General features: G+C 32.0%; 7 protein-coding genes across 9 annotated transcripts; 4 read left to right on the top strand and 3 right to left on the bottom strand.

The window, feature by feature from the left end:
• Window positions 1-1,192: 1,192 nt before the first annotated feature.
• Window positions 1,193-9,902, bottom strand: LOC114377655 (U-box domain-containing protein 70-like). The gene is made up of 8 exons (XM_028336277.1): window positions 9,642-9,902; window positions 8,413-8,506; window positions 8,281-8,331; window positions 7,992-8,165; window positions 5,422-5,601; window positions 5,096-5,215; window positions 2,438-2,571; window positions 1,193-1,688 (listed from the first exon to the last, which is right to left on the bottom strand). The coding sequence occupies exons 1-8, from the start codon at window positions 9,785-9,787 to the stop codon at window positions 1,613-1,615; spliced, it is 975 nt and encodes a 324-aa protein (XP_028192078.1). The 5' UTR covers window positions 9,788-9,902; the 3' UTR covers window positions 1,193-1,612.
• Window positions 9,903-20,440: 10,538 nt separating this feature from the next.
• LOC114377640 (COP1-interacting protein 7-like) lies at window positions 20,441-29,544 on the top strand. Of its 2 annotated transcripts, XM_028336256.1 has the most exons (13): window positions 20,441-20,870; window positions 21,488-21,667; window positions 22,080-22,200; window positions 22,278-22,335; window positions 22,465-22,517; window positions 22,590-22,645; window positions 23,370-23,525; window positions 23,656-23,852; window positions 24,284-25,650; window positions 25,847-26,800; window positions 27,351-27,756; window positions 28,898-28,963; window positions 29,082-29,544. In XM_028336256.1, the coding sequence occupies exons 1-13, from the start codon at window positions 20,812-20,814 to the stop codon at window positions 29,138-29,140; spliced, it is 3,732 nt and encodes a 1,243-aa protein (XP_028192057.1). In that variant the 5' UTR covers window positions 20,441-20,811; the 3' UTR covers window positions 29,141-29,544. The 2 variants fall into 2 exon arrangements, with proteins under 2 accessions (XP_028192057.1, XP_028192065.1); XM_028336264.1 differs by lacking the exons at window positions 20,441-20,870; window positions 21,488-21,667; window positions 22,080-22,200; window positions 22,278-22,335 and having other exon boundaries at window positions 23,416-23,525.
• Window positions 29,545-32,592: 3,048 nt separating this feature from the next.
• On the bottom strand, window positions 32,593-34,621 carry LOC114377633 (probable 60S ribosomal protein L14). The gene is made up of 5 exons (XM_028336244.1): window positions 34,487-34,621; window positions 34,283-34,384; window positions 33,303-33,432; window positions 33,107-33,219; window positions 32,593-32,936 (listed from the first exon to the last, which is right to left on the bottom strand). Exons 1-5 carry the CDS (start codon window positions 34,613-34,615, stop codon window positions 32,883-32,885), a joined length of 528 nt encoding a protein of 175 aa, XP_028192045.1. The 5' UTR covers window positions 34,616-34,621; the 3' UTR covers window positions 32,593-32,882.
• A 1,834-nt stretch (window positions 34,622-36,455) lies between these two features.
• Window positions 36,456-42,411, top strand: LOC114377618 (glycolipid transfer protein 1-like). Of its 2 annotated transcripts, none has more exons than XM_028336226.1 (7): window positions 36,456-36,586; window positions 37,575-37,704; window positions 38,323-38,378; window positions 38,652-38,782; window positions 40,465-40,600; window positions 41,206-41,337; window positions 42,032-42,411. In XM_028336226.1, the coding sequence occupies exons 2-7, from the start codon at window positions 37,587-37,589 to the stop codon at window positions 42,065-42,067; spliced, it is 609 nt and encodes a 202-aa protein (XP_028192027.1). In that variant the 5' UTR covers window positions 36,456-36,586; window positions 37,575-37,586; the 3' UTR covers window positions 42,068-42,411. The 2 variants fall into 2 exon arrangements, with proteins under 2 accessions (XP_028192027.1, XP_028192035.1); XM_028336234.1 differs by lacking the exon at window positions 36,456-36,586 and adding an exon at window positions 36,731-36,749.
• A 2,646-nt stretch (window positions 42,412-45,057) lies between these two features.
• On the top strand, window positions 45,058-48,552 carry LOC114370273 (CRIB domain-containing protein RIC7-like). Its single transcript, XM_028327580.1, has 5 exons — window positions 45,058-45,362; window positions 45,687-45,853; window positions 46,402-46,499; window positions 46,592-46,652; window positions 47,844-48,552. Exons 2-5 carry the CDS (start codon window positions 45,796-45,798, stop codon window positions 48,254-48,256), a joined length of 630 nt encoding a protein of 209 aa, XP_028183381.1. The 5' UTR covers window positions 45,058-45,362; window positions 45,687-45,795; the 3' UTR covers window positions 48,257-48,552.
• A 2,972-nt stretch (window positions 48,553-51,524) lies between these two features.
• LOC114377609 (KIN14B-interacting protein At4g14310-like) lies at window positions 51,525-55,517 on the top strand. Its single transcript, XM_028336214.1, has 3 exons — window positions 51,525-52,694; window positions 53,691-54,298; window positions 54,785-55,517. The coding sequence occupies exons 1-3, from the start codon at window positions 51,642-51,644 to the stop codon at window positions 55,314-55,316; spliced, it is 2,193 nt and encodes a 730-aa protein (XP_028192015.1). The 5' UTR covers window positions 51,525-51,641; the 3' UTR covers window positions 55,317-55,517.
• Window positions 55,518-56,822: 1,305 nt separating this feature from the next.
• On the bottom strand, window positions 56,823-70,538 carry LOC114377603 (phosphate transporter PHO1-like). The gene is made up of 14 exons (XM_028336201.1): window positions 70,182-70,538; window positions 67,954-68,245; window positions 66,515-66,851; window positions 64,973-65,021; window positions 63,146-63,217; window positions 62,831-62,960; window positions 62,110-62,230; window positions 61,172-61,421; window positions 60,908-61,012; window positions 60,715-60,759; window positions 60,454-60,606; window positions 58,031-58,309; window positions 57,803-57,939; window positions 56,823-57,252 (listed from the first exon to the last, which is right to left on the bottom strand). The coding sequence occupies exons 1-14, from the start codon at window positions 70,410-70,412 to the stop codon at window positions 57,162-57,164; spliced, it is 2,292 nt and encodes a 763-aa protein (XP_028192002.1). The 5' UTR covers window positions 70,413-70,538; the 3' UTR covers window positions 56,823-57,161.
• Between the last annotated feature and the right edge of the window lie 242 nt (window positions 70,539-70,780).

Raw genomic sequence — 70,780 nt, 5'->3', positions numbered from 1 at the left:
TTGTTTTGCTTTCATCTGCTTTTTTTTCATCGCATGAAAGTTTGATGTATAAATTATCTTTGGAGATTTTGGTTTAATCTCATGTTTTAATTAAGTCGAGTTGCACGCGTTTCAAATGAAAATCAAATAGAAGAGTTTTAGTATATTTAGAAATGTTGTTGTAAACTGGTAATTCATCCTGAAACATGTTTTGGAACTTCCTTTGAAAAAGAGGAAAGTGTGTTCTATGTTTTCAAATTTGTTGGGAAAGTGTAAGGTTATTTCTAGTATGTTTTGATCCTTTTATGAAAGACGAAAAATGTGAGCTTTATGTTTTTTTTAGTTTGATGGGAATTTAAGACTTCTTATACTTTTCGAAAACCCTTTTGTTAAATGGAATAGGATTTTTTTAAAAACTAAATGAGTTTTGACATGCTTAAAATGTATTACAAGTTTAGTTGTTCATATTGAAAGGTGTTTTGAAAACCTCCTTTTGGAAATACCTTAAAAGATGTTTTATGATTTTGAACTTGTTAGGGAGGTTCAGTTTCTTTATAAGTGGGTTTTGAACATTTTTTAAAAGAGAAAAATAGATTTAAGTATGTCTTCTTTTGTTGTTGAAGTGTCATGACCAGCACTGTGAATTTGGTTATGTTTAATAGGTGCATGATTTTCGTTATGAGTTGTGAAATTTGAAATTACAGAAAGTTTACTCAGTGTTTTCATAAATCAATTAATCAAATAATTTTTAAATGATTATAACAAGTCTTCCGATTTATCATTTGAGTTATGAACGGATCGTTACATTTATGCTGAGTCAACCGTTTGTTTAAGACTTTAAATTCAATTGTTAAAACAAAGCAACTCAGGGTGTTGAAATGACAAACCCCTTTGAATAACCTATGCATTGCACTACTCTGCAACTTTTGCATTCTGATCATTAGAGAACAAAAAAAAAACTCATTGACTAATTCTAAGTTCGTCCAAACATAGCAGAAAATACAGATAAGATTGTAATGTACATGAACTGTCAGTATAAAATTTTACACAGTTAACCAATAAAAAAACTGATATTATTAAAGTAATTATTGTAAAAATCAATAAATTTACCAAACATAATAATTTGTAATTAATTGCCGTGAAAACAAATTTTACATTTATCAGTGCATACGTTATCTATTCTGCAAACACTAGAGGATACAAAAATAAAGTGTTGACATAAAATGAACATTAACCACCAAATTCAACATTCATATCTGAATCACAAAAAATACAGATAAAATATCTATGGTAACTACTAGAAGTCCAGAATACTTGCATAGAATAAACAAACTAAAGGCCAAAGTATCTAAACCACAAGAACAGAATAGCAAACTCGCAATAATGAAAATCACCAAAGGCAAAAATGTAACTCCTTGATGGCTTGGATAATTTAAAATAATTAAATAAAAATATACGGATCTAACAAAATTATGAAGCACACATCTTTTCTGCCAGCATTTCTCACATTTCAAGAAGACAACAAAACATTGGCACCAAATTGTGTCTATATTTGTTGAACATGCAAATCTTTGTGTGAGCCTGTCATTTTTACCTCATGAAATAAATATACACCAGGTACTAGTAAAGTACACTAAGAACGGGGCTGCTTTTCTTTGAATAACCGGGGAAGAACTTCATGAGCACCAATGTCCAAAACCTCTGGATCCCTGAACATAGCAAACACAAGATAGTTTTAAACTTTGTATCTCTAACCACGGTAGTGTTCACGGTTTACCTAACTTTTTTAAAGCTTAAAAGCTATTTTAAAGTTAAAAATCAGAGCTTTAAATTTAATTTTAAAACTTTTTGGTGATTCTATAATTTTTTAAACTTAAAAGTTACTTTAGAGTTAAAATCTCTTGGATAATTTCTGAGATTATGGGTTTTTAGATCTAGGGTTTTGAAGTAAAGAAGGAAATGGAGAAGTAGATATCAAAAGCTCTCAAGATAAAGCTCCGTTTTTCAAAGTTTCCTTCATTTAAAAAAAGATACATTTTTAAAAGCTCTATTTCTTATAATTTTGTTTGGGTCGACTTCTTTTAAGGAGAAAGGAAGCCTAAGATGTCTGAAGCTCTAACCAAACTAGGAAAAGAAGCTCTACAAAACCAAACTTTGAGCATAAGGAGTGCCTGATGTCACAAGATTAACGTATATAACAGCTAAGTTTTTTCATACCAATAATTCTGCAGAGAAATTGGATTAACAAAACCAACCTATCACCCTAGTGGATACTGGATAGAAAGTAGTAAATAATAAGAAAAGGGAATAAAACTGTTAATAGAAACCATAAATATAAGCATTTCTCCTTGTTTTTCATTTTGATAAAAGAACAATCAATCCTCGCAATATCACCCTCCATAAACTACAAAACTTATATTCAGTAAATAAGTGTTGCGAGTAAAAGTGGGAGAGAAACCTGCACCAGGTCTGTCCCTTTTCATTCGAACTGGGTATAAACCACAACTTTCGCAGGGAAGGTGACTCAAATTGAACAAAGAAACCATCACTCTGGGCATGTTTCCACTTTCTTGATCCTTGGCCCTTCCAGACCTGCAGGCATAGAATGTCATTAATAGATTATGCGGACAGAATGAGTAGAAAAGCAGGCCATCTGAACCACACAATTAAACTTAAAATCAAATGGAATTGAATTTGTAGGCTGATAGTTGCAAATGCACATTGACTGGATTGCTTTTAAATGTTCAAAAGAATAACAGATGAAGGTATGATATTAACCCATCTCTGGCCAAGTAATGCACCAGTAGAGGCCCCAAAAAGAAGAAAAGATCATGTGGAGAGGATAGCTCCAAGACATTCTAAGAGAAACAACTAAAAACAAACCTAGATATAAATGGCCATACAAAAACTTGAATTTTGAAAAAAAAAGAAAAAAATGGCATCATTTGGTCCATGTAGTCAATCCCACCTTGCAGTAACAAGTTTTTTCATTGGTGTATTAACCTGACCAGCCGAAACGGAAGGGGGAACTAGTTTAGGTTGAAAGAATCAAAGGGAGAGGAGAAGGGATGGAAAGGCAACCATAAAGCGCTAATCCCTAGCTAATACCTTCCGTGTTAGTGTGCATGGGAAATTTAAACTATGATGAAATATTATTGAAAATGAAGTAATAACGCAAAATGCAGAAGACAAGATATCTTTGGAAAGGAGAGGGTGGGGACCTTTTTTTTGAGAAAATTACACTCGCTTTCCCTCAGATTAGGACTTATTACACTCACCCCCTCCGTTAAAATGCATTCCTTTTGTACCCGCTAAACGTCTCCGTTATCAGACGATGTTAATTTTTTAGTGAAAGGTCCAAATAAGACTTCTGAAAAGGTGTGCTGATAATTAAATTGCAGTGGAGGTAAAAAAACTTCTCTTTTCCAAACCCTTGACACCTACTCCCTTTCTCCATAACCACTGCTCCACAAAACACCACAGCCCAAACACCAACACCGCCACCCTAAACCACCACCACGCCACCCAACCGGTGCCGCCAACCACACAACCCTGTCACCAACCAAACCACCCGCAACCCAAATACACACCATCAAACACCACCATCACCAACCAAACCACCACCATACCACTGGCACGCCACCCAATCGGCGCTGCCACCAAATCCAGATCTAATCTAATTCAAAATCAAATACAGATTCAAAAACAATTAATAACAGTTAAAAAGATATAAAACGATTTCCGGTTGAGGGTCCAAGTTTTATCGAGTATGCCTTGGTTGTGGGTGTCAAGGAAGGCGTTAGAGGAAGGGAGAGTGTAGTGGGCCTAGATGGTCGGGCCGAGAGGAGGGAGACGACAGCACTCACCGCCGGCAATGAAGACGATGATGCATCCACCACCGTGAGTCTGTCAAAGGTCCACCACACCGTGTCATACATCAACCTCACGACTGTGCCAACTCCTTTCTATTCCAGATGAAGAAGTGGATGGTGAAGGTGCATGGCAAAGGACTTTGGTTTGGATGGGTCTGACGTCACCAAAGACCTCGAGCTCTGCGCAGAGGGTGAGGGGGAAAGGGTAGAGTAGGAGGGAACGCATGGAGGAGGTGGAGAGGTGAGGGGAGGAGTAATAGTGGCATAAGGAGGAGGGAGGGGAAGAGGAAGAGGATCAAAGAGGTTGAGGGAGAGGGCATTTTTGTCCTAAATTTTCATAGAACCAGCATGTGCACAGCATGTGATCGATTCTGGTTAACAGAAGTAACACTGTTACAGTGCATGGGGTGCATGTGTAACTGAATGCAAATCTTAGGGGGGGTTGTGTAGGGATATAACAATATGTGGGTGTGAGTGCAATAAGTCCCAAATACAGGGAAGGCGAGTGTAATTTGCTCTTTTTTTTATTTCTTATACCTATTTTGCCTTTTTAAACCCCACATGCCCTTTATGAGTTACTACCTCATCATTATCATCATTGATGATGATGATCTATTTTATCATCATCAATATAATGAGCTGGTCAGTAACCAAAACACCTTTTCCCAACTGGCCACCAGGTCAGACTTAATAAGTATCTGACAATCTTCTTTTAGTTAAAAAGATCTATGTTATCAAGTACATACTTAAGTGACTATAAGCCATTTGAATGGGGAAACATTCCCCTTCAATCCCTCGTTTACCGTCCCCAAGTGACCATATCTGGAGCATGTAGTGTATAAATTTTTTTTTATGATATCAAGTGCCACTATTTTAACTAAAAGAATGATGCTACAGATCTCTTCCTATTTTCTTTCCACGTAGTGCTACTCCACAAAATCACAACACACTAATGGACATGAAAGCATCTGAATTACCTACCCTCATATTGGGCCCACCTAAACTGATTACTGGATTAATCAGCTTAAACAGTTTTGTACATCCAAATTTCACAATTCACACTCCTTGCACCCTAGGTGAGCAAATATCATTTCTCTTCACTTTCTCAGTTGAAGATGTGATATGCCTCAAAAGTACCCCCAAACCTTGTAATAAAATTTCCAATCTAACTGTGGAATTTCTTAACCATCTACATTTTCTGATGTGGAAGTTTCAACCATCAATGCATTAAGAAATCAAGTTACCTGCGGATAAGCAATGATGTTTTTGGGAGTCACCAAGCAGGCTGCTTTGGAGAAAGACTCCTCAGCATACTGCCTAAGAAATGCAAAGCAGTTGCCATGTGTATGTGGTGATTCAAAGGCCTGGCCAAGAAGATGAGAAAAATAAAAAAGATTAAGACTCAGAATACCATATAGGGAATTTTTTGAGTTGATAATCATATGCAAACAACAAAGCAGCTAAATGAGCATGAATATTAAGCATAAAGTTCATAAAGCAGATATCCAAGAACAAGAAGCAAGGAAACCACAATGATAACTGTACAAAGATTTAACAACAGAATGCATACCTTATCAATATTCACAACTGGGGCATACTTATCGGTGTCTGTCTTTTCCTTATCAAGAAGAAAGTAAACTTTAGCATCCACTGAAGAAGTTTCATGCCATGATTTTACAGCAGTCTCCATAGTCTCAACAAGGAATGAGAACAAATCTTTCAAGCATTCCTCAGACCCATACTTCCCAGACTGTATGGAGGAGATCATTATAAATCCTCACATGAGAAATTTTTAAAATGATGCATGATTATATGGAAAAATGAATTCCTTAAATACCTTATATAAATATCAATAACAAGGAATCAAAAGTTAAAGGAAACAGATAAAATAAATATCTCAGAAACCAAGATACAGAAAGAAGGAAGGAGATATATTTCCAACATTCTTGGTTCATTTTTCAGGTGTTTTTCTGTTTCTGAGGATTGGAATCCTTGTTGTTGATTCAGTTGAATTTGGATGAATAAATGTATTATCCAATTTTGAATGTTTTGATATCCTGCAGCTTATTGTCATATAAATTATTGGCAGCACCAAGGATGTCAAAATTGTAAATCCCATCTTGGTTCAAACATGGAAGATAGAAACATAAAAGGTAAACTCTGAGATCATAACACAAGATAGAAGATCCTATAAGGGGGGACATTAAGTGAGTGTGTGAAGATCTTGGCTTTCTGGTTAAGGACTAGATGTAGCCCTGGGTTTATGAGATGAACTAGTATAAATTATTGTGTGTTCATCATCTTCTCTCTGTGTGCTCTTACTAACACTCATTGGGGACTTGATTTGAGATTTTGTCTTAAAGAAAATCTTATTAAAAAAATCCTTTTCAAGATATCTACTATGAAGATAAACCACTAGTCTGCCTGATCAAATGCTTGTCTAAATGCTGCTTTGCAAAAGGTTTTTTGTCTTGATTGTTTTTATTTGAAATAGTATTAAAGAGGAGAAAAACTTAATTCAATAATCCTTCTAGTGTTTTTCTGCTTTCTTCCTTTTCAATTATTTTACTCTTGATCATTCATTTTGGTTGCTATGTCAAGATTAGCATACACAAACAACCACTTGAAGAGACAAAGATACTACTAATGTTGATGTGAAACCTATGGAAGTTTAACCAACGTTTGTCATCATTCACTTTGATTTCATACTCATGAGGAAGTTTAAAATCAAAAGCTGTTAATTGTTGTTTCTTCCAACATCACCAGTTGGCCCCCTTTTATTGATAAACAAAGAATTTATTAGGAAAAAAAAAGAAAGATATAAAAGTAGAGGTAGAGGATAAGATATCCTCAAGGGAAAAAGGACAACAAAGTAAGAACTTGAAGGGGAGAAGGCCAAAAAAGCAAAGATCATGAATATTGCAACAAAGCATATATTTAGAGTTTATAGTAACCTTGGATTGCTTGGTTATCAAGCTGGATTAGCCATAGCAGTTAACAGCACACAATATTGGGTAGCGTTTCGGCTTCTCACATGTCACGCCCACTACCACACCAGAAATCACTGCTATTTGCAGGTTTTGTGGCAGTGACTGTGAATAGTAACTAAAACCCATTTTTGTCCGCTATTTCTATGTTGTCATACCTGGTTTTAGGAGGATTATTTTATGATTTCTCTCTATTTTCATCTGTGTTGTAATGGTTCTTGAAACCCTTGTTTGAAACTCTTTCCCACAGACACCCACAATCTTCTCTGTTTTGATTCAATCCCTCCAACCCACAGCTTGCCAACATTGTTCAGGCCAAGCCCTGCAACCCATTGCTCTATTTTGCCCTTAATCTGTTCTGCAAGTCCTCAATACCATGACTCAGTTTTCACAACAGGTATTTCTTTCTCATAAAGGTCTTGCCTTTGTCCTCTGCTTGGTGGCGGTGTTGCTCAACCTTTTGTTTTTATTTATTTTCTTGTTTTTGTCTGTCTTTTTGTATCAAGTTTACTACTTTACTTTAAGCCATAAATGCTTTACTTATTTGATTCCTTGACTTTCACTATCAATGATTTGTGTATTTAGCATAAGACTAAGACTTTTAAATACTAATTATGAATATGTCTCAAATTCTGGATAATTTAAAAAAAAAAATTGAGCATTTATTTTAGCACTTTTATAAGTGTAATCTAAAATATTTAATTTGTACTTAAAATCTTCATAATAGTGGCCCTACGCACTATCCCACCATGGCAGTTTTAGGGTCGGCCATTCTGCACTGTTATTTGGGATTGATAACTATGAGGTTAGCCTACATAAGGATAGCTATGCACTGAATTTCATACTTTTGACTCAATTTAAGAATATACATCATTCATTTTTTTTATCAGCAAAAATAGATATTTATATATATAAAAGAGAGTACCAGAGGTACTGTAATACATAAACTTATGTTTCTCCTTCCTTGTGTACTTGTCCCCCCTTTCTACTGTATTTCTCCCTCCTTTTTGTGTCTCTCCATGAATACCATATTCCCTTCTCTTTCTCCCTTACCCTTTCCTCATCATATCATAATTAATGCAAAAGAAAATCCAAAAAAGCACATACTTGTTGAGCAATCCTAGAAATAGAATGAGAATACATGTATACTAACCATTTCAGTTTTGAATGTATCTAAATGTTTGGCCATGTCAACATTGGATCTCATATTCTCCACTTCTTGAGCTCGCTTGCTATCTTTCACCAGTTGGTTTATCTTCTTTATCTTTTTTGATACTTCTTGACTTTGTGGGTTATACTGCAATGCTATCTGAAAGGAAGCTAAAGCCTACAAAGTACATACAAATATTCACGCAAGCAGACACAGTAGGATAAAAATCCCAAAACATAACAGAGTAAATAGCTTCCAATCAAATCTAAGCAAAAGGCTATTATATTCATACATCATCATATCGTTTCATAGCCTCCAATATGCTTCCCTTCCTGAAATATCCCTGGAAGTGTATTCAAGCAGCATTACAGAAAATTGTATTACAAGGGTTCAAACACTCAAATATTAATAGATAAACATTTACCTTTTCCCATTGGGGTTTTAATTTGATTGTCATCTCTGCATCATCTAGAGCTTTATTAAGCTTATCCAATTGCAGTAGTGCTGCAGCACGATTACTGACAAACAATGAACAAACAGAAACTACATCAAGACAAGATGATTATACATTGAGTGCAAGTAGCATATCTCACATGTGAAAGCATTGATCCAAACTACTTAATTTGCATAAAAAAGAACAAGTTAGTAACTTCTAAGTGACACACAATACATTTCTAGAATGACCTACCTTGGTAATTATTTCTAGCAATGTGTCATCCAACATTAGATAAGATCAGAAGCCCAATTGAAGTGTATGACATTGACAATTAACAAATACAGATATCAAACAAAAATTAAGCATAAAAATGGATACCATGAAATATTTAACCATTCAAAGATACCACCATATCCTGAGCGCTCTATCATGATAAGCATCTACAGAATTATTTTCTCAGTAGCCAATAGTCTGAATTCTGAATTACTGTCACTGTTTCAGTGTTCAAAACTTTAAATGCAGTAACAGAAACTATATATGCATGCCAGGATATTTTTGCAATGTGTTCTATTTACAAGCTTAGCCGCTTAGTTCATGCACTATCGCTAGTTATCAATTTACTTTTCCAACAACCAGTATTAGAGCTCGCTGGTATGCTCGGATGGGAGGCATGTGGACTTCCAGAAACAAAAATTTAAACTTTTACTTCCTTCCACTATCTCTTCAATTCAAAATTCAAACTTTTCTCTTCTCACTTGCTTTCTCTCCACCATATCAAAAAGACCATAAAGTTCAGTATATTCCAGTCTACTAATCTACACGGCTTCACACTTAGCAGAAACAAACTTGATAAAAAGGGAATCTTTTTTCCTATTTAAGTGCTCCAGTTTAAGCCTCAAGCGTTACATCGATCTAACTCCAACCCAAACAACACACATGACAATGCCAAACTTTCACTAAAAAAAACTCCAGTTCTGAAACTCTGATCATAAGCTGGCAATCACTGAAAAACCCAACTAAATTAAAATAATAACGATAAGGAAAACAAAGAAGATTCCCTTTTGTGATTTAGTTTTCAGAACAAAGACACAAAACAAACAAGAGAGAAAACAGAAAAGCAGAATGCAGAAGCAAAATTTGAAACCCACCAACTGAAAGAAGTGAATAATGACACCCAAATGAAAAAAAGATGAAAATTTTGAAGAAAAAAGGGGTACCTATAGAGGGTAGGGTTAGAAGGGTCTAGCTTGATGGCTTGAGTGTAGAGTGCAGCAGCTTTGAGATACTTTCCTGACTTGAAAAACTCGTTGCCCTGATCCTTCAGAGACATCTCCGAACCTGAACCTTCTTTCGTCTCTGCCATCGATGATTCTTTTTCGTTCTAACCTTCAAATATCTGATTCTGCTTCCTAAATGATGTCTGTACTCTGTAGGGCTTACCACTAAGATGTTTGTTCCTTCCAAAACCTTTTGCTTCAGTTCTGGATGATTTTATTTCATAAAATATTTTAAAAAAAAGGTTAAATTAGTGTATCAACTACTATTTGACAAAAATTTTAAGCTAAAGATTTAATTTAACTTTAAATTTGTAAAGCACTAACACTTACCTTTAAATTTTAAGCTAAAGACTTAATATGCTTCAGGATAAAAAATATAATTTTATCTTTGAATTTTTAAGAAATACGATAAATTTATTTTATTGCTAATTTTTTTCCGCTAAGTCAGTAAGTTTACGTGATATCGTTAAACCTATTTTTTCATTAAAAAAATTGTTGTGTGATGCTAACGGGAGAACTAAAACGTCATATGAAACAAGACAAATTTTAGGATGGGAAAGTAGATCAACTTACTCACTATGGGAAACAAATTAAGGGCCAGTCGATTAGTTCAAATTTAAATCAATGGTTAAATATTTTTAAAAGAAAATTATGAGTTAAATATATTTTAATCTTTTAAATTTAGATAATTATTTTTTTAGTCCTTTAAAATAGAATTTATTTTTATTAGTTACTCAAACTTTTAAAAAATTATTTTTAATCACTCTTTTCATGATTTATGACGATTTATCACCATCAAAAATAGTTTTTAACTTAATTTCTTTAAAAATAATTTATGACATTTTAAAATAGACTAAATATGTAAAAATTATGACATTTCTACATTTGTTTTTTTATTATTCTCTTTTAAAACCAATAGAATATGTAAAAAGTGATAATCAAATCATTCGAGTCAAATATTTTAACGATTTAAGAACAATAAAAATTAATTTTCAAAAAAAATAATAGTTAAAAATCGTTACAAATTGTGAAACCATCAACATATTGAATAAAGATAGACTAAAAATATTTTTTTTCAAAAAAAATGAGGGGTTAATAAAAATAAATTATTTTTTAAGGGCAAAAAAAATTACCCAAATTTAGAGTACTAAAAGCATATTTAAGTTTTTTTTTATTTTCTCTTTCTTATGATATATCCTTTTATTTTTTTTCTCTCTTCCTCATTTTTTCCTCTCCTTCTGCGCTCCTATGTCAAGGACCACAATGGCGACGCCACTATGGTAGTTCAAGGAGTCACGTTGTCCTTATGAAGGAGGTAGTGTATGCATGGTAGAAAGGGAAGATAGAAAGTCGAAAATAGAAGTTAAAAGAAAAGAGTGTGGCCGTCGAAAATCGCTTCTGATGGTGGCGAACGATGACGCTTACGTTGCTCTGAATAACCGTCACACCAGAACTACACCAGACAAGAGCATAGCAATTTTCGATGGGTCAAATCGGGTAAGGCACTTGTGGAATTAAACACGAGTGCCCTTTTTACAATGCATCAACTTCAAACCTTTGGTTCCATGTATCTCCACCTTTGAGAAATTTTACATGAACCCTTCCTAATTGATTCAATTTTCTTCCTTTATTATTTGTTTATGTATTACATAAAGACTTAAAGAGAGATAAATTTGTTCATTGTTGTTGGACACCAAAAGGTGGAGAAGATGAAGTGGGTAAGGGAGACGACGATCAATGATTCTCATAGATTAGTTCGTCAAGATTTTGGCGCCAAATCAATTCATCTCATTCTACACCGATGTGGTTATCTGTTTGTATACATGGCGTCACACTAGTCCATCCTTGTCAACTATCACTGCTTTCGTCACCATGATCGTCATTGTTGCGGCCACCATTATGACCATCCTTGCAGCCACTATCGTAATTGTTGTCACTACCCTGAATCGTTATTTTTGCCACCATCATGATCATCCTTGTAACCACTATCCTAATTATTGTCGTCACCCCATCATCAATCGCCACTACCTTCATTGTTATGATTGTCGTTGTCGTTATTGTTGTCATAGATGTCGATGGTGGTAACAGTGATAATGATGAAGGTGATGAAGGTAGTGACGGTGGTGATAAATTAACGATAATTGAAATATTTTAGGATTATGATTTGTTTGGTAATCTTTTATAAATTTAATGGTTATGTTATATATTAATTTGAATTTTTGAATATTTTTACATAATAAAGTGAGATAAGAAAAACACATGATTATTATTAATTGTTTTTATGTTTTTACGTAATAAAGTGTTACACTAATTATTAGATGTTGATTCTAATATAATCTAACGCTTATGATGTAACCACTAAAAAAAGCAGACGAGTCCTCCTCCTTGGTTTCACATTGAGCCTCTTGGTTCTGCGCACACACAGAAAATAAATAAGACTTTGCGACAGTTACCTCCTTTGCCCTGTGCTTGCAGAATATTAGGAAAGCAGCTATTAGCAATCGACAATTGCTACTTACAGGTGTATAACTAAATTAGCTTGGCATTTATATTATTAAAATAATTAATAATAAAAACATTGACGGATTTTAATTAATTCATCGTATACCACTTCAACATCCCTTTTCAAACATAACTCAATTTGTGAAATCGCAACATTAGATGATTTTTTATTCAAATTGATGAACAACCATCCTTTTCAGTGTATTTGTGTAATTCAAAGAGGGTTTTAGATTTAAGAGGCACATGTTTTGGGATCACGTATCTCAGTTTAGTCGTCATTGCAGCAAGTACAACAGTGGTTCATTAGTTAGAGGCTGCCACAGAGCCTTATTTATTTTCCATCTGTGCATAGGAGGCTTAACGGAAATCAAATATTTTATTGCATAACACAAAAAGTGAGATAAGAAAAATGAATATAATATTTTAGTCCTTATAAATTTGATTTAATTTGAAGTGAATTAATTTATAAATTAAATCTCATTTGTTTAGGATTTGCCCTAAGAATATAGGATTTGGGAAACACTAATTGGCCTAGTGCTAAGGGGTCTAGCTAATTTGCAAAATGTTATAGGTTCTAAGAGAAATAGTTTTATATTTGAAACACCTTTTAAAATGGATGAAATATTTTGTTATAATTATTTTAATTTTTTTTATCATAATTGAATATGACATATGGATAAATAATCAATTAGTATAACTAAACTTACCAATTAAAATAATTAAAACTTAAATCAAATCAGTGAAATCACGTCTACTCAAATTCAACCAAATTTAAGTGAATTTCTAAATATACACGATTTCAATAAAAAAAATTCAAAAATTAAATCAATTTCTATTTCTAAGCATTCTAAAAAAATATATAATTTTTTTTTTGTCAACCATAATAATTTTACTTGATTCATACATTATTATTATTATCGAGTAGAGAATACCTGTGGATTAATAATTATTTATTTATTTAATGGATTCCTAAATTAGTGACTCCAAACATCCCATAACATATTGTACTTTTCAGCTGGCAAAACATTTTGTGGAATCTTTACGATTTTTCATACCCTATATATAAGAAAGAGCATTAATTTTTATTCTTTTTTCCATCTTTTGCAATTATGGATAAACTTAACTGGTATTGGGAAATCATCTACACCATTAGATACTTTAAATATGAAAATTTTAATAATATATATACAAGAGAAGAAAGGAAATATATAATATAAATGAGATTATGATATAAAAATCAAACTTGACTTTTTGGGTCAACTCATAATATTACTTAATCCAGAATAAAAAAACTAATAGTTGAGATATTTTAAACTTAACTAATTAGAACATTTGGTCAAGTATCGAGCTTTTTTACAAACTTGAGATTACATTTTGGGAAGCTCACATTTTTACCTTAATGATTTTTCTTTAATTTTCCACACAATCCACTAATACAGTTTAGGTAGATATAAAAAATCAAAACTTATATTTGACAAAATAAATTAAAAAGTTAACTGAAAGTTAAAAAATTAATTAGTAGTTAAAAATTATTAAGTTAACTTATTAAATCATATATGAAAACTAGTTATTGAAATAACTTAAAACTATAAAATGATAAAATAAACATATTTATATAATATTTTATATAAATTTTAATTTTATTATATAAATATATTTTGAGATATTATAGTTTTAGTTTTTGAATTAATTTTAAATTCTTGTAATTTTTTAATTGTTAGGCAAATTATTTTCATTACATCTTTAGTTTCAATTATTTTTTTTCCATATTAGATATTCTACTATTAATCTTATATTGTATCTTAAATCATTTCAATTAAGTTTAAAATAAAGTAAAAAAATACATTTAAATAGACATTACAATTTGATTATGTTAATTAGCATAATAGTTAAAAAAAGTGTCTAATATAAAATTATTAAAAAAAATCTAATATTATCATTATCAATTTATTGAAGTAAAATGTTAAAATAATAAATTAAATATTACAAATAGTACAATGAATAAAATAATAAAATCTTATTTTACTTAAAAATGGTAATAAATAAATTTAATAAATATTTTAAGGATAAATATGGAATAAAAAATAAAAAACTAAAAGCTAACATTTTAAAACAATGTTATTTCAAGTATTGAATCAAAAAGATTAAAAGCTACACAAATAAGTTTATTAACCGAATAGTTAAACAAGTTTTTCAACTAGTAATTAATAAAAATAAAGTTAAAAACTAATTAAAATAACTTATCGGACATAATCAAAATCATATAACAATAAATACTTTTTTATTTCCCTTTCCATCATTAGTCTTTGCAATGCACATATTATTACATGTAATAATGTAATATTGATATATAGAATGCCATAAATATTTTTCTTAACATACTAATTTGTTGTCAATTCCATACATACCAAATCTTTAGGTTTTTACAATATCTTGAATAAGATTACTTATAAAGAAAGTGCATGCATGGAAAAAAAATCATATATGTAATCAACATCATTATGTGAAAATTAATCCAAAACATATTTACATTATAATATATAAGCTATACCCCCCCCCCCCCCTCTCCCAACACACACAAACATATGATTGATATGAAGTAATCAATAAGTGTTTTCAAGCTAGGACTAGTTTTGCCTCACACCTTTTTGACCTAATTGTTCTAAATTCCTTTTCCATTTCTTTGTGCAACACCACCATGGCCAACAACTTTTATAACAATGCACAATTCTCTAAACTTTATAACAGCCCAGACCCAAAAGGATGCAAGTTGTGCAACCAAGTTTTCACCAACACTCAGGCCCTTCTAACCAGTGGCGGAGCCAGAAAAATTATAAAGCCTGGGCAAAAATTTAAAGATATTTGGGCCAGAGAGAGTGGATCCGTTTCACTCTCGCAACTAAGCTTGCATGCTTTCCGCTTGTATGGATCCGTTTCACTCTCGCAACTCTGGAGGCACTCGTGGTGACTCGGCGGCTTCACCTGTAATGAGACAGAAACTGATGCTAGAAAAACAATTCCCAGCAACAGCAACGGCAACAAAGGAAACCGCGCTATCATTGTAGCAGCAATTGCTTAAAATATTGTTAAGCTACGTACTCGAATAATGTTGCGCTCGCTCTTGTGTGATGATGAAAACACGGTGTGAGATTAGAGCTATATATATATATATAGTTACAGAAGAGAAAAAGCGACTTTGGTTAACTTGCATGAAAATTTGGCCACAGGATGGGCATGCAGAGTGACGTGTGTTGAATTGTTGAACAAAATTGGGGTGGTTGAAAAGAATACGGGTCTTATTTTAGTTATTTATTTAGGGTTGGTTCGCATTGGACTCGTGGGATGAGGTTATGAGCGATTTGAGCGGCAAGGTGGACACATTGGTGAATACGTGTTGTTGTGCATGGCATTTGGGGTCCAGTCCTTTTAGTTTTAGATATATACGTACGGATGCGGCGATCTTGAACAGTTTTTTTTTTTTTTACCAGGCCAGAGCCTGGGCAATTGCCCAGGGTAGCCGGGCCTTAAAACCGCCCATGCTTCTAACCCATGTTGAGTCTCACATGGCACAAGAAAAGGATGTAGTTAGAAGGCTTAATTCATCACCACCTCAACATGTCAATTCTCAAATACAATTGGGTTCACATCAATTCCCACCACCACCTACGATGGATGATATCGGGATTTTCCAATCACAATCACAACTTATGGGGATGTCTCAACCAATTAGTAGAAACCCATTTTTCAATTCTAACCAAATTGGTTCATCATCATCATCATCATCAATGCCAATCAGGAAAATGCAAGTTCTACCACATGCTTTTCCTTATGTTGGGAATATTAATGGTGATGGCTTTAAGGCATTTATCTCAAATTTGGAGAAACCCATCAAGAAGATTGATTTCATTGATTTGGTTAACGTGGATGATGACAACAACTCAGACGTGGAAGTAATGGATTTGGATCTAAAGCTCTAGAAGCTCAATTTACCTTTAAATCGTAAGGTTTTTAAAATTATGGTGTTAGGTTTTATTGATTCAAGTTTTTAAGTTATGGGTCATGATGTATTACAAATCTATTTCGTTTATTTTATTTTATTCATTAGAGTCAAGGGTATGTGATGCAGACAAAGAAGAAAAAGAAGGGGAAAGGGTGTAATGCTTGTTTTTGTTGTGTACTATGTTATTGAAAAACTTATTAAATTATCATAATTAATTTTGTTTAATGTTTCTTTTTTAATAAATAATAAGTCTTTATACAATCATGTTGAGATATTGTTATTTAAAATAAAATTTTATTAATTTTAGTTTTAAAAATTATTTTTTAATATGTAATTTGTTCATCACTTTGTCATATGTTTGACGATTCGGTGTTGGACAGTAAAAAGTATTTTTCTTATTTTATTTTTATAAACACATCACATTGTTGTTTTTTTAATATGTGCTGTTAGCATGACCCACACCTAAAATAATAAAGTTACTTATCATAATGTTTTAATGAGACAAGTAACCAATTTTCTTTTTGAAAAAAGTAAGAACATGAATTTCATGCACTAGCCACTATTTAAGTTTTTTTTTTAACTATTATCAAGATAGAATCAACGTGAAGAAACCAAAGACATAACTATATATGACGCACGGGTTGCATGCTGAAGGAGAGACATCATGAAATCATCATGGTCAATGGTGAGTTCTACAGTTGTTGACACCTGGGAGCACGGTGAATAGGAGTAGGAAAGCAAGTCGAGAAAAAGAAGATTAAAGATTGATTAAGAATTAGGAACATTAGTCATTAAACTGTCTTTTCAAAAAATATTAAATTTTCAAAATAGTCCTTAAACTTTAATTGAAAAAAAATATATTTTCTAACGTGGCAAAAATAATTACATGTCATTAAATGAATGGATGAGTTACCAACCTATGAAGTTTGTGCTTGTGTGCCTTTCCTCATCTTTTTGTTGCACTTTGTTATCGTAATTTTCCATTTTCATCTTATTTATGGCAACCTGAGTTTTGGTGTGTCTTCTTAATTTCATGCTCGTTACTACTCATCATAATATTTTTTATGGGATCGATTAACTGATCGATCATTTTCTTTTTGAAAACAAGTCAAAATAAAAATTTCGTGCACTAATCACGTTTAAAGCTTTTTTTAACTCTTGGCAACATAGAATTAATGTGAAGAAACCAAAGATGTGGATGCGACACACAAGTTGTGTGCTCAAGGAGAGGCATCATGAAACCATAACAATCAATAGTAAGTGTTGCAATCATTGACACATGGGAGCACGACAAATAGGAGTGAAAAAATAGGTCTATCCCAAAACTTCAATCCCTTAAATTTGAAAGTATAATAATAATATTAATGATTTATGACGTGTTAGATTGTGAATGATGATGAAGACTATATAAAAAAAGATAATTATAATGATGAGAAAATTATTGGGAATGACAAAGTCCAACAATGACCTATGAGATTGAAATTAAGAGTGAAGTTGGTGAAATGACAAGATTATTAAATTTAATAGTTATTGGTATAATTATGATTAATTGTATTAGTGAAATGTTATTTTAAAGGATGAAGATTAGATGTAATATAAATTTATAGTCAATCATTATAAAAATTATTATATGTTACTCTCTTCCTTCTCTTTGTATTGACTTTATTTGTTAATATGTCAGCTGGTTTTTATTAATTTTTAAGTCAAGAAAACTTTTCATAAATACATCTAAAATTGAACTTTTTCATCTAAGTCTTTTCAACACAATCAAATCTTTTAAAATAAAACCTTGAACTATTAATGAACCTATTTTCCACAAGTCCTTGCATTTTCGTTCTGAGTTTAAAATAATTTTTTATTCTTAATTGTTTCATCCTAAACTTATATAAGAAATCTTTCTATTTTGTAAAAAGATTTGAAAGTTTGCAAAAACATAATTCTATCCCTTATTTTTGTTATTTCATATACTATTTTGTGGTGGTTAAATTTATTTTTAGCACGTGTGTGACTCCTATTTTGGACCAGACCGAATGACATAATCTGTCCAAATTAAAACCGAATTATACAAATCAAATGCAATGTAACTCCTATCTAAAAAGTTGACAGAACCGGTCACACACCACACTAAATCAAAATCAAAGTATAGTTACCAACCAATCTTAGCCTCACCTCGCTTAATTAGTTCATATGACTTGGGCAATTTGTTCCCGAATTGGAGAATCTTGCTTTTGAATTGATCAGTTTAATAATGATTTGGTTAATCTTATCATATAGATTAGAACATTTTAGCTTAGGTCCATCAATCTTATCCTTTATTGGCCAATGTAATCATAAATTTATATCAGGACACCAAGCTGTAAGGCTGAGATTAATCTTCTTGCTAAGAATGACAAAAAACTGAAAAAGAGTTCCTTCTCCTTCCCCATATTTATAGGTCGATATTTTTCATTAAAAATATCCTTGAATACCTTTGAAAATAGCTTATGATAGTGCAAAATCAGTCCATTGATATCTTGTCATGTGTTAGATTTCATTTGGCTTTCACTATATCTCAGTATATGTTGATTATTTTTTCCTCTTGTAATGTCCTTATCAAAAACAATATGCCAAAAGACACTATATAACTAGTCCATGTCATACTACATTACCCCCCCTCCCAAGCTTACAAAAACACACAATGATTGATTCTCGGATTTAATCAATTTAAAAGTTAGAAAAAGACATAAGGCATAATGTTTTTATACCATCTTACAAATACAAGTAAATTATTATGTTACGTTATTCGTTTTTTTGTTCTTTTTTATTTATTTATTTTCTAAATTTTAATATAATATTAATTATTATCTCACCTTCGATTAATTCTTTAACAATTTGTATAATTTAATATTAAATATCATATTAGGAAATTTTAAAAATATTTTATTTTATACAAATAGAAATATTAGTATATTATTTAATTTATACGCTCTCTTATAAAATGAACGTATGAAAATGGAGTAATTTATAAAATTATAACAGCATAATTATAAACTTAAGCAAAGTGAACAGACATAAATGTCAATAGCTAGTGATAATGTCTATAATTCTATTATCCACAAATGTTATTATTGAACCCATGCATTCATAATAATTTCCAAGTCAAGCGACAGAAAAAGAAAGTTCTGGTATACATACATTGCAATTTGAATGATTTCTTCATTATTAAATAAGGAAGTTAAGCAGCTCAATAATGAAGTGAGATTTTAAAAGTGGTACATAGATCTTGGAGGACGATCGACAACCATCCACCATAACATGCTCTAACTAAATTAATTCACTTTAATGATATAGTTAAGATCAATAAACTATTAGCATATCATTAATTATAATAGTTATTAACTTATTATTAATTATTTATATGTTAATTTATTGGTCTACTACATTTTAACTCAATGCAAGTTTTAATTCTTGCTAAATAATATAAAATTGTTAAAATATTAGCCAATGCAATTATAAGTAAATATTCACACAAACTGTGATCCACATAATCTAAAGACGCAAAAGTTGCAATAAAATTGTGCTCGCGATTTGATTTGTTTTTTTCTTCTTGTTTGTGTTTTCTGAGTGTGCGTGTTGTGTTTAGTGTCTGTGTAGTTTTTGTTGATGGTGAAGAAAGAGGAGGCATGGTGGCGCCGCCGCCATAGAAGAAACAACAACGGAGGATTTGCGGCTGAAGGTTGAACTGTCCATGAATTCAAGAGAGATATGGTTTAAGATTAACATGTCTGATTATGCGAAAATTCAGAAGGGAAAACAGTTTTAATATAAAATTTTGTGACTAAAAATACTTTTGAGCTTTTTCTTCATACAAACATGTACTAAATCTATAACAAGTTTCCAAACATATTATAATTGATTTTCATTAAATAAAAAATTATACTAAATTAAGTAACTTTTAAAATAAATAAAAAACAAAAATATTTGCCACTTCACCAAAAATCAATTTTTGCATTCGTCACTTATTAGTTAATAGGGCGTCAATTCAACTTCAACGGTACTCTGCAATGGAAAACTATAGAAAAAACTTTTTGAGGGCAGCAAGGTAATTTCAAGCAAATAATGTCGATTTCGAAAGACAAGTATGTGTCTGATAGCGTCACTATGTTGCCGTTTGTCAAATTTGTGTGAAATACCGGCTCTGCCCTCACTGTTTTTCCACAGTTCCGAAAATATTTCACCCGTTTTTTTTTTTTTTTTTTTTGTGATATTTGTGTGTGAAGAAGAAATTGAAGGTTGATGATCCCTTCTACGAGTTGGTATCGAAAGAAGAACAACGTTGGATCCTGTCCTTGATTTGTATTTGAAAGCCATTGAAGAAGTTCTTCTTCAAAACCCCATTTTCTAAGCTTTATTTGCAACTTACCCTTTTTCTCTCCTTTTTGGGCCCCTGAAGCATGTTTTTGAAGCAAAGCTTGCCTTTTTAAGTCACCAAAGTCTAACCCCATTTTGAAACTTTGCCTTTTCCTTTTTGGGTAGTGAGCTTAGCTTAGCCTCACTTTAGAGACTCATGTGTGATCCCTGAGAAAAGAAAACCCAGTTGCTGGTTTTGGTACTTTGCTTTCTCTCACAATGAACTCTTCCACAAGGTTGGATTCAGCTGTGTTTCAGCTCACACCAACTAGAACCAGGTAATAATAGTGTTTGTTACCCCATTCATCAATGTATTTTATATCATTTTATTTATTTACCATTTGTGCCATTTCTCACTACAAATAGAAAGCAAGAACTAAGGAATAAGTTTATTGATTTTGTGTTTTTTTAAGCAGTTGGGCTATTTGATAAAGTGATTTAAAATGGAGATGACTACGTGTTTTTAGAAGTAATGATAACTTGAGTTAGAGGACTATGATTCATTTGGTTGTCAAGTGATTTAGTTCAGTTTTACTCTGAAGTGTGTTGAAATGATTGGAGCCAACGTGATTTTTGTTTTTGCAACTGGAGTGTGTTATCTTCCAGTTATTTATAAATGTTGTAGCTGATGGGTGCTTTCATCGGTGGTTAATTTGATATGTGATCATTATTGAAGTTCTTTGGATGGTACAGTGCGGTTGCTGATGAGCTTCAGTACTAGAAGAACTCGAACTTAAGAAATGGGTTACTAACTACTGAGAGAGTGTATGCTATTTTTACTAGTGTTTTTTAGGTCACTAATTGATCTATGCAAAAGCTCATTAAAAACGATGGTTGTAGGTGTTCGCTGCCTGACTTGTTTGATTTGATTTTTTTACCCTCCTCTCTAAATCAGGTTTGACTTGGTTATAACTGTGAATGGAAAGAAGGAGAAAGTTGCCTCGGGTTTGCTCAACCCATTTCTATCCCACTTGAAGGCTGCTCAAGATCAAATAGCTAAGGGTGGTTATTCAATTGTTCTTGTGCCTGAGCATGGCAGTGACGCCTCATGGTTTACCAAGGGAACTGTTGAAAGGTTTGGCTTGTTAGTTATCATAATTTTTTTTTGTTAACTATTCCTATCAATGCAACTTGAAATTTGAATTGACACTGATCTTTCTTTTAAATATGCTTATTCAATGTTGTGATTGCTGTCATTTCTTCCAGTACTCAACATGGATCTAGTATGCCGTTTTGGAAGTACTGTTTTTGGTGTAATATGTTCTTCAAAATCCCTTTTATATTTCTTGTGTTCTTATCTTTCAAAAGAAGAGGGAAGTACTGGGGAAATGACAATGAAACTATGCCTTTGAAAGTTAAACACATAAATTAAATGACTTGTAACTCTAAGGTTGGAAACTTAAAGTGTGTCCTCTTACGAATGATTCTAGGTGACATTCAGTTTCATATAAATTAGCATGCAGAACTAATTTCCTCTGCTTCTGTAGGTTTGTTCGCTTTGTTAGCACTCCTGAGGTATTGGAACGTGTGTATACTATAGAATCCGAAATTGCACAAATTGAAGAGGCAATTGCAATTCAAGGAAATAATTCTATAGGGATTAGCATTGTAAGTAAATATCTAACAATTTTCAAATTCAATCTCAGCAATTAAAGGTCTGTTTAAAGTAACTTGTATACCTGCAGGTGGAAGAATACCAAATAAAACATGTGGAAAGCACTGACGGTAATTTTGAAAGAACAGGTACATCTATTGCAAATTATTATTGTGTAAAACTATCAACTAACTTGTATTCAACAAATTTGGATATATTTAAAGCTTTGCTGAAATTTATAATTGTTTGCAACTAAGAAGACTTGCTGCTTTGCTCAGGCAGGAAGACTCAGCAGAATACGAATGAGGAGAAAGCTATTGTTCTTTACAAGGTTAGAAGGTCTTGAATGCCCTAATCTTATATTAATTTATCATTTTCTAATGTCTGTGTGGATATGTACCAGTCTGATACACTGCCACCTGAAACAAATGGAAGCACCAAATCAGAAGGAAACTCAAAGTAAATTCTAAATCTCTTCAACTTTTTTCCTTCTTTTGTATGATCATCCAGTAGGAAATTTTAATTGACGGTTGTGTATGATTAATATAAAATGCAGCCCATGCCTGACCTGAATATCACACTAAATTTTTTATCTAATTTTATTGGGGCTTTGTAACATTTGCTAATACATGGATTGCAATTGGGAACAATTGATTCCTTAGTGACTAACTTTTACCCTTGTTTTTTTGCCCTATGATAAGGCTTGTTGTATTGCCATTTAAAGTAAACAAATTTCTTGTAGCTTATTGTGATAAATTGTATTGTAAAATTTACACCAGCAGGTCAACAAGATAATATGCTATCTTGAAATCTTCAGGTCTTGTCTTATCTTTATGGATACTATGATTGCCAACATTTTCTCTGGCAAACAATAATAGATTTCTCGTACTTGGGGTTGACCTTCCACCCTTTCCAACAAGGTTATCTACAATTCAACATAAGGACTCCTTATTGAATTTAGTGGATTAAAATTAGCACTACAACATATGATAAATGAAGTGACATTGACTGAATTTTTGTTATAAAAATTAGTTAAGCTAACATACAAACCTTATTGTGTAGTTCACATATGTAGAATCGGTGCTTTTTAAAGTGTTGTACTCGTTGAGCATCTGTTCATTGTGTAAAATTGGTTGTTAACATCTGTGTTGTATTGTATTCCCTTCTTTATGTATTGTTTTAGACTTCAGCTTTTGAAAGTCCTGGAGACACGTAAATCTATGCTGCAGAAAGAGCAAGGAATGGCATTTGCACGTGCTGTTGCTGCGGGTTTTGACATTGACTACATGATGCCTGCTTTGATGTCATTTGCTGAATGCTTTGAAGCATCACGCTTGATGTAAAAATAATTATCTTTCTTTACCAATTTTCACCTTAAATATACCGATTAGTGAGATGTTGGGTTCTTGGCCAATTGGTTGATAACATATATGTGATTTCTGGATGATATTGCTGATGTCATATTTCAGGGATGCATGTAGAAATTTTATTTCTCTTTGGAAAAGAAAGCATGAGAGTGGCCAATGGCTTGAAATTGAAACTGCTGAAGTGACGCCCAATCATGCTGACTTCTCTGCAATAAATGCATCAGGCATCATATTTTCCAATATGGTTACTACTTCCCATACTAAATTGGACTTAGAAAGTAATGGGAAAACTAATTCAGGTACCTGAAAACTCCAGCACATGTGGACTTGTATATTTGCGCACTGTTTGTGACTTAGTAGTGCATACCTTTATATTAACCTGGGGCTCGAGGTCATTCAAAGGATTATTATTTTCTTGAGTGGATTAAGGGGAGAAAATAGTTGGAGGAAGATTCATTGGGGATACATGAAAGAACAAGGGTGGTTTGGAATCAAGCCATACACAAGTCTTATTATAGTGGGTTTTAGGTTCTGTGAACAATGCCTGCAAATTTGGGTTTGAGGGTTTGTCAATTTCATAGGTTCTATGACTAATGGAAGAAAGAATTAACTGGGGTTTTGTTGAATATAATTTTTTTATTCTGGTTACCAAGAATACTAGATCTGAGCCCGGTGTCTATTTTTTCTCTCCCTTAAAAATGTACTAACATTGTTGTTTACACATTTATAGATGTGTTTCCAACGGACAGACAACCAACTGCAGGTTACAAAGATGATGTTCAAGGTCATTTTCCAAATAATGGGTTTTCCTCCTGGTCTGTTCATTCTTCCCCAGGTGCTTTATCAATGTTTCAGCCATATCCAGTTCAAGGGATACCCTACTATCAGACTTATCCAGCAAACAGCCCATTTATGCAGCCAGTTTGTTCAACACCAATGGGACATAGAAGGCATTCCATGGATAATGGACAGCTTATAGAATCCGAAACTCGGGATGAAATGGATATGAAGAGGGAGCGTTCACTGACTGGAGAACGATGGAAGAAGGCTGGCCGATCAGGCAGACAGAAATCTGGAATGGTGGTCATTAGGAACATCAATTACATAACAAAGACAGAACGATCTTCGGGCAGTGGATCATGTTCAGATTATTCCTCTGAAAGTGATGGAGATAAAGATGCTCATGAGTCAGTTAAGACCTCAAAAAGAAGAGGGACCAGTGACAAATCTTTTAAAATGTTGAATTCATCTGATAAGGAAGTAACAGACTCTGGGAAAGATGCTGATGGAGGACAGTGGCTAGCATTCCAAAATTGTTTACTGAGAGGAGTAGATGAAGATAGACATGCCATTGACCAAGTTCAGTTTGATCAAGTGAGAAGAAAAAAACATGTTGCAGTTGATGATCCTATAGATTTTACGGAGCGGAATATGCATGAAGCTCGAGGAGGTGGAGCCATAGATATGCTTAGCATTAGCAATGGATTGACCCGCATGCCTAGGTCATCCAATGATGTCTTGTTATCTAGGTCAGGACAGTCTGTTAATGGTAATTTACATTCTTCCTCAGATGTGGCATCTGTCAATGGACAAGGTTATTCAAGCAATAAATTGGAAAGGAAGTTGTTTCACGATACGAATGATGACTCCTATATAGTCAGAGTCAAAGATTCAGGAAATTTTGAGAGAAATGCTATTGACATGGACTCCGAGTTCCCAAAGGTGTACAGGAAGGAAGAAAATACTTCCAATTATCAGCCAGATGAATTGAGTTTGATGCCTGAACGAGGAGCAGAAAAGGGGTCAATGGGTTATGACCCTGCCTTAGACTATGAATTGCAGGCTCAGTCTGGAAGCGGTGCTTTGCAAGATAAAAAAAACAAAGGTTCATTATTAGCTCACACGAAACTGAGATCTAAGATGTTGGATAAAGATCTGAAATCAAAACCTACTCCAAATAATTCTGATGTAAAAAAGACTGTTGGGCCAATAAGGAGAGGAAAGACTAATAAACCAAGTCCATTGGATGAAGCAAGAGCACGCGCTGAAAGACTACGGAACAACAAAGCTGATCCCCAAAAGCTGAAGAAAGAGAAGGTAATCTATATTCCCCTACCTACTAATCCTCCTTTCCCATTTCATATTTGTATTGCCTATGCATAACATAAATTTGAAATAAACTTAACATTATATTTAGTATGTTTAACATTTAGATAAATAAGAGATTCATGTTTCAAGGTCATTCATATGTTTCTCAAATCTATTTATCTTCTCTTTTGTTTATAATGATTAGGAAGAGGAAGAGATAAAACGCCTCGACGCTTTAAAAATGGAGAGGCAAAAGAGAATTGCTGCCAGGAGTAATTCAATTGCCACCAAGTCATCCACGCCACCACAGCAAACCAAGAAACAGATTCCAAGGAAATTTTCACCTAGCTCTTATATAGGATCCAAGTTTAGTGATTCAGAGCCGGGTTCATCCTCACCCTTCCCAAGATTTCCCATCAGAATTGCTTCTGCTGGATCCAGCGAGTCTTCAAAAGCCCCAAAAACCAGCAGATTGAGTACTGGAAGCCAGTTAGCTACAAACAAATTAAGCCGATCAGCGCCTTCTCTGCCCGAATCTAAGCTAGAGAAGGGTGATGGTACAACTGATACTAAGGCATCGATGACAAGACTTAGAAGATTGTCAGAACCTAAAATGAGTACCATTCGTCATACTTCCTCTGTCTCTGTTAAACCACGAGGTGCTAGGACAACTTCAGTGACTAAAGCAGCTAATGAGACTGAGATCAGAAAGATTTCTGCTATTGTGAATCATGATAAAAGCAAGACTGCAACCCTTCCCGAACTAAAAATTAAAACACCTAAAGCTAATAACATCGTCCAAAATAAATCATCAATTAAAGAGAGGACACAGAAGCTGAATGTTAACAAATCTTCTATGAATTCAGAAGGTGCCATGCTGAAGAGAAATGAATTTGGAATTTCATCCATTGATGATGAAGATGATAATCCTATAATTGAAAAGAATGTTGTAATGCTTGAGCGTGAAAAACCTTGTGGCCCCAATATTAGCAATGACAAGTCAAAAGAAAAAACAGGGATGCCAAAGAGACAGTATGACAATGATAAAGTGATGGAGAAACCTGAGACAGTGTCAAGTTATGTTGCTGTTCGTGCCCCAGTTTCAGTAGATATGGAAACCTTGGAGAACAAATCACATGTGCTACCCTTATTGTCCAAGGTGTGTTTTCATAAATTTATTTATTGTTAACTGTCTTGATAGTTTATACTCTTGTAATCAGTATGCATAAAAGAAAAATATGTTAAAATGATCATGAACTATTCGTGAATGTTCTGTCTGTCTGAAAGCATATGATCTTTTAAACAAATAACAGTAATTATGAAATACTGAACAAATTACAGTAACATGTTTTTGTGTGAGGCTTGAAACTGCAGCTAATATGTTTCCTCTAATTTATTCTTGGCGAAGCACAAGCTTGTACTGCCAACTTTACATCCTTTTTTTAAAAAAAATTGTGGGACATTATAACATAAAATCAAAAGCAGTTACACATTTTTAAAATTTTGGTTTTCCTCGAACTCTTGTAGTATTCAGATATTTTGTTGGGAAGAGAAGTCTATGTTCAATATTAGGATAAATTTGCTGATATTTGATTTTTAATGTCAGGAATGATATGTTATTTTGTGGTGTAGTTTATCTTGAATTCTCCATACATGAGAAAAGTTCTTATACATCAGTTAATTTTGAATATATTTTCTTCCAAAATCAGGTTAAAACAAATGATACAGATAAAGGGCATTCAAAATCATCTAGCATTCATATTACTGATGAAGCATATCATGCCCCACATGCTCGAGTTTCTTCTTTGGAAGATTGTTGCACACGAAACTCTGAGCATGGTAAAGTACCTACCACAAGCTTGGACAGTGCATCACTTGGTATGGAGACTTTTAGATCACGTGTGTCTGATTCCAGAAACTCAACACTTGAGAAGATTCCTGAAGTGATTGAGAAGCCTCAGGTAAAGGAATCATCGAAAGGGTTGAGACGGCTGTTAAAATTTGGAAGAAAGAATCACAACTCGCCTACTGCTGGACGTGACATGGAATCGGATAATACCAGTATTGATGGTTCCGAAGCAAATGAGATTGGAACTAATGGTTCCTCGAATGAAGGTAGCATGATCCTAATGGCAACCAGCATATTACCATAGTATATATTAGGAATTACATTTTTAGAGCACTTTTTGATATATGGTAGTACACTTTCACTTCAAACAGTTCTATTCTACAAATCACATTGTTGATACCATGATCCTTACAACACTCAAAACCTTGTGTTCCAACCAATTAGTTTAAACTATAAATCTAAAAATATCAAATACAATTTTGATGTGTCTTTTAAGGACTAAATTGTGGACTCCAAACCCCTTAGTTCAAAGCTGCCAGTACCTAAATGAGTTCATGAATCTCCCTCCCCCAATACTCAACACTGACATACACTCTCCTTTCCCTTCTCATTTTTAGTTATTTAATTTGAAGGCCATAAAAAAGTTAAATATATAACCATTTTGGTAACATCAAGCTATACCTGTGAAGATTCAAGATTATGACATACAACATAGCATCTCATAAAATCAAATTTTTGAATGATTAATGTATTCTCTGGCATATGCATTTACCTGAACTGCATTGCATGTTGGTTAAACCAACATCATTCCAGTTGCTGTCATGGATTGCCATATTGATCTGGTATTGACTTCACTTAAACCAACATTCAGAAATGGTTTGCTTTCTCAATACTAAAAATTGCAAGTTACTTGAGAAAGTATAATGAACATAAATAACCATACTAAGTGAAAATCCAAGGTGCATTTGGCTTGTTTTCTGTTTTCATTCAGTAGATATATTTTTCACTAATAATTACAAAATGAGACATTGTTTTCATTTTGTTTTCCATTTTCAAGAATTTGCATAGGGAACAGTGCAACATCATTTATTTATTTCATCACTTCCGTTGTTCTTGACAACACTGAAACAAAGTGAAAATAAACATAACACATCCCGAATAACTGTTCCTTTTTCTTTTTTCTATTTTTTTTTAAAAAGATGTTATCATCTAGATATAGTACTGAAGTTATAGCTTTTGCTTTGTCTTTTCATATATTCATCCTTGCTCCTTTTAATAAATGTCTTGTGAATATTATTGTCATGTGACAAATTGATAGAAGGTCACACCATATTGTGTTTTATCTGTAACATATGATTGATATACTCAAGCTGGCCATCATATTGGGATTTTGCTGTGTTTTCTTAGTTCATACTCTGAAGAATTTGATCTCTCGAGATGATACTCCCACAGCCAGTGCAACTCCTCCAAAGTGTAAGCACTTGCTCAATTTATTCAAGTGAACCTGAATAAACTCTTGCTTTATCTTATCATCTAGATTCCTGTTAATATTCTGAATATGGAACATGTTTAACACATCATTCTTTTGCAGCTTCTCGCTCTTTCTCCTTGTTATCGCCATTCCGAAAAGCAACAAAGGAAAAAAGATAATGATGGCTTGACAGAATATATGCTGCTGCTTGAGGTTGACACAGTGACCATTTACTTGATTCTTTTAATTTTATTTTTCCTTTTTGGGGACCTCAATGGTCCTGTGTGTCTAGTACTCTAGCTGAAAATATTTTGCTTTTGGAATCCAGCTATTAACAAAAGCAATTTTAGGCCCTTTTTTGACAGCCCTTTTGAGCTTACCTTCTCAAATTTATTGGAAATCTAGATGGGGAGATTGATTCTGAATCCTTAAGGAATTGGTTGGTTCAGCATCTGGTAATGTAAATTATGCCACTATGTTTTGACATTAGGAAAATCAATTATCGTACTTTTCAATGAAAAAGAAAAACAAACATTTCAATGTATAGTTTTGGTTGGCATCTACTTGGATACGCATTCGATTATGTTTAATTGTTCAAAACTGATTTTATCCAGCTTTAATGGACCTTAACCCTTCTGCAATCTTGATGATTGCCACAATTTATGTGATCCTAAGGAATCATGAAACATTAGACTATAGGTGATATTTGTTTCTAAGTTCTGTAATTACATTTTTAAGAACAATATCATTACTCATTAGGATTGGGTTGTTAAGACAGGGTTGTTTTTCATTTTAGTGTCTATCAGTTGCAAATCATCAAATCTGTTTTTCAATCTTAGTCACATCATCATTTAATAGTGACAAAAATTAAAATGGAATAAAAAGTTTATAAGAATCAACATGAGAAATTTATTTAAAAGAAAAAAAAATGAGAATTACCCTATATCGGCAGTTGTAAGTTGTCGCGAAGACAAAATTTTCAGGTGGTTATGACGTGGTTTGTTTGAACCGTTGCAGTGCATGGCCTAAAATAATTTCACATCTTGTTTTAATTTTTATTGATTGAGTTAAATTCCTTTATAATTTTAAAAGTCCTTTTGAAGAGTTTTATTAATAAATGCTCCGTTGTTTTTAATCAGAGTTTGATGAATATACGTTGTTATAGTAAAAAAAATTATATTGTTAGTTAATCAAAAGTTACCGTTGGTATAATTTTTAAGAATTTTTAAGTTAATTATTGTAAACTCAAATAAGTTTATTATAATATCATAACCTATAATTAAATGATAATTTTAAATTATTTTAAATGAATAGCTTATTTCTAAAATGGAAAACTCTTGGGAACATGACAATTTGTTTGTATACATGGAGTGTCACATAATGAAATCAAATGACACAAAGGTGATTTCATTAATATTAATTGGACAGAGTTAACGGTTGAATGTATTTATTGCACTTTTTTTTATTTTTAAAATTAAATTTTATTTTTTCATCTTTTGAGGGATCTAACTATTAGTTATCGGTACGAATTTGAGTTTTTTCTGAAAGTAATTATGAATTAGGCATAATAATTAAATTTAAACTTATAAATATTTAGCTAATCCTGACTCAAACTTTAGATGAAAATAAACTTGTTTTGACTAGAGTTGAGGTCAAGCTTTCTTCATTATGTAGAATGGAGTCGAGTTCAATAATAAAGACTGAGGATGTGAAACCTTGCCCTCAAATTTGTTTTGCAACACACGTAATGACTAAATAATAAAAGTAAACTTATACAAATAAATAAAAATGTAATTTAATACTTGAAAAAATTATTTTTGTATGTGTTATTATTAATTTTATATATTATTTAAATTAAAACATAATCAATAACTTAATATATAATTCATTTAAAATTATATAAAAGTAAATTGTTTTTATAAATAAAAAAGAGGGTAGGTTGCCCACAGGTTTCCCCAACTTTGACAAAGATGAGGCTTAATTTTAATTTTAGGATAAATATGTTTTTGATTTTTATATTTTTGGTCAAACTTGATTTTAGTTTTTTTACATTTAAATTAATGAAATCAGTCGATCCCTTGAATATATGATTTTGTTGTATATTTTTAAAAGTTAGAGGGTTGATTTCATTGATATAAAAATAGAAGGTCTAAAATTAAGTTTGAGTAAATTCAAGAGAAAAACACATTTTACTCTTTAATTTTTTTTATACTCATCTTAAACAATCTTAAGGATGCATAGAATTAAATTTCATTTCTTGATCACTCAATTAAACAATGACATGTCATATGTTAGATGCATAATATCATAGTAATGATTTTTTCATGATAAAGGTAAAACAAGAAATAATTACTGTGATATCTTGTTTTTCGTTTCAGTAGGGCAATTCATAGTAAAGTCACTTTTTAAAATATGCTATGTGTTCTCTTTTTGAATTAAGATGTTCAAATTTAAAATCCCTTTCACCTCTAACTCACTTTCAAGCAAAACCAATTTCAAAAAATCAAGTTTACAAATGCTCCTCTTAACACTAAATTTAATTGCAGAATCTTGTTCATGGTGTATACCAAAACCATGAATTACCTGGTATCCTTACTCACTAAACACCAAATCGTACTCAGTGTTTATCTCTCTCTCTCTCTCTCTCTCTCTCTCTCTATATATATATATATATATATATATATAAAGTCAAATAAAAGTAATCACGTAAGTTAAATCACATCACACTCAACTTTTCTTAGTTCTCACCAACTCCTTTCAGAAACACACAAGAAAAAAAAAATGAACACTTATTTCAAGGACTCATTGGCGATTGAAGAGGGCCCAGAGTTTCAAGCGATTTGTTTATGGAAGGCAGGCCAAAGTCCATCTGTAGTGTATGGTAGATTTTATGCAAACACTATTTAGCGTTGATATTGACATGTACAATGTGACAGTGACCTCTACAATGTTGAGGTTAAAGATATCCACCAAAAAATAATTGATTCTTGTATGTTATCCAAAGATAATATATTTCCACAATCTTGCTCTAAATCTTCTATAATTCACAATAAATTTACAATGATATACATGAATTGCCTACAAAGGTTGATAACTAACGTCTAATGAACCCTCGACCTCAAACAAGTATTGTATTTTATAACATGTTTGCAACGTTATTCATCTCAAGTCACACAAGTTACTTATCATGTGTTGAAGATAAATTGGCTCTGGAGATTTAAGATACCACTGTTAATTGTTAATTGAGTTCTTAGTTAAACAAAACATGGTATTCAAATTAATCAACAACCGATTTTGGTTCCCAGCTAAATGAACTAATGTTCTTCGTTCACTTGTAGACAATACATGGTAAAGCCACTTAAAATATGCAAAATTCCCTTTCGATTTATGATGTCCAAATTCAATACCACTTTCACTTCAAAGTCACTTTTAACCAAAACAAATTTCAAAATCAAGTATATAAATGCTCCTCTTAACACTAGCAGAATCTAGTTCAAGATGTATACCACAACCATGACTAGCATTGTGTCAATTAAATAAGATTAATAAAGGAAGTCATAAATTAGAAACAAGCTTAATTTCAAAAGACGAAAAAAAAGAGAATAAATCCAAACACAAGAACATCTTAACGAGGAAGATTAAAAAGCAGTCCCTGCTCACATATTTGCATTTTGTAGCTTAAGATTTTAATAACATCTCAAAAACCAAAATATTGAAACATTTGCAAGCAAAAGCCAATGCGGACACCTGATATTGTAACAATGATATTGGGAGAACTGGCGATAATTCACTAACACAAATGATTTAAAAATAAACATTTCTAGGATGTCCCTCATTGATACATAAAAACTCATAGCAACCAAAAAGTACTAACTGAATGAAATTCATAACAAAATTTGAAAATTGCACATGATATAATGCCTATGATGCACTTTTCTTCAGCTTAGCAAGCTCTTGCCTAACAACAGCTGCCCTCTGCACAAATTAAACATTTTGTATATTAGACTTCTTCTGAAATTAAAATGATAGTATAACAAAAAAGAACAGACCCCTTTCTGTGAGAAGGGTAACACACTAACACTAGTACACAACTAAATAAAAAATTTTGAAAAAGAAAAAGTATAAACATGTACAATGAAACCAACCTTGATCTTGGCCAACATTATCTTGAACCTATCAAAGTCATTAAGGGATGCCCTCCTCTTCTGCACAATCAGTTTTCTGCCCCAAGAACTCTTCTCCCATCTGTTCTTAACATCTGTTCAATGAGAAAACAAACTGATGAACAAAAAGAAATGCTTCCAATAAAATAACAATTTCTCCGTGAAAACTTGTACCAACCAGCAGCCTCCATGGCTTGAATGAGATCCTTCTTCTTGGGGATCCTCTTAATATCGATCTTGATGTCAGTGAGTGATAGCCTCTTGAAGTTCACTTGGGACCTCACCATGTCAGGAGCATCAACAAGAGCCTGTCAACAAATGGTAGAAAAATTATGCTACATGGTTTTGACATCAAATACCCAAAAGCTGTAAAAAGCACATCCAACTTATCAATAATGTGGACACCTCTAATATTCAATGGAATTTGACGTTACCACAGCTCAAAATTTCATTTAGTGAGTTGATGCTACATAAGCAAAGTATACAAAGCCTAATGACCCAATTAAAATACAACTCAGAAAAACCAATAGCTTCAAAACAGAGAAATATAAAACAGCAAAAAAAAAACTAAAAGCATCCACTAAAATTAGCTGCAAGGTTGACCTCTCAAACTCCAACGAAATTTGATATTATCACATTCCAATTTAACACCAAGACCCATTGCTATATTATCACATAAAGTATACAAAGCCTTATGACCCAATTTAAACACTTCTAATCAATAGCTTCAAAAAAGAGACATAAAACGGAATAAAAAAACCTAAAACCATCCATCAAACATCAGCGAGGTGGATAACTCTAACTCTTTAAATGGAATTTGATATTATCACACAACAAATTGATACCAATACCTAAAACAACTAAGCAGAACCAATTGATGTTCACACAAACACACACAGTACAACCTTATGACCCAATTAAAAAACAACTAAGCAGAACTAACAGCTTCAAAAAACCAAAAACATAAAACAACGGATTAGTACAATTCTTCTAGCACCAAAAGCCAAGACGACAATTTACCAACACCCAGATGAAAAAAATATACTTTTTTGCTCCAACCTCGAGAAACCAAAACAAACAAAAAAGCACCCACCCAATGAACCTAATCAAACGAAAAAAAAATACCAAAATCAGAGAAAGAAAAGAAAAAGGGCATACCCTATTCTGGTCAATGACATCGACAATAACCACGAGCCTCCCATACTCTTTGCCATAGTTGATCTGAGCAACCCTTCCAATCTCAACGTACCTCTTGAAAGGCTGCAACACAGATCAAAGACGGAAAAAAAAGAATTTTTTTTATCAGAAGAAGAAAATCCAGATGCAGAAACACGCAAGGGTTGAGAAAGTGAGGGAACTCACCATTTTCGGGTTATGGAGTCTCTGTAACGACTGCTGAAGAGGTGAAAGGAAGAAAAAAAGGTTAGGAGTTAGGGTTTTTGTCGACGCTGCAATTATAAAGGAGTGTGTTGAGTTGAGGAACACACGCATGGGCCAAAACACAACAGGGTCATATGTTTGTGTCTGAAAAAGATGTTGGGTTTAGGAAAAACGGGTTGTGACGAAAGCCCGGCAGGCCCAAACCTCACTGAATTTATAAATTTAATTTTGAATTTTATTTTAACAAAATATTAAAAACACACTCTCAGATAGGCTTTTTTGACTATGAACTTTTTATTATTTTAAAATTATTTGAGTCCCACCTTAAATATGATGTTATTTATTTTTTTCAAATATTTTTATTAGATTTTATAACTAATTTTTTAACTCTAAAGGTTTTTCTTTTCAGATATAATTTCAAATCCTTATCTTTGATATTAACTATTTTTAATTTTGAAGAAAGCTTGGAAATTTAATACTTGAGAGAGGAGAGAGAAATGATATTTTCTTAGAAAAAATAAATATTAAATTACTAGGTTTTCCAAATTTTCTATCACATTCATCAAGTTCATGGAGTGTTCACGTCAAGTTGCATCTCTAACATCTCTAACATAGTTTTGATTCATAATCAACTCCAAACAAGCATTATTTCATGTTATAAAATTTTTGGCAGCACATACTAACATCATAACATCATGCATACACACAATATATGAATCAACAACATATTTCACGACACTTAAACAACATGGCACAGCAACATATAATATAAACTCAAGCACCAAATCATAAAAATATGGAGTGAGAGGACCTTGGGGGCAAAGATCCATCTAAACCCCTCCATGCAGAATTTGCTCTTTGCTCGTTTTATTTTAGTGTAATTTTTCCTTGAAGCCTTGTTGCGAAACAAACAAAAAAATAAGCTACTTAAAATGTTAAGAGCTTTCATTATAAATTTTTTGGTCCAATTTTATCTGTCAATATTAATTATTAGTTTGTTAAATTTTATTAATAAGAAGGATTTAAATCCAGCTCTTGTTAGATCTAAACTATCCAATATAATAAATCTAGAGATTTAAAATACTCATTGTTTTTTATGATAACAAAAATATAAATTATCAATAGAGTAGTGATTTACTTTAATATAAACACAATTTGTAATATATTTCTATCCCTTATGTTTTTACAAGTGATCATAAAACTTATTTTTATTAACAATTATATTCAACATCCAATTTACTATTATAAATAAATGTGCAAACATTTATGAAGATTAGTAAGTGTTAATATACTTAAGTCTTTTCTCCTTTCAACCACTAAATCAATTATATAACTCATTCTGAAAGAAAATTATAGTTCTCTTGTTTTCCGATTAATACTTAATTTTACTTAATTATTTTTTAACAATAATAAATTGAGACTTTTTTGAAACATTGCTAACAAATTTAAAATAAAAATAAACAATATATCCAAGTTATTTATTTAATAAAAATAAAAAATTAAATATTAGTATTTTCATGTGTCCAATTTTTTTTTACAAATCACATGACCAATATTTTGCAATGGAAAACAAATATTTTATTAAATTTTCAAATTGTATTTTTAATAATTTAAATTTGGGTTTATTATTATAAAAATAGAAAATATAATTTTATGAGTAATTCATCACTGAAGTAAAATGAAGTTTTAAATAATTTTAGAAACATTGATAAAAAATAATTTGAAAAATATAGTTTGATAAGATTTACATTCTTTAAAGTTGTACATATTTCCTATCAAGAAGTAAAAGGAAAATTAATGAAATTTTATGAGGATATAAAAAATAAAAAATAAATCATGAATATATTTAATAATGTTCTTTAAAAGATTTTATGCATGAGAATAAAATCTAGTATACTGGTATTCCTGAATTATAATTTTTTAATAAAAAATATGCATCTTTTTTTTATAATTAAGGAACCAAGGAAGAACGAGAAAGAAAAGCGAGAGTAACTTCGAATCTGATTTTCATCCCTTAACACCAACGCCAACGCCAATTCCATTCAGATCACAGTCCCTTCGATTCCTGCTGCAACATACTTTGTATGCACATCATCTCTTCTCTATTTGTCTCTTTCTGTTCATGGACCAATGCATGTTCGTTTGTTTCTAGAGAAAAATGGAATATAAATTTTGATTCTTTTGGAAAATTAGCAAATGGGTATTCTAAATTCTTCTTTTTCCTGAACTCAGTTTCAGTTTCTGGGTTAGTCCCTTGCTATTTTCTACACCAAGGGAAAGCTAATTAGCTGGAACAAGATCTGTTATTTATTTGTTTATTTATTTTATTCCATGTCATGGTTCTGTGAAGTTGTCATTTTTTTTAATTAAGCATCTCAAAGGGCGTCTCATCCAGAAATCCTAGGATCCAAACTTTTGTTCATTGAAATTTCCCAATCTCAGCTTGTATCGTAATATGTGTGTTAGGAAAGCAAATTGTGATGATCTTATAGGATTTAGAACTACTAGCTGTAAACAAAGTTTAAGCTTTTGATGTGTTATAAGTGCAATCAAGTTTAAATTCGCTTCTTTAGAACTACTTTTCCTAGGGTGATTTTTTTATTTGGATATTTGTCACAGTTAGAGCATGTTTGGGAGTTGGGACAGCTTATTTTTTGAGATTTCAGATTTTTTTTAAGTAAAAAAGCTGTTTAAAGAATATTTTATTTTCTATTTATTTTTTAAGAAATTCCCATTTTTCTATTTTACGAACTATCAAGATATAGGCGAAAATCTATCCGTACATTGTCCAGTTAATTTTATTTTTTCTTCACTTCTCTACTTTAGAAATTGTTCATTACAAGGATACATTATTATGTATCAGCTAAATCAATGACTATTTTCCACCTATGAGTTTGTATGCTTCCCATGGAAGTTCTGAATATTTCTTCCTAACTTCACATTCTTATATTTGTCTACTTGTTGGAGTAAGAAAAATGATATTTGTATACTTCAGTGACTTATATGTAGCTTTGACTTCTGAGAAGCTGATGCTAATGTATTTGTTTGGTCTTGGTCTTGCCATGTGCAGCAAAGCCCTAAAATGGAGGGGACTGTCTTCACTCCTGCACTGCAAGAAATTGAGCATGTAAAGTCTGATCAAGGAGAAATTCTGAGCAAGCCTTTCTTGGATGCGTGCAAACACATATTGCCTGTAATAGGTGCATCTTGTTCCTTACCTTGTTATTGGCACAAAAATAATAAAAGAAAAGAACACATTGATGTTATTTTGGATTATGGACATTTTCCAAAGCGTTTCCTCCATTTATTGTCTTTTTTTAATGGTTAGGGGCAATCCAGTTATCATTTTTTTTATATTATCTGTGGCATGTTAAATACTATTATATTTGCTAAGTTTTAATGAATTATCCTCTCTTTGAGCCAGGCAAGATGCATAAAGTGAGTTTTTCCATAATATACTTTTGTTGATCCTGTCCACTCAGCATTCATACCGAGATATTTTTTTCATCACAAAAATGTGGAAAATGTTTTGTTTGCTTTTAATTTATCTTTCTGGGTCACTTAGGCATCTATATCTTCATTTATAAAGACAGAATTCACGAAAAAGATAGCAGATATACAAAACAGGATGACAAGGAATCTTTCTAGATCCATGATTATTAATGTGAAGTTATTTTTATTTACAAGTCTAACTCTACAACTGCAACATGTCAAACACAATAGATTGTGAACCTATGCACCCAAGTTTAGTGCTTGCTTAAGCATTAAATGAATATTTGTGCCATGGTTAAAAAGAGCTAACACTTTTCATATGGCAGATAAGTTTGGAGCTGCTATGGCCCTTGTTAAATCTGACATAGGTGGTAACATATCGGTATGTTTTTGTCAATTGCTCAATCTGACTCTTATGTAACCATATGCTTTATCAGATACTTTCTTGCAGCTTTGGTAACATGGTATAGCTATACATTAGTTTTTGGTTGTGATTCATCTTGTTTTAATTCGTGGGTTTCTATCTGACTTGCATAGAAAGTTTTTCATTTTAACTTGTTTAACAATTATAAGTGTGTACATTATCTAAATCTTAATAATATCGGGATCATATGTTATTTGTTCTAACTATATACTATATTGATTTTCTTGGCAGAGATTGGAAACTATGTATTCTTCCAATCCAACCAGATTTAACTACCTGTACAGTTTGGTACAGGTAGAGGTTGAAACTAAAACAGCTAAATCATCATCCAGTTGTACCAATGGACTTCTTTGGCTCACAAGGTAATGAACATCATACAGTTGCATTTAACTTGTGTTTCATATTGGTATGACATTCCCAAATCTGTTATTTATAGAACATTTTCTAAACTTTGTAATAGGTTTGTATTTTTTCCAAGCATAGATTGCATCATGTATGAAGTTGGAAAGGTCAATAGGATAAAGATTAGATAAAAAAAAGGAAAAATTACTCATCTAGTCCCTATAGTTGCACAAAATTTACCATTTAGCCTCTACACTAGGTAAAGTTTGTGTAACTATAAGGACCAAATGAGTAATTTTTCTGAAAAATAATTATGCATCTATACCTTGGGGTGTGCTTTCCCAAATTTGGATCTTAATGGACATGAAACTGGCCATAACTAAGAGAGGGTAGATAGAAATATTAATGTGTATATGCATAATCCATCCTTGTGTGGATGCAAGAATGTTTAACATTACAAAATGTGCCTTCATATGCTTATGTAACTTAGGTTGTGGATCAGCAAAGACCATGTCTGTCTCTTTCTTCTGAATGATCAAAAGCTAGAATTCATTTCTGGTTTGTTTGGAATAAATGCCTAAATGGTAAACTAGAATTGTGGACAGAAGCTTTGGAGTCACATGAATTTCAATTAAGTAAAAATGAGCATATGAAATGCAGATTCAACAGGACAAATGCTAGAACAAGCTTTGAGGTGAAAATTGGAGGTCATTCCTACCGCAAGTTACATGGTTTAGCTAACTTGGTTCTTCTGCACATAGTGATAGAAAAATGGAGGGAGATGTAAATTATAAAATTTAAAGTGGGTGGACAAACTTGAGAAATGCTTTAGGTCCTATTTGTGATCAAAGGTGTTTATCAAGCTTGTTGAAATTATGTGATTTAGGGTACGGGGAGAAGGAAATGGTATATAATATGCTCTTGATATTGTAATGTGTTACAAACCTACATATTGATATGTTGTCCATAAAACCTAACCACTAACCTTTATTAACAATAATCCTAACTAAATAGAAAACAAATGAGAGATATTAGGAAATGTGAAACTAGTAAAACAGGTAAGCTAACCGTAAGAGATAAAGTGCCAAAAGAGCATAAGCTAAGTGTTGCTGAAATGAGAATATTGCTGCCTTGTGAGAGATGAGTGGACATACAAGAAAGGCTAAAATCAGGAATGAATATTAGTGAGAAAGTAGGGGTAGCATCTGTGAGGGAGCAAATGATAAAATTTTGCCTAAGATTGTTTGACCATATGAGAAATAGACCAATAGAAGCTCATAAGAGATGAGCTAATCACATGAAGACCAATAGAAGCCCAGTAAATAGAGGTTGAGGAAGATCAAAGGGAACTCTTGGAGTAACCTTAAAAAGGATGTAGATCTAAATGACCTTTTTGAAGACTTGGTTTTTGTCGCTGTACAATGACGATCATTTAGCTTACCCCATGTAGTGGGAAACAACTTGTTTTTGATTGTATTTTTTTCCAGTACTATGATGAATCCTTTACACTTGCTTCAATTAGATTTTATCTTCTTTTATTTCTTTTGAGATTGTTATCGAGCTTCAGGGCTTATCTTTCTCATGTTGTTGAGGCATAAATGTGATCATTTTTATTTGGTGGTCAGAGACCCTAGCTAATGATTATTTTTTCATGCAATATTATTTATGATACATTTATTTCTCTAACATGTAAAATCTTCAGAGCAATGGATTTCTTGGTGGCTTTGTTCCGAAACTTAATCGAGCATGAAGATTGGCCAATGTCACAAGCATGTACAGATTCGTATAACAAGACTCTGAAGAAGTGGCATGGCTGGCTTGCTAGTTCAAGCTTCACAGTAATGTTCTTTTTGATGCTTTGTTGATATGATCTTGAAAGTTTTTGATAGAAACACAACTTAGTGATTTATTCAAGGTTATAAATTAGTCTTGCATGCCTAAGTCTATGGAATGTCAATAGTTGTGCATTGAAACAATCATCCTAAAAAACCCTGTTGAGTTTACCATTTGCATCATTGTGCTGTCAATTCTCTACTATCTTTTCTTGTTATCATGTGATTACTTCATATTCAATGCAGTATGAAATATTAACCATTTAGATTATTGCTTTATTTTTCCTAATTTTCAATATTTAGACATGCAATGCAAAGGTTTCTAAATAAAAGAGCAGAACGATGGTCATGCAAAACATTAAAATATTGACAGTAAAATTAGCCTACATCTTCTTGTTTCTTCGCACTTTGCATTAGCCTATTTAATTTAGATCAAAACATTTAAATACCATGCAATTTTAACTTATCTGTCTGTCTCAATCATTGTTCCCTTGTTTTGTGTTTTTCTGTTGTTTTATTTGTCTTTTTTCCATTGTTTTATTTATTTATGAAGTGACAGCATATATGGAACTGAATATGGGTTTGGGATGTACTAAATATTTGAACTACAGGTAGTCATGAAGCTTGCTCCTGATAGGAAGAAGTTTATGGACGTGATAGGAGGCACTGGCAATATCAGTGCTGACATTGAGAAATTTTGTACAACCTTTTCTCCTCTCCTTGAAGAGAATCACAAGTTTTTGGTAAGAACTAATATATCCTGGATCGTTTTTATGCTTAAAAATGAACGTAAAATGACATTGATTTGAATAAACTGGAACATGTCATTGAAATGTATGCCTCATCAAGTCTAGGTTGAGCCATATTCTCTTAGCGATATCTTTTATAAAATTAAAAGGATTTGAATATTGCTTTATTATTATAGCATATTCCATTGATAATCCTAGCAGTTCCATGAGAAAAATCATTTTATGATAGTTTAAGAAGTATGTAGGTTACTTTGTAATGACAATACATGACATCAATACACCAACCGCTGAACTAAATAACCGTAGAAAGTTGGAAGTTATTATGAGTGACTAATAGTGTATTTTGGCTAGTCTATACAAACTTGAAATGAAATGATTTATATTTGGTAAGTTGGTATACCATTTTCAATCAAATGCAAAAGCTACATTATTCATTTGACTACATTATCTCTGAGGGTACAATTAGGAAGAGAAAACATAGTAAAGATAATATAGTGAGCATCAATATCTGAGTGATGAGCATACAAAATGTTAAGAGGAACTATTAGTCGGGTTGCATAAAGAGGTTTATTTTGGTGGTGGGAACAGGGAGAGGGAGTAATCCTATTCTCAATGGTGTGCTATGTTAGCAGTTTTAACTTTTAAAACTTTTATCTCGGAGTTCATCAAACTTGCTCTTTTTGAACAGGCTCGATTTGGCTTAGATGATATGAAGGCATCATGAATCACAGATTCAGAAGTTCCCGATGAGTAGCTCTTGCATGCTCACACCCATTTCATATCTACTTTACTAGCATGATAAATAAGCATCGACTTTCATATTGTGCCTCTAAGTACTCTATTAAGAACAGTGTTTCTATGGTATCTCAAAATTTGTTACAGTTAGTTTATTATGAAGGTTAATGCTAGTGGAGTTTAGTATCTTCTTGATGATTTACCGATTGGCTAGAACCAAACTCATCCAACTTTGGTTCAGTATATGGATGGCTGCTTGGTTGTATAAGTCTGATTCAATTATAAAATTTATAACAACTGTTTTTATGAAAGTGATCTGCATTCTCTCTAGAATTTTAGATGTTTTTTGGAAGTAGTTTATCCCGACATTTTTTTTGCGGTTTGTTTAAGATATTTTGGTTGGTCTGAATTTATATTTTGAAGGTTTCAGTGGTCCACTTATACTACATATTGATTTATTACTTTATTTATATCCTGAATGCTAGTGAATAACAAATTGAAAATAGGAACACAAACTATTAAGTTGCAGTACTACTTTCATGTCCCTGTCTCCTCTCATTAACCAATCTCTAGTTTTGCTGAAAGTTTCTCCTACTTCTGTGTTTCAAGCCTTTAAATTTAGCCACTCATTAGAATCCCAAAAGCATGCTAAAAGCTTAGAACCCTGTAAACTCTCATGAGTTATGCAGTTAGAGCATGTTGCCTCCATGCTGCAATCATTCAACTCTTGTATTTTCAAAATCCTTGCACTACACACTTCTGAAAGTTGTTCAGAAAGAGGGTAATATGTCTCCAAGAGCCTTAATGTGTACAGTGTTGCACACAAAAATGTTGATAGCAGTATGACAACAAATGCAACATCAGAAGGGCAATCTGGGGAATCAATCAGCAAGGAGGGTGTGCAATTAGCAAAAGCAAAGAGAAAGATTACCAGGCCCGCATATCTCAGGGATTATGCCTGAAATTACAATGCAAATGAAGAGGAGTTGAGCTGGCACAGTGAAGGATTTGCTAGATTCGAATGTTCCCTGCAAGGATGCATCCATAACCAATTCTGTTATGCAAATATTCCTAGGAGATTTGGATAAATCCATTAGCAGTAGACATTATATATACGCTTGTAAATAACTAGCAAAATCAATAAAACAATTTACACTCCTCTCATTCTTACCCTGTTTTCTCTATTTCTCATACTCTCTGTTCTTAGGAGGCCCCTGGCCCTCGAAGCCCAGGTCACTAGCAGTGTTCATCTATCAAATGTTTTGATACAAGATTTGAGAAAATGCCACAGATGACAATTTCAATTTTGAAATTAGAAAAAGACGTGTAGGTATAGTTATGATGCGAAAAAAGTAACTAAGCGCTAAACTCGTAATTAGTGAAAATTCACAAAAAAACTCGTAATGAAATGATTTTGCCCTAATGAAACTCGTAATGATTTTACTGAAGAATGAAGAATACAAAAGTTTGTATCCATTATTTATTTATTATAAGTTTTTAACGGTTAAAAACTTATAATAAATAAATAATGGATACAAACTTTTGTATTCTTCATTCTTCAGTAAAATCATTACGAGTTTCATTAGGGCAAAATCATTTCATTACGAGTTTTTTTGTGAATTTTCACTAATTACGAGTTTAGCGCTTAGTTACTTTTTTCGCATCATAACTATACCTACACGTCTTTTTCTAATTTCAAAATTGAAATTGTCATCTGTGGCATTTTCTCAAATCTTGTATCAAAACATTTGATAGATGAACACTGCTAGTGACCTGGGCTTCGAGGGCCAGGGGCCTCCTAAGAACAGAGAGTATGAGAAATAGAGAAAACAGGGTAAGAATGAGAGGAGTGTAAATTGTTTTATTGATTTTGCTAGTTATTTACAAGCGTATATATAATGTCTACTGCTAATGGATTTATCCAAATCTCCTAGGAATATTTGCATAACAGAATTGGTTATGGATGCATCCTTGCAGGGAACATTAAGCCCAGGTCACTAGCAGTGTTCATCTATCAAATGTTTTGATACAAGATTTGAGAAAATGCCACAGATGACAATTTCAATTTTGAAATTAGAAAAAGACGTGTAGGTATAGTTATGATGCGAAAAAAGTAACTAAGCGCTAAACTCGTAATTAGTGAAAATTCACAAAAAAACTCGTAATGAAATGATTTTGCCCTAATGAAACTCGTAATGATTTTACTGAAGAATGAAGAATACAAAAGTTTGTATCCATTATTTATTTATTATAAGTTTTTAACCTTATTTTTCCCCCCTCTCTTACTATGATTCCTCTTACAATATAACTGTTTTTGTATAAAAGCTCTTGTACAATTAGTATTGCCATATTAAAAATGAAAATATAAGATTCCCTAAACAAGAAAGCAATAATAATAATAATTACACTGACACTCCATATAATTTTTTGAGATTGAGCAAGATATCTTACTTTTTAGTAACCTAATCAACAATTGTTTAAAATACATTACATTGGTATCCCTTGTTATACAAGAAACATATCACATCGTGTACCCTTGTAAGGGATTATTCATGTAAACGTTAAAAAATAGAAGTATCATATGCAGTCACGATCAAGAAATTACGAGATAATAATAATAATAATAATAATAATAATAATAATAATATACATATGTTTTTCTATAATATTTTGTTCAACGGTATATATACGAACAAATAAAAATGGACTTTTATCACAATTTCAAGTAAAGAAAATGCAAAGCTGAAAAGTCCCAATCCAACAATTCTCTTATATATAAATAGAATGACTTTAGCTTTAGCTTTTTTATGGTTCACCAATGATGATTTCTCAACCATGTTTCTCGTGCTTTCATTAGAAAAGAAGCCACTTCCCAATATAGCCTTTGCACCTGAAAAATGCAGTGCTACTTATCTGGATTTTCACCTAAAAATACGTTGAGCTACTGATTTTGATTTGGCTCTCCTCCGGTTAGGGGGATGGAGGATAAAAAACCACTGCTCTCTTTGTTTTCACTTTTGAGATTTTTCCAACCTGAAGACTCCCTCTTCTTGGTTGGTTTTTTCTCCTACACAACCAACCAACCAAGAACCATGCACATCTTTTTCTCTGCATAACTTCTCCCGCCCCTGCCAACATGACTTGCATGCATGTGTGTGTTAACTCTTCTTCACTTTTACATGCATGCTTGAGGTTTTGAGGTTTCAACATTAGATGGGCTTATAAAGTCATCATATACACACTCACATATATATATATGGTTAATATAAATATTTGTTCTCAAGGTAAGCCAGGTTGGTGTTTCTGTTATAACCTTTTTCTTTTTCCTTCCTATCACTTCTTTTTCCGACCCAAAGTTTCCATCATGTAACATTTTCCCTGTTGGAAATAGTTTAAAACAATGGAAAGAAACATTAACAAAACTTTATTCTTAAAAGTCAATTGATTGAGAATGCATAGAAATTAAACTTAATAACTTTTTAGATGGTGTAGTCACTCGGTTTACTGTGTGATTAAGTAATATGGTCAATCAAATGATTAATTGGTACAAAGAAGATTTCTTATATGATCATTTGGCTTACTTTTTCTTTTTCTTATTTTTTTTCCAGAAGGATTTAGTTGATTCCATTGAAGATTGAATGCACTACCACCAGCACCTTTAAGTGGAAGGTTAATTTCTGGTGTAAATATATCAACGAGCTTTATCTACATAAATTAATGTCGACCAAGGTGAAAGGCATCCTTAAAGGACTTAGATACATATCCCAAATATTCGGTAAGTGCAATCTCCATTCTCAGAGAAATTAAAATGAAAAGTGCATTTTTCTTGACCCCGCGCAAGTGAATTTTATAAACATTTATATTTTTTTTCCTTTAATGGTGAGAAACATACACATGCATTTTTAAGAACGGGGAAGGTAGATAATGATAGAAGGGAATAATTTTATTAGGTTGCTATATTTTAATTTAACTTTTCTAGTTTTGTTGCATCTTTTGCTTCATGATGAAAATTTCTGTGTAAGGGATCACCAATTCAAACTTTTAAAGACATTCTTTTCTTGACATTTAGTGATAAATGTATTAAGAATTTTTCATTTTATTGCTGATACCCCCAGATTATTTCGATGCTTGATGGCACTAATTCAAAAATGTGAAATTAACTACAATTAATTTTGTTCTACTAATCTCTAATTAAAACAAACAAACAAAAAACATTGGAAAGCCGGGCTTTGTTCTTATTTTTGTTGGTTTAAATATGCTTACAATTTCAAATTTTCAAATAGTGTAAATTGTGAGTTTGTGAAAATGGTAATTATTTTGCAGAAGAGAAAGAAGAAGAATTTCAAATTGGGTTGCCAACTGATGTAAAGCATGTAGCACATATTGGATCAGATGATCCATCAGCAAATGCACCAAGCTGGGTATTATTCTCTTTCTCTCCTATACAAATTTTTTAGTTGATAACTCTTCCTTAAGAAACATTAGTTTGTGTGCAATTTGAAAACTTATGCAGATGACCGATTTCAAAGGAGGAAAAGAACCCCCATCAGGAAACCCTACTCAGACAGTTGAAGGTTTGCACATGTTTCTCTACTTAGCATCTTTGCTTGCATATAGGATTGTCCACATACACTACATTCTACAAACTAGTCATGATGCCAATAAATGGTCTATATAATATGATTTCTTTTGTGCACAATAAAGGGAGAGAGATATGAACTAGATATAGTTTTACAATGCATTTTGGGAGGGGAGGAAAGCATAGGTACATTTGTTTGATTTGGTTTAAGAGGATGAAAACAAGGGAAATAAAATATATGAATACTATACTACAATAGTTTATACAAATAAATCATCAATTGCATCTTTAAAATATTATTATTTTTAAATAGTCCTAATTAAAATAAAAAATTATATAAATATTTGTTTTACAGAGCTATATAAATAATTTTTCAAGTATTGAAAATCATGTTAAGTAATTCACCATGTTTTGAAACAAAATTCAAATTAGTTTTAAATGTTAGAAAATATATTAATTTAGACACAAACCGATAAATATTCAACACTTAAACATTATATATCCAAAAGACAATCAAATTGATAATTCATTCAATTTAGAATGTATATAATATCAAAGGAGTAAAATATAATTTTAACATCTTAAAGTATCTTAAAATTTAATGAGTTTAATAGTTATGCACAATCGTATAAAATAATTTTAAGATAATAACAAATAAAAAATTATTATAAATGCTTCGATATTTTTTAAATTATGATATGTTGGTGACTATCACCAACTTTGTATAAAGCTTCAATAGTTTGTATTTGAAGTTTTTGAATAGCCTGCTATTTCTTATTTAATGTTAGTTCCTAAAAAAATTATGAATTTTTTAGATTATATTTTTATATTGTGAGTGATTAAATATCACTGTAAAAACACTTTACAGTTTACACCATATATGCAAAGAGTATTTTCTGTTATTCTTTCCGTTCCATAATAATTATCGTATAAAAATAAAAAATAAGTATTAAAATCATTATTATTTTAATTTTTCAATGTAATATTAATTATGAACAACAAAAATTAAAAATGAATTAATGATTTTTCTTGATTTATGTAAAATTCATAAGATTAATTTTATAAAATTATTATTTGTTTTCATCTATTTATTATTTTTTCTTGATCAATGTAAAACAATGAGACCGATATAGTATTTGATTTCTTCTTCTTTTCTTCCTCTTACACGAGTATGTCATTTCTACAGAACGTGAGAAAAAGGCATCATCAAATTCCAAACGTTCCAAAATTCGCAACCACTTGATTCCTAAGTCTCGGCACAATTCAATCGACATTGATCCTGACGCACCCAAACAGAAGGCCACACGCCGCCACAATCGCTCTTCAGACCCCTCCGCGGACTCCTCCAACCATGAATCCTCTAGCGGCTCCCGCCAACGCCACCACCGTGGATCCAACCACGACCCAGGGTCTCTATCATCGCAAGAGATGCCGCCGACCGGCCCCAAAACCAATCGAAGAAAATCGAAGGCCTCCGAAGACGGTTCAACGAAGAAGCCCTCATCTCGGAGATCGTCCAAAGGAGATTCTCTAACTGATATTTCTATTTCAGATTTTGGATCTGACTCTAGGCCTGAAAGTGAGCTCACGACCCATTAGGGTTTAAATTGGAGTGAGTGTCAGTTAGAGAGTTATATAAAAATATGCTCTAATAATGATCAGAAAAATTCAAAACAAGATAACAAGACTTTAGGGTGTATTTGGTTTAAAGGATGAAAATAGAGAATATGAAAATATAAGAGAAATTTTTTAATTAAAGTAGAATGTAAAAGATGTGACTTTCACATAAAAAGTACAAAATTTCTCTTATATTTCTCTCATTCCATCCCAAATCAAACACAATCTTAGGGAGGGAGAGGAGACGAAAAAGAAATGTTTGTTTTGCAGGTTGTAAATTATTACATGTTTTGATGCAATTGTTTTAATTAAAGGTGTGACTTCAATTCTTAATTTTCCTCATATTTATTATATTCTTAAAGTGGAGTGTAAAAGATGTGAGTCTCACATAAAAAATATAATTTTTTTTTCTATTTCTCTCCTCTCATCCTAAACCTAACACAACTTCAGAGAGGGAGATGAGAGGAATAAAAAATGTTGTTTTACAAGTTATAAATTATTATGGTTTTGATGCAATTGTTTTAATTGAAGGCGTGACTTCAATTCTTAATTTTATCATATTTGTTATATTTTATGACTTTTTTTATATAAATTTATGTATTGATATATATTTTTTTTAATTGGAACTTCAGTAATATTAGTAAGTTAATAACTAATTTTACTATAGTTGTAAAAAGAAGATCGATAAATTTGTACTTCTCATCAAACTAGTTTATGAATATTGGTCGGAAATATAACATAAAAGATGAAAACTAACTGCAGACTCTTTATCATTAAGTTTGTGTTTGTGTTTTTTTTTTTTTTTATGCATTAAAAAGTTTGTGTTTGGATTATACGGATGAGTCACAGTTAAAACTGATTACAACTGATATTGAGATGAAAGTTGTGAAACAAGGTGTTTGATAAGGGTGAAAGGTACGTAGATACAAGCTTTGAAAAAAAAATGTGAATCCCTTAATTTAAAACTTTCATCTTACATCAAATACTCATTGTCAAAATTGGCCTTGAGAACACATGCTTTCATACAAAATCAATTATCTATATAATTAGTTATGTAGTCACTAAAACTTCCTTATTTGGTCGAGTTAGCAAGATAATTGATTGTGCGTTAAATTTGTAATGAATTTTTTTTCCATCTCAACTAAAAATGAAGTGAAAATCCAATTATTATGAGGATATAATGGACATTTTAGGGAATCATTATTTACCTATTATTTTAATTCAAATATTTTCTCTTTATATTTTCTTTGGTCTCAATAAAATACCTCAACTTTTTATTCTCTTTTTCATTCCTTCCACTTTCATTCTTTTTCATTAATACATCTTAAATGCGTGTTTGAATTACTGTTTTGACAAATTTAATCTTGGTTTTATCTTTTTTACTTCTGTGGTGAAAATGTATTGGACTTATGTGACCGCATTTAAAACAACAAAGCAAACAAGCTATAAATATTTTGTGTGAATCTCACTATATAAAAAGTCCATATATACTATTGTGTGACCCATATAAAATTCACCAAATAATTTATTATATTTACAGTACAAATAACAAATGGATATAAAGGGAATACAATGGCAAAATGCCAATGCCATGGTTGTAAACCAAGGCAATGATAATTTCTTGGTATGCTCCTTCCACATGCCGAAGGGCACAACAATAGCAACCTCTTTGGCATTAAGATTCGGAAAGGCTGTACTTGAAGCAATAGCAGCAGCTTTATCAGATAGACTTGGTAATCCGGTGATTTTCCTTTGTCAATCATTTATTTCCAAGTGCATCTTGCTTTGATAAATATAAACTAGGAACTAGCCCCCAGAAGAACATTTGCTCCACATGCATCTCAACATTGAGGATGAAGACAAATTAATTACAAGTACTACCAACATAGAAGATTAGTGGAAAAGGGCACAAAGAAGATAGCGTACAGTAATGGACCAATGGTGGAAATCATCCTGACCCTTGCTTCAAAATAATATTATAGTTGATGGTTTGTACTTGTATTGAATGGGACCATGATGAACCATATTTAACCTAGCCAGTTAATTTTCACTTTTTTCTTCTTCTACTAGCATACAAATACGTCAAATGGCCAGAAAGAGCAATATTGCATACACATGAACCAGACGATAGGCAATATACATTAGAAATCATATCATATCCTAAACATGGCCAAAGTATGAATAGTAGATGATAAAAACATTTTTTTTTATATGATAAGATATATTACATTACCAATCAGATAAGCAGAAAGGATCAGAAAACAAAACATCAAATCAGAAGCAGAAAGCATAAGAAAATTAAAAAAATAAAACAGAAGGAAAATAATTAAAGAAAACCACAGAGCATAACTGTAAGTCACTGGATCAATCGCAAATCATGTGTCATATGAAGGATCTTCTTCCTTAGGTTCCTATTTGATCATCAAAATGATCAATTTTCCACTCTTAACCCTATTCCACCTCCTTGAAATTTAAAACAAGGATTCAAAAGTTATAGATGTACATCACAATCATTGGTAGCTAAGTAAAAATAAACTTTGTAATTATAAAAACTTAAATACATTAAAGATCCTTAAAATACATTCAAATTTTATCTTTCTTTGGAGAAACTTTAAAAGTTTTTCTCATTAATCTTTTCCTAAATTAGACATCTCATTAATAGATTTGCCAATATTAATGACATGACATGTTATTTGAATTTTTTATTTTTATATTTAATTTAATAAAATATTTTATCTGTTTATTTTTTTTCTCCTTTTCTTTTATCTCTCTTCTTTTTCAGATTTTCTTCTATCCTCCATCACCAATTATCCATTATAGACAACCATATTGTGTTATCGTTGTCATCATCACACCATGACCACGGTTCTCAAAGATGACAAACATGAAGGGTTACCGTTCGAGAGAAGCGACTTGTTGGTGTTGAGAATCCATGAAAAATTTAGTGTTTATTTAGTTAGATTTGTGTTTTATTTTCATAGATCTAAGAATAAAATTTTACAATAAACACACTCTTACAAAATAAATAAATTTTACACAAACCAACATTAAAAAAATGCAAACTTAAAGAGAAAAAAAAATTTAAGCCTAAATAATAACCCAACACGTTTCCTTTTTATTTTTTGATCATATCCTGTCTTCTTACAAAACCTACGAGACTAAAAAAAAAAAACATCATCGTTCACTCAAATGAAGCGAGAAAGAAACAAAATTCCCGGGCAAAAATTTTGAAAAGTGAAAACTTGAGTGATTTCCCGCTTATTCTCCAACTCAGCATTCCAGCCTCTCCCAACCCAACACCATCAATTCATCACTACGCTCTCTCACTCTCTCACTCTTTCATTTCACACACTCTCGCGCTCCAGCCATGGCCACTCGCCGCCGCGGCGGCCACGATGCCGCCACCGTCCGTCCCCGTCCCCTCTCCGCCTCTCGCCGCTTCCCTTCTCCTTCTCTTTCTCTCCAGAAAGAAAACACCAACCCTCGCCGCTCCAATCCCAATCCCAACCACAAAACCCTCCCTCGCGGCCGCAGCTCCAGCCCCTCCCTCGACCGCCCCACCGCCCATAAGCCCACCAAGCCCACCACCACCGCCCCAAAGCCCAAACCTTCCACCTCCAGGTCAAGCCTCGAACTTAACAACAATCCCCCCAACGTAACCACCACCAACGACACCAAGTACTCCAGCAGGCTTCACGAGAAGCTCGCGTTTCTCGAAGGCAAAGTAAAGCGGATAGCTTCCGACATAAAGAAGACTAAAGAGATGCTTGACATGAACAACCCTGACGCCTCCAAGGTGATCCTCTCCGACATTCAGGACAAGATCTCAGGTATCGAGAAAGCCATTGTTCATGTCGTTTCTAACAAGGAAAGCGAAAATGGTGCGGTTAAAGTTGCTGCTAAAGACAAGAACTTAGCGAAAGAGTTGAAATTGAACACCGACGAACTCGAGGCAAGGTTGTTCCCTCACCAGAAACTGCTTCGGGACAGGACAGTGGTTAAGGATAAGGATAAGGACTCTGTGGTGGAGGCACAGAAGGTGCTGAGTCCGGTCGACGATAACTTGGTTGCAGTCGAGTTTTTGGCTCTGATCGGTAAAGAGAAAGACAAGGTGAATGCTGGGGAGGATGTGAAGGAAAGGGGTGGTGGGAATGGGCGCTGGAATGATAAGAGGAACAATGACATTGACGCGCTGCTCGGGGCGGATGAGAAGCTTGAGGATTTCGATGATGATCAGGAGAATAAGGAGAACAAGGAAGGTGTGGTTGTTGAGGAAGAGATGGATGAGGCTTTTAATTTTAGGCTGAATGGGATTGGTAGCAATGTTGCTACTGGTGGGTGGTTCGTGAACGAAGGCGAGGCTGTCCTCCTTGCTCACCATAATGGTTCTTGTACTTATTATGATATTACCAATAGTGAGGTATGTGTTCTTAGTTTAATGCCAGATTCAAAATGTCTAGCTTAATTTTCTATTTTTGTATTTGTGTTCACTTAGATTAGATTTAAGTGGTATGATGTGAAATTATGAATGTTCTCCACGAAAAGTACTAAAAGTTAATTGAATGGCCTTCCAAAATTATCAACTAGTGTTATTGATTTTGGTCTCCCCAAGTTCATCTTTTGATTTGAACGTAGATAGTGGTGAATAATGAGGTATGTCATTCAGATTGTGGTTAACTGCTGTCTCTTTTGATTTGAAAGGATAATATACTTAATTTTGACAGAAGTACTTTTGAAAAAAAAGTAATCATTTTTCATATAAAGGTTTCCGAATAGGTGCAAAGAAAGTTAGGCATGACATGAATGTTTAGTTTACCATTGAAAGGAATACTTGTTCATATTTGGAACTTATGAAAGAATGAAGAAGTAATTTTGAGCTAGCTGAAAATTTCTTTTACATTCAGGAAAAAGCATTTTTTTGGTTTGCATATAATTGATGCTGAATATTGAGATTGCTGATTCACATGATGGTTAATTATATTAGCTTTATATGTTGCTACCCGTTTAGATTTAATGGCGAGATTTGAATTTTCTTCATAAAACATAATAATGGTTCATATCCATATTCTGATTATTCTCCATAGAATGTCAGCAAGGGTCATTAAGTCTGGTCTCATCAAGTTTTATTTTTTATTTGAATGTAGTTAATAATGAACTGAGGTAGGTCATTCATATGATTGTAGATTATCATTTTTGGAAGAATAGTACTTTATTTTTTGAGGGCCTCCTAAAGGGATTTTGAAAAAGAAAAAAAGCAATTTTTTTTAGTAAAAAAAGGGTTTTCAAACAGGTGCAAAGTAGCCGAGGCATGATATGACATAGATGTTTTCCATAAAAAAGTAATAATAGTTCATATTTGGAATCAGTAAATGAATGAAGAAGCATTTTTTCAGCTGACAATTCATCAACCTTCCAGGAAAAAGCTGTATATATGCCACCCTCAGAAGTTTCACCCAACACATGGAGAGATTGTTGGGTAATTCGTGCCCCTGGTTCTGATGGTTGCTCTGGAAGGTTTGTAGTAGCTGCATCTGCTGGCAATACTATGGACTCAGGATTTTGCTCATGGGACTTTTACACCAAAGAAGTGCGTGCTATGCAAGTTGATGCTGGAACAGCCTCCTCAAGAATTGCACTTAGACCGTTACCAAACAACATTAGAAGAAATTCTACATCTAGCACTGTTACAGTAGAAGCTACGCAGTGGTGGTATAGGCCCTGTGGACCTCTCATCGTCTCTACCACCAGCTCACAGAGAGCTGTGAAAGTTTTTGATGTTCGCGATGGAGAGCAAATCATGAAATGGGATGTTCAGAAGCCTGTTTTAGCAATGGATTATTGCAGCCCTTTGCAATGGAGGAACAGAGGGAAAGTAGTGGTAGCTGAAGCTGAATCCATTTCTTTGTGGGATGTGAACTCACTTACAGCTCAAGCTCTGCTCTCTGTTCCTACAGGCGGTCAAAAAGTTTCGGCTCTCCATGTGAGCAACACGGATGCAGAATTGGGTGGAGGGGTTCGCAAAAGGTGAGTTTGGTTTTAACCTTAACTTCTTGCTCCTTGTCTTTTACCTTAAATGTTCTGTTTCTGCATTTTGAGATCACTGTTTTATTTGGTGGCATGCTGCTTTAATTTTTATTCGACAAAACAATATACTGGTTCTGTATTCTTCTTTCTACTAATAGCACATCGAAAGCACACGTATCTTTACTCTTATTGTCGTTATCTTGTCATCATAGGAATGCCCCAGTGCAGGCCTAATATTTGCAATTCATCTTGTTATTTATTAAGAAACTGGAAAGGACCAAATAATGTAACATAACTACAATATATTCTCACCAAATATTAGTATTTAGGGAAAGTCATTCAATGTTGGAAAGAGCATTAACTTGTCTTCATGTAATTGTATAACATTGTTGTCCTTGAGGATAAGGGAATTTTCTTTAGTACTTAATGTGTTTTCACTGTTATCTTTCTCTACTGCTAACCAAGTTTAGAAATATAACATTGCAGAGTAAGTTCATCTGAGGCTGAAGGAAATGATGGTGTGTTCTGCACCTCAGATTCTATCAATGTCTTGGACTTTCGCCAGCCATCTGGTGTAGGCCTTAAGATATCAAAGCATGGTGTCAATGTGCAATCAGTTTTCTCTCGCGGGGATTCTGTCTTCCTTGGTTGTTCCAGCACAAGTTCAATGGGCAAGAAGCAGACCTCACTGCTGCAACAGTTTTCGCTGCGCAGACAAGGACTGTTCACCACCTATGCTCTTCCAGAATCGAATTCACACTCACACCATGCAGCAATCTCCCAAGTTTGGGGTAATTCTGACTTTGTCATGGGTGTTTGTGGCCTAGGACTGTTTGTGTTTGATGCAGTGAAAGATGATGCACTAAGGGTTCTCAACATGGACTACTCCAGTGATCAAAGTTTTAGAGAAGTAATTGGTCCAGATGACATGTATTGTCCTTCCTTTGATTATCTTGGATCTCGAGCTCTTCTGATATCAAGAGATCGACCTGCTATGTGGAGGCATCTAATAGTTTGATAGTTATGGTTTTCTAGTAACTACAAGCTTTACTTGTGTACAATTACAAAACAGGAATTTGCTTAAAGCTTAAGGCTGTGTTGCTGCTTTTGTTTTTTCTTGGTATCCTTTTTAAGGACTGAAGTTATACTTTAGAGGAAATTATGTTAGATGTGGATGCTTGGTTGTTAGTATTTTATGCAAGAGCCTTGTATTTTTCCAGGGTGACCACTTGTCACTGATCAAATCTGGTAAGGGGGGGGGGGGGGGGATCTCTATTTATATCAACCCACTGGTCTTCCTTGATTCTGTATATTTTCATTTTCAATCTATTTAGAAATAAAATGATAATTTGAAAAACTTCAGTTACACACTCACACCTGTGAAGTGTAATAGGGAGAGTGATTCTGAATCTACATTTGAATTTCGGATTTGGCTTAAGTATGTATGATCAATAGATGGTTGAATTGTCAGATGAATACTGAATGAGCTGAATTCGGTTTGACTAGTGCAACCTGAAATTGGTCCTTAATCATTACTTGGAGTTTCTTGCACATTTGGTTGACAATGTATGTTAACTTGGAGTTTCTGGCACTTCTAGATATTGCACTAACATATTCTCATGTGTGTTATATATAAAACACTTTCTTTTAACAAAATATATAAGGGGGTGTTTGGTTTGATTATTTTTTATTTTTATTTTCACTGAAAACAAAAAATGATGATAAAAATATGTTTGATTAAATTTTTAAAAATATTTTCAGTGAAAATATTTTTTCAAACGAATCAAAAAATAGAAATGATAAAATATCATTTTAACATAAATCTCATTTTGAATAAAATAAAAACGCGGTTAATTTTAAGCAAAAAACAAGAAGTTAATATATCATAAATTTTCAGTATTTTTATTTCCTAAAAATAAAAAATAAGAATTCAAACTAAGTATTTTTTAAAATTCTAATATTTTGAAAAAGTTATAGAAAGTGTCTTTTGACCTGGGTGAAAAGTTTTTTTAGGGAAGGGTGAAACGTTAAACTTGTTACATAAAGTCATTAATTTAATTATTCAAGTACATTTTAAAGCATTAAATATGATTGAAGTTTTTTTATACAAAAATATGATTGAATTTTGAACAAATTAAATTCAGTCACAAATTTGACATTGAAAATGTATGTTACAGGAAAAATTAATTATTATTATAAGAATTTAATTTTGATATAATGTCAATATTAATATTTTTATATATTATTATCTAATTATTACAAAAGTTAATGTAACAATCATAATGATAATGTAATTTTTTTCATATCATTAATATATTTCAATTAAATTCATATTATAAACCATTATATTAAAAAATGGAGGACCAATATATTAAAAAATGGATGTATGATGGCCTATATGTTTGGAAGATCAAATTTTATATTTGATTTTAAGGTTTTTTTACTGCATATTTGATTTTAAGTTGTCATTCTCATTTAATTATTAAATAATTCTTTTCAACTTATTTCAATAAACTAAATCAACACTTCTAATTTTCTTAATTGCAATTTACAAAAATATTCGATACACGATCTTCAAATTGGTTATTTAAAACCGATTTAGCAAAACAGAAATAGAAGACAAAAAGACAAGAATACATCCTTTTTTTTTTGTTACTAAGGATGTTGATCTAGAACGTGAAATTCAAAAGTTGTTTCAGCGAATTCATAGGACAAAATGCCATCTGTTTTGTATTCTATTTTTTGGCATTACATTTGGTGTCCAATGCATGGTGAGGGATGTCACGTTCAAAATTTTATTCCCTTGGGGCTATATTGCCTTATCCTTTTACAGGACAATTTGTACACGTGTGAGAAAATCACTTCAGCTGTCTGAGTCTATGTCACGAAATGGTAGTGGAACTGCCTTCACTGCCCGGAAATGACCCACGTTGTTTAGATGCTCATTCTCCAACCTGTTCATAAAAAAGTTGTCAATTTCACAAGGAATTTAGTTCACCATTTCATAACTGTCAAGGAAACAAAATCATCTTAAAAGCATATAGTTTTAAGATGATACATAATTTACTCCTTCCAATACACCATTTATTATTATTTAAAACTTATTAAAAACTACATGAGTGTAATTCATTAAATAATTAAAATTTACAAAATTTTATAATTTTTAATCAATTTTAGTAAATAATAAAAGTATGTCCAAAAGAATATCCATAATTTCAAAACCTTTATGTTCAATTAGTTTAGAGTTCTTTATTGTTTGTCTCATTTCCTAGTTATAGTATTGTGGCTATAAACTTTTTCTTAGCTATCGCCTAACTTGACCTTGTGGGATGATTTGGTTGTTTACAACTACCAACATATTATGTCACTTCAGATGTGATAATTGGAACACGACATTTATAGCCATGACCAAATGGAATTGATGTGCCAAACCAACAAAAACATTCTTTAAAAACGAAAAAAAGGAGTCATTTTCAAGCTCCTCTAAAATGTTTGAGAAAGGACCTGTAGAAATTCCAATGCCCTCGTCGAATAACCTCTAGTGAAGCCAACAAAAAGTCTAGTAGCCTAGTTTGAACAGGCCCCACTTTGAGGTGCATTATAGTCTCCACCCAAGCCACTCTTAGGACAACATTCAATGCCTGAAAAGTGAAATCCAACACCCCTTTGTGATTAAAAGACTAATTTATGATTGCAATATTCAGATCACAAAAGAGGTAAAAGAGAACTTACAATAGACATGTAGTATATGCATTTATTCTTTAGAATTAGATCATCTCTGAGACAAGGATTTTTGGATTTGGGATTGAAAAACCCCCAGTCCTTGAAAAAATCCCAATACAATTGGTAAAATGTGGCCACCACAGAAGTGATCAAGACTATAGCAAACCATAGATGGCTATCTTGCCTGCTATATGTGACTCTAGCTCCTGCTGCAACCATTGCTGACACATACTTCCCCATGTTAGCCAAATGGTTGACATCACGGTCATCAAACCACCTTCTTGCACACTGGTCATAGCATTCAAGTAGCTTATGTTAGTTGACAACATAATGAACTTTTACTTATTTCAATAAAAAGCTTTTTCCTTTTACTTAACAAGTGCCTTTAGCCTTAGGATACCGGTTAACATTTGTCTTTAGAAAATGTACAAAACTTAGATGAAGTTAAATAAGTGTTGATTGTGTTCTCCGGCCGAAATTGGAGTTTCATCTCGGCTTGAAGGAATGAAATCATTCACATTTTGGCAATATTAAAAAAACATTGCTAAAATAGTGAAAGATATGAATGAGTTGGATAAAAAGGAGGATGATGGTGTTTTGTCGGAGGAGGATATTGAAGTTAGGAGGGGCTTGCAAGAAGATTTTTGGAGAAATGTCATGTATAGTGAGTCTCTGCTAAAACAACAATCAAGATTCAAGTGGCTTAGAGATGAAGATTGCAATTCAAAGTTTTATCATATAGTAGTAAATTGGAGAAGGAGAAGAAATTTGATTAGAGGAGTTGAGGTGGAAGGGGCTTGGAAGGAGGAACCTAAGGAGGTTAAGGAGGGATTAATGGCATGATGAGAGAGGCCTGTGAAAAAAATATTTTTAAAAGCTATAAGGCGAGAGAGAAAAAGATTGATATAAGTTTATTACAATATGTGGATGATATCATATTTGTGAGCATATTTGTGAGGGATATGATTATTAACAATGTGATGGTGGTTAAGAGCATCTTGAGGTGATTTGAACTTGTATCCAAACTTAAATTTAATTTCCACAAAAGTAGATTTGGAGGTATTGGGGTGGAGCAGAAAGTGGTGGAGAGGTACTCAAGATATATTGAATTGTAAAAAATATTTTTGAAAGTTATAAGGCGGGAGAGAAAAAGATTGATATAAGTTTATTTCAATATGTGGATGACACCATATTTGTGAGAGATATGATTATTAACAATGTGATGGTGGTTAAGAGCATCTTGAGGTGGTTTAAATTTGTATCCAAACTTAAATTTAATTTCCACAAAAGTAGATTGGAGGTATTGAGGTGGAGCAGGAAGTGGTGGAGAGGTACTCAAGATATATTGAATTGTAAAAGATACTTCAAGTGGCAACGTAGGAGAAGATCATTGGATTTGATTGATAGATACTCAAATTCATACATGGTGAATTCGGCATACAAAACTTTGTATAGTTCAAGGTTTGATTCATCTTAGATAGATTTTTTTAAGGATATGTGAAAAATTAAAATTCCCCCAAAGGTGTCATTTTTGTTGTGGAGAATATTCTTGAATAGGATCCCCACAAAAGTGAATCTACAATGTAAACAAATCAAAATTCAAGAACGAGAATTATTGTGTGCATTCTATAAAGAGGAGGTAGGTAGAGGATTTACCCCATCTATTTTTTACATGTCCTATTTCACACAATATTTGGAAACGTTGGTAAATCATTATGGGTTTGAATTCTGCACTACCTTCGTAGGTGTTGGATAATTTTTTGCAACATGCACATGTTTTGGTTGGGAGAAAAGCAAATGATTGGTGGGATGGTGTGCTATCCTCTGGATTCTATGGAGTCAGCGAAATGAAATGGTGTTTGAAGGAAAAGAATTTGACAGTGAGAAAGTTTGGCACAAAGTCGTGTATGGTCATGGTTGAAGGCTTTTTAAGGAGATTTTTCTATCACCTATCAACTTTGGCAAGCTGATCCAATTGCTTCTCTAGCAAATTTTAAGTTTGTAGGGTGATGGAGTACGAATTCTGGTTTGATTTTCTATCACCTATCTTTCTTTATGCAGCTTTTAGTGAGTATATATTAAGATTCAACTCCTCTTTGATGTATTTATTTTTATTACTTGATTGGTTTTGCACTGTCAGATTATGCAGTGTTGTGAGAACCTTGGAGATGTAATTATTGTTAAGCACTTCTTGTACTATTTAATATATTTATAATTGCAGATAAAAAAACTGTGTAATAAAAGTTTGCATTAATGGAATATGTAGATTACCAATGTGGAACTCCAATTTTGATTGGAAAACAAAACAAACAACACATAGGGAATTGCATATAAGTTTTTTCCTTAAAAAAAATCAGTTAGCAATATCATGCCACCAATTCTAGAAGCAGTTGATACAGAATCTGTATTAACAATCAGCACCGGAGGCATACCTGTAATGCACGCCACCAATATGGCAAAAATGAGATAAGGTAAGTTATTTCTATGTATAGCCTTCCAGAATGGCATGCCTCAGGGTGGTGTGACTTGAAAACTCTAGCAAAAATGTGACAACCTGTTGTTTCCAAATGCCTTAGCAATGGAATCTGCAACAAATAGCATACAATTTAATGTTGATTATTAGTATGCATATTGAGAAGCAAAGGGAAACAAAGTAAACTTGTTGTAGGGATAATAAATTATATTAAGATCACCTGGCTAGTTAGTTGGTCAGCCATAAAAAAGTCTACCAGCAGAACCTGTAGGGATAGTAAATTAAATCAAAACAATGACTAGCTCAATTTTGTACATGACTATATGCATTATAGCATATCAATGTGTCTAATTGTACCAAGGAATATATGAAAGAAATTTGCCGATAAAATAAAAAAAATGAAAAAAATTCACCTTATAAAATGGAGAGCAAACTATGTTACGAATAACCCGGATGAAGCAAAAACGAGTAGGGCGATAAAAAATGTCAAATGGGCAAATGAGAAGACCTACAAAGAACTGAAAATGGCAGCTCATAATCAGCACAAAGACTTGAACACTATAAATTCAATTGTAAACCACTTTCTGGAATTTCAAGCAAACCAAGCTATTTATTTTATTTTATTTTTATATTCAAGGAACATGGAAAAGTAATACTATAATAGTCATTTGACTAACCAAAAAAATGATTCCAGGAATGGCATCAACTTGGCCAGGAGAAAAACCTCCAGCCCTTAGTAGCAGGTGTACCACCATTGCCCCAAACACAGTTGTCATGAGGGTAGTGCACATCAGAAATGCATCTCTGTGCTTCAGTGCTGTGCTTGGTGAGAATTCAAATATGAAATTATGGTTGATTCTTGTACTCTTCCACATGTACAGGTTGCATCCATACATAAACAAGTGCAGGCTTAATAATGCAAACACACTGCACAAAATCATTGTAACCATTCCTTATTGCAGATATAACATAGGTGTTTTTGTTTTAAATTCTGCAGCTTAGATGCTAATTTTAGTCAGTTCTTAGAAGTTTATTTATTTATTTATTTATTTTTCATTTATGTGCAGTTTAATGGTTCATGATTACAAAGGTGTGTTAGAAAAAATGAGTGTAGCTAAAACTAAAACAGGAAAACTTTATACTATCTCATTTTCATCCATTAGAAGAACTAGGCATGTATTTGATAATGGAAATGCTAAAAACTTTTTGACTCACTCTTTTCAACACAATTTATGTAATTGGTTGAAATTTATGTAAATTTCAATATATATGTGAGTTTCATTTGCTATTTAGTGGTCCCAAATTTCAAAGTGGCGGACCCCACATAAATTTCAACTAAAAACAGAAAATGTGTTGAGAAGAATGTCCCGGTAGTACTCTTCGTTTAATAATTTCTTGGCATCATGTAGAAAAATAAATAAATTATGGAGTTCTTATTTGATATTGTTTTGTCCTCTACCAATTTTTACTATACATGTCTTGAACCTCACAATACAATTCCTTATGTTGAAATAATTTTGATCAAGGAAGTAGGTGTTGAATAGTCTTGATTAAAATGGTATACATAAAAGTCATGTATGAAGTAAATTCAAAGAGGAACCATGCAATGTAGCACCTGGAAACTGGGTAGACAGCGTCCATATAAGCTGGTTCTGTACTAGGAGAGAATATACCACACATATGCGCCAAGATTACGTATACACAAAACAAGGATACAGAACAACCTGTACACAACCCTGTAGAGGAAGTAACATAGAACAATCAATGAAATGTTAATATAAGGGAAAAAAGAAAATTTGACCTATGAGCTATTAGTGAATGGGTTCACCACTCTTAATGGCCACTGGCTGGTTGCAATAAATTTTGGCTCATGTGGTAATTACATCATAAAGTATTATATGGTTTTGACTTTTGAACGCACTGTTAGGAAATAATGGGATAATAGAATGGAAACACTTTTCTTTTTTCTTAATATATTAGATCTATTATTTGACTGTTATATTATAGAAAATAGGTCATACCCGGATAAATATTAAGCTATCAACTAATTACTAATTATTTTAAAAGTCATATCGATTATCATTTTTGATTTATTGACCACATATAAAAAAGTTTTACACTTAATATATATATATATATAGTCATTAAACTTTTTATACCAAATAACTTAAAAGTTATACAAATGATAATTTTATATTGATTAATAGCATATATATATTTTCCATTAATCATATATACTTAGATGATTAAACTCTATTTATATTCACCAGTTTGCACTAATAGTTGAAGTTGTTAAGGACACGAGTTAAGAGTTAGGGGAGAGAGAGGGGCATTACCGACAAGGAAGGTGACCGTATGAGAAACTTTTGGCTGTTGGGGTCTTAAAAACTTCATTGCTCTTTTCCTATCATTGTTGGCAAAGTGCTTTGTGAATATGGATTCCACTTCGTCCATTAGTCTAACAACCTTTAGTCAAAATATTATATTGCATATAACCAACAATTATTAGAAGGCCATGTAGTGTAAGTGTGTAACACGATCTCCTCACAAGAATTTGAGAAGGATCAAACCAGAAGGCAATGAAAATTGAATTTGTTTGTTTCTTTTTCCCCTCCTAGCTAGGGTATTTAGGAAAAAGAAAGCATATATACCTTGTCAGAACTAATGAAATGGGATCTCTTCACTTCTTTCATATAATTTGCAGAAGCCTTTTGACTAGACACCTGATCAAATGGCATATAATTTCGTTCATATAAAAAATTAAAACTCTAAGCTAATAATAAACTCTCTGTGACGGATAAATTGTTGGCTAAAATATAAGAAAGTCTCTTATTTTATTATTTTGGTTCTAAATTAGTTGCCAAATTTTTAAAAGTTCTAAAATGATTTTCTTATTTAATTTATGAAAAAATAATTCTTTCGAAAAATTAATTATTTTTTATTTTTGAATATGATTTTAATTTTTTTTATAGATTCAAGAAGTGAAGTTTATTTCAATATTAGATTCATCTATATAAAAAATTATATGAATAAAGTAATGTTCGAAAAAAAAAATCATAAATATAATAAAAATCATGTGAAAAAATGAGTCTTATGAATAATAAAAAAAGAACGTCACATTAAATTTTTAGATTTGTGATTGATCTTTAAGACTTATTTTTCAAGTATTTTTTAATTTGTTTATGTTTCTTTTTGTTTGAATATTATTAATTGATTTTCATAATTTTCATATAGATGAATTTAATAAGATAAATTTTACATCTTGAATCAATAAAAAAATATTCAAAATTGTGCCTAAAAATTCAAAATAAACATTTTTTCAAAATGATTAGTTATGGACCAAGTTAGAACCAAAATTAAGTTAATTAACTATTTGTATATTTTAGCCTAAATTATTTTATGTTTTTTTTTGTCCGCGATAAATTACTTTATGTATCAATGCCAAGAACATGAATTAAATAGTTTAATTTGATCAGTTAAAAAATGTGATTATTTTATATATCAATGCCAAGGAGGTGAATTATTTTATGCATTGATACGGTGGGACTTAGCCAATCTCTACATAATATGTTATTAACTTTTTTTTTTCATAAATTAAAAAAATGGTAGTTATCTATCATGCATGTGGAGATTAACTGCATAAGAAATCTACCCATACCCAATAACTATAAAGAGATCGAGAGGGGGAAACGAGTAACTGTTTCTCCTCTATATCTTAGTGATGCTTTGTGTGAGTCATTTATTTTGTGTTTTAAAACTAGGTTGGTTACATATTTAGTTGAGTATATTGAGATGTTACCAATGTTCTCAAAATCGGACGAAATACCAAAGACACTAGTTCAATTCAATCGAGATGAAATCAATTTTAATAAAATATATATTTTTAAAATATTTTAATATAATATTATAATAATGTTGAACAAAAAATAACGTGTATAAATTGATTATAAAAAGTAAATTTTGCTTAAAAGTTTTATAAGTTATGATATTTCTTTTTTTCATAACTAAAATAACATCATTTTAAAAGTTTTTTTTTAAAAAAAAACCAATTTTAAACAAAACCGATTAACCCATTAGATTTATTGATTTTCCACTTGTTCAACAGTTTTAGTTGATTTTATGATGGACTGGTGTTGAGGAAGCATTGAATCGAAAACATGACCTATCAATCCGATCCCGTTTTCCAAATAACTAATGGTATTATGTAACTCACGACCTTCAGCCCGCAATTGCAAATTGGTTTGAAACGTGATGAATTATTTATGTAACAAAGAACATCTTTTAATGCACAACTTCTTTGTCTTTAGTCCTATAAGTAACTTGAGTACGACCATAGAGGAACACCTAGAACTATAAGCAAGATTTATGCTGACATACACAAAATGTAACCGAACGACGAACAAACAAAGAAAAAGAAATATATATATATATATTGATCATGAATGCATGTGTAGGCGAAGATATATTTGAATCCGTACCTTGTCAAATTTCTTGAGTATCTTTGTGAATGCTACCATATTCAATGAGCTGCAAAGAAGATAAAGTATGTGGTTAAAAATTAGTCATCAGTCATAAAAAAAAAGGATTTAGTAGGGTATGGCCTATATAAGCTGCCATTCAATGAAACGTATATAATATTACGTAATGTAATGAAAACACAGTGACATTTATTGGCGTGACCAAAACTTGAAATTGATACGTAATAATTCTTTCACACCAAGAAAGTTTCGTATTTTAATTACATCTTAGCATGTCACTGGTCTCATCATGGATCATCTATAGCATGTAAAGTTGTCTCGACTAGTCCAGCAAAAGAAGCAATGTTTTATGCAATCGCACCTTCTTTTTTTTCTACCCATAACTTTTCCAATGCTTGTCTTTGGCCATTTTTAATTATTTAGTTTGGTGCGTGAAATCATAAATGATAGATATTACACTTCTAAGTGTTTCCCCCCTAGAATATTTTAAGTGACTTTTTTTTATAAAAATTTAAAATTTAATTATGTACTTGCATTTGAATTAAGACTACTGTTTTGTTGTTGAGATAAAAATGTCTAATTAATGTTATCTTTACGTCTTTTATCATTGTAGCAAAAAAAATTGCACACAGCCATTAAATTTGAATTTCTTGGTCAGAGCTTGACTGCTTGATCAGTTGCTGTTTAGAAAGCCTGATAGTGTTAATTGCTTCTTTTTGGCTTCTACCCCATCAAATTAGACTAGTAGAATAACTTTTAGAATACATTTTTAGTTTAGTATGAAAGAGTTTTGAGTATAAATGAAGAAATTATTTGGATTGGAATATATATATATATATATATATATATATATATATATATATATATATATATAAAACTAATTTTTCACTAAAAATAATATATCAATTAAGACAGCAAAAGTCACACATATATTATTGATTTAAAGCACTTAATAAGGATTTCCTTAAGTAGTGTAGTTAATAGATATATAGGAATACGAAAAGTCGAAAATAATACATAAATAAAGACTTAGAAAGGATTTCAAGTTTTGGAAAGGAAGTGAAATAAAAAAAAAAAGGTTAAATTATAAAATTGACAAGAAAGGTCTCCAATTTGGATTTGTTCTCCATTATTTTGAAGCATTCATGATTGGATCTATTAGGGCTACGGTTCACATTTGCCTCTAGATCCTTAGAGAAACGTCTTTGCCCATATAACCCAGCTAGCACACCAATGTCCATATACTATATCTATTATCTACCAATATCTTTTTCTTACGTGGTGTTTTGAAACTCCATGCAACTCCCCGGTCGATTAGCCACATAAACATAGTTCTTATCCTTCATTCGAATTCAAGGCTATATATATACTCCCCCAATCAACATTCATTATATTCTTTCCTATGTTTTCCATCTTACAACAACATTAACAATATAATGAAATATACCTTTTTTTTTTCGGGTAAAAAAACAATAATAATAAATAAATAATGAATCAAAATAATAATAATTAATCATAATTAAGTGATTAAAAAATAATAACCTGTAAGTTTTGAGAAGGCCAAGACCTTTATAGAGCTCTACAAATGCACTTCTAATCATCTTCTCAGCACACTGAATTTTTCTCTTGTTAATGAACTCTCCACCATACTCTGGTTTAATTGGACTGTTCACCAAATCCTCCCACAACATGGAAGTAACAGCCGTAGGAGTGGTGGCTGGAATATCAATTCTTATGGCCATATGAGGCTTTCCCTTCTTCTTTGTCTTTACCCTCATTGCCGAATTCGCAAAACTTAGACCATTTCTTTCCAACGTTGAGATTACTTCATCCATTTGTGAAACTTCTGAATTATCATGAATTGATTCGCCAATACTTTCTACATAAACAAATACATATTATAACATGGAGGAATATTTACAGAAATATATATATATATATATATATATATATATATATTATTTTTTTTTCTTTCTTTTTTACGAATTAATTATTGCATTTTTGAGCCACGTGTAGTGATGCCTATTATTCCAAATTACAAGCTTAGAAATGCAATTTCCACACATCGCACGACTTTGAGAAAAGAGACGTTATATATGATGAATTATATATATTGACTGCATGAATTTTCTTGTGTGCAAACCAAAGGTTCAAATTGTAAAGTACTCATCAAAATAATTATATTAACATTTGTTTAAGTATTAATTAATCATATTGAAAATTTAATCATAATATTAATAACATATTAAGCCTACTTCCAAAAGAAAAGCCATCAGCCAATAATTGAGAACCCAGTGTTAATGATTCGAGCCCATCGTTATATGTAATTAAAAATGCGTGTTTTTAATTTTTAGTGTGGGGCTTATAAAACGGATTTTTTTAAGTATAAGAATTTAAAATAAAATTTTAAAAAATTAAAGCATAAAATCAATTTTTTTTATTATTATAAATATATTTAAATCATTTAATATTTTATAAATTATTATTGTCGATAATTTTTTTATGAATTTAGTGTACACTATATTAGCTGTTTTATTGAATGGACGATAAAAATACTAATCTATATTAAAAATAAATTGAACATAACTAACCCCTAAAAATTACTTCTAGAGAAGAAGGTTGTGTAAGTTTTACAAGTAGTTTTCAAGCTATATTATTAACGTGGCTCACATCTTAACATTTCTCTTCAACTTTTATTAATTACTCAATTAGTTGAAGGTTTGTTCTTTTATTTGGTGTAAAATATTTACGAATTTTGTTGGTAACTATTTCTTATAAAAAAATTTAGTTGATCGTTATTAATAAAATTTGTATTCTTAGTTATATTATTTTATTTAAAAGATTCAAATTCAAAATTGGTTTCATTCAGAATAATCACATATTGATAATTGAAAGTTGGTTTGTTTGTTTTTTTCCAATCCATGAAATTTTATACTTAACAAGAAAAGAATAAATAAAGAAATGACGGGAGTAATTTGAACCTTGGCCTGGAGGATGAGGAAAAACTCCAGTATTAGAAGGTTTTAGCGACGGATTTTTCTTGTGTCGGTCGCTGAGAATTTGCTTAAGGTCTAGCAAGATGTTAAGCTGCTTGCTCAGCATTTCTCCTCTCTCAATGAACTCAGTCTCCTGCTTCTTGTAGAATTGGTTTATCTTGTTAAGCTCTCCATCCAGCTTTGCAAAAAACACTTGCACTTCATCCTCTTCTGAAAACAATTGTGCCAGCTCAGTTTCATACACTTCTTCACTCTCTTCCGTTGTTTTTCTCCTCACCTGTAACAAAAAAGTATTGCATATCCATATTTCTACAGAGAATCAGTGCATGTACTTGTAATATAAATATTTTTTACATTATCATTCAATTAGAGACAAATTCAAGAGATTAGAGACAAATTCAAGAGAGGACAAATAGGAACCTTAGCTTACCCCAATTCTTTAGTATCCTTTATGTATATATTAAAAAATTAAAATAAAATAATAATAAAGAAAAATAAGTTTTTGAGTTGATATTTACTTAACTTAATTTAGCAATGAATTATATATCTAGTTTTACACAAATTTTTTTGTTAAACTTATTATTTATTAAATAAATCATTATTAAAAATTAGATATTTAAATAATTGTGTAAAAAAACCAACCCCTTTGATACACTCTAGATTCGTCCATGCATCCAATTAAAATATAATAAGTTTTTAGACTTTAATAATAACCACCTAATCATACCTTCTATATATATATATATAGATTAAACTGATTTATAATACTTCTGTTTCTTTTTATATATATCAAGAAGAAATGTAATAGATTTTCTTGAATAGTTGTTGGATTTATGATTTTAAAGATTAAAAGATAAGTAAGGTTATAATAAATAAAAAGAGTAATTAATATCATCTTGAATTTTATAAAGAAAAATATATAACAACATTTTTTCCCAAAATTATGATAATTAAAAAGGTATGGAAGGAGTATAAATTTTTGTTATCTTTTTTTAAATAATGATCTTTTGCATTTTATTTTGCTAGGGTGTGCACATGACAATGGTTTCGTGATGGGTATTGTGCAATAGTGTTCCCACTATCGCCATATCCGTTGTCACCTTGATTTCGTGAGAGAATGAGAAACTCAAAGCAAAAGCAGAAAGAGGTTTCAGAAAAAAAAAAAGACCACTAAACTCGCTTTTTAGCCCTTAATGCCATTCTCACATTCTCCACTTCCCCTTTTTACTATTATTTTATTCACTCCATTAAACACATATATAGTCAGATTCATTTATTATTATAACGATAAACATTTATTTGGATACAGATTCGAACTTCAATGGCTTATGTATAGAAATATAAAAAATATTAATGATACATTCTTTAATATATTTTTATTATTGATATATTTTTTAAAACGTCAATTTAGTTACCTCATGAATAAGTCATTTTTAAAGGTAAAAATAATTAGCAGGTTACTTGACATTCATTCAATAACATAACTTCAATAAAATATAACAAAAAATTAGGTGTCAAAATATTTTAAATCTCATGCATATTATTGTTTTTCCAAACCCTGGTTGCTTCTATTCATCATAAGTTATTTATTTAACAAAAAATGATATACAAGCACTTTTATATATCAAATATTATATTAATATCATACATTCATACTTATATATATATTTTTTCTTTATCTCTTTAAGTGTTATGTTGGATAATTTCCACTATTTTTGGACCATAAAGTAATAGATTTAGATTGTAGTGTGCAACCAATAGATCATTGACTATTTTCATCGCATTACGTTTTCGTGGTTGATATTAACCAGAACTAATTTACGTGGCTGTTATACAAACGTAATTTCAAACCCTTTGGTCAGAAAACGAGTGACTTGAGCTATGTTAATAGGAAACCAAACTTTGTATTAATTGTGTTAACTGTGTTAAAAGCCTCGGAGATATTTCATTGTCCGAAAACGATGTCATTTGTTTCCTCTCTTTTCAGCAATAAGGTTATGCACGAAGGCTCAAAAGACACTAGGAGACAAAAACACGCAGACAATCATAGACACACGCAAAAAGGTTTTAGACATATCACTAGAACTCTCATATTTCACCGGAACCACACCAAAAAGAATGAGCTGAAAATAACAAACCAGAAAGCACACACAAGCTTTATTAACTATACAATGATCTTATTACACTTTAGTGTATATATATATACACTTTACCTGGATCATGTCTTGTTTATGATTGTTGTCTGAATTGCAGAACTTGTTGGTTATGAAGCGAAAGGAATCGAAAACGGAGCGACCAAAGGTCTCTTCTGGGGCTTGTAATTGCTTCGAAACTCTATTGAGTTTGATCCTCTTTATGTGTTTCTTGAGCTGCCTGTAGTTAACAAAGGCCTCCTTCCATTCTGGTATTAGTTGAGCTTCGAGCTCCTTTGAGAATTTCACCATTTTTGGTTTGGTTTTGTGTGGTGAAGGGAGAAAGGAGCTAGCTAGCTAGGGTACTTGTGGGGTGAAGAGGAGGAGGAGAAGGAGAAGAACTTGCATAAATAAATTGGGGTGTGAGATTGAGAATGTGATCAAGGGGTTTTATAAGACTAGGAGCCGTGTGGAAAACTTTTAAGAAATGCATGCTTATAAAATCGCTTTTCTTCATATTTGCTTTTAATTACTGTTTCCCTTTATAAAAAAAGTATGTGGGATTAATAAATATAATGCTTGTTGTGGGTTGTGTTTCGTCGGAAGAAAGGAAATACATTGAGAAATCAAAGATAAATAAATAAAAAAATTGACAACAACTCAAATATTCTATTCAGACA

This window comes from Glycine soja, chromosome 2, assembly GCF_004193775.1.
Source record: "Glycine soja cultivar W05 chromosome 2, ASM419377v2, whole genome shotgun sequence".
In the NCBI taxonomy this organism is placed as follows: Eukaryota; Viridiplantae; Streptophyta; class Magnoliopsida; order Fabales; family Fabaceae; genus Glycine; species Glycine soja.
This window is presented reverse-complemented; position numbering and strand designations above follow the sequence as displayed.

Bases quoted from the DNA above. Each gene is read 5' to 3' on its own strand.
- LOC114377655 (XM_028336277.1), bottom strand. From the start codon at position 9,787: ATGGCAGAGACGAAAGAAGGTTCAGGTTCGGAGATGTCTCTGAAGGAT. The intron at 8,332-8,412 runs GTAAATGTTTAT...ATACACTTCCAG, and splicing joins TAAAACCCCAATGGGAAAAG to GGATATTTCAGGAAGGGAAG. The intron at 5,602-7,991 runs GTTAGTATACAT...TCCTCCATACAG, and splicing joins ATACATTCAAAACTGAAATG to TCTGGGAAGTATGGGTCTGA.
- LOC114377640 (XM_028336256.1), top strand. From the start codon at position 20,812: ATGAACTCTTCCACAAGGTTGGATTCAGCTGTGTTTCAGCTCACACCA. The intron at 27,757-28,897 runs GTAGCATGATCC...GTGTTTTCTTAG, and splicing joins TAATGGTTCCTCGAATGAAG to TTCATACTCTGAAGAATTTG. The intron at 28,964-29,081 runs GTAAGCACTTGC...ATTCTTTTGCAG, and splicing joins CAGTGCAACTCCTCCAAAGT to CTTCTCGCTCTTTCTCCTTG.
- LOC114377633 (XM_028336244.1), bottom strand. From the start codon at position 34,615: ATGCGTGTGTTCCTCAACTCAACACACTCCTTTATAATTGCAGCGTCG. The intron at 34,385-34,486 runs GTGAGTTCCCTC...TCTGTGTTGCAG, and splicing joins GACTCCATAACCCGAAAATG to CCTTTCAAGAGGTACGTTGA. The intron at 33,433-34,282 runs GTATGCCCTTTT...ATTTGTTGACAG, and splicing joins ATGTCATTGACCAGAATAGG to GCTCTTGTTGATGCTCCTGA.
- LOC114377618 (XM_028336226.1), top strand. From the start codon at position 37,587: ATGGAGGGGACTGTCTTCACTCCTGCACTGCAAGAAATTGAGCATGTA. The intron at 40,601-41,205 runs GTAATGTTCTTT...TTTGAACTACAG, and splicing joins TTGCTAGTTCAAGCTTCACA to GTAGTCATGAAGCTTGCTCC. The intron at 41,338-42,031 runs GTAAGAACTAAT...CTTTTTGAACAG, and splicing joins AAGAGAATCACAAGTTTTTG to GCTCGATTTGGCTTAGATGA.
- LOC114370273 (XM_028327580.1), top strand. From the start codon at position 45,796: ATGTCGACCAAGGTGAAAGGCATCCTTAAAGGACTTAGATACATATCC. The intron at 46,500-46,591 runs GTATTATTCTCT...AAACTTATGCAG, and splicing joins CAGCAAATGCACCAAGCTGG to ATGACCGATTTCAAAGGAGG. The intron at 46,653-47,843 runs GTTTGCACATGT...TCATTTCTACAG, and splicing joins CCCTACTCAGACAGTTGAAG to AACGTGAGAAAAAGGCATCA.
- LOC114377609 (XM_028336214.1), top strand. From the start codon at position 51,642: ATGGCCACTCGCCGCCGCGGCGGCCACGATGCCGCCACCGTCCGTCCC. The intron at 52,695-53,690 runs GTATGTGTTCTT...TCAACCTTCCAG, and splicing joins ATGATATTACCAATAGTGAG to GAAAAAGCTGTATATATGCC. The intron at 54,299-54,784 runs GTGAGTTTGGTT...ATAACATTGCAG, and splicing joins GGTGGAGGGGTTCGCAAAAG to AGTAAGTTCATCTGAGGCTG.
- LOC114377603 (XM_028336201.1), bottom strand. From the start codon at position 70,412: ATGGTGAAATTCTCAAAGGAGCTCGAAGCTCAACTAATACCAGAATGG. The intron at 61,422-62,109 runs GTGCTACATTGC...GATTTTGTGCAG, and splicing joins GCTGTCTACCCAGTTTCCAG to TGTGTTTGCATTATTAAGCC. The intron at 57,253-57,802 runs GTCCTTTCTCAA...TTTTATGAACAG, and splicing joins GGGCATTGGAATTTCTACAG to GTTGGAGAATGAGCATCTAA.